Genomic DNA, 72,089 nt, shown 5'->3' with positions numbered 1-72,089 from the left:
AATACAGTTTGTCAGGAACTGATTTCTCAGATCAATTCTGGTTTTAAATAGATTCTGTTTTCTTTATTGTATGTATACCAGCTGATGATTTAAATAATGTGAAAGCTATCCAAGGTAAATTAAAAGAAAGAAAAGCAATGAAAGAAAACCCCATAACAGGGCCCATGAGGTGATATTCACATTAATATCAAATGAATAATTTTACTGGAATAAATAGCAGATTAATTTAATTGCTAGGGCTATTAATTAATATTTCACTAAGTCTATGAATCTGGCATATTTTCAGTTGAATATCACTAAGATAAGCAGGCAGAAGACCAGGCCCTGACCTGAGGTTTAGATAACCGAGCAGACCATGAGAAACTACCGGCTACAACAGGAAAAACTGCTGGACATAACAAATAACCAGCAGGTGTTGGAATAACTGTCCCTGCTGATCGGGAGGCTTTGACCCAGATGGAACTTCAGCCGCTGAGTGCAGCCGTGCAAGTCCCAGGCTGCCGGAAGTGCCTGGGACCTCTCTTTAGTGGTAGAAGAGTTGGCCCCCCGTCCTGCAGTAGGTGTGCTGCCTTTGAAGAGCTGTGTTGTTAAGTGGAGGAGTTATAGCAGAAAGTTAGCAAGCTGTACAGCATCATCAGAGAACATGAAGGAGAAATAAAAAGAATATTCCCAGAGACACAACATCTTCAAGAGCCCTGGACCGCAGCTGCAGTGGAGACACAGGCACTGTCCATCCCTGGTATGACAGTAATGCAAGGTGTGGGGAAAGTGAAGAATGGAAGCTGCTGACTTCTGAAATCAAAAGGTCTCTTGTTTCACCTAAAGGCTTACAACTGTGAAACTGGTTTATGTTACTCAAAGCTGAAGAGGAGACAGGAGTATTTTTAAGCCAGGCATCTGGGCCACTTCACTCTAAACCATATAAGGCCACTGGGAGGACACAGGTTATAGATAGTACAATGAGGGTGGCTGGATTTCACTAATTGTTGAAAGGGAGTTATGTGAGACACAGCAGGAGTCCCCAGACAGTGGAGGTCATTACTGGTTCTTTTGAAAAGTAGAGTCTTGCGAGGCCAGCAGTACCTTGGTGACCATATCACTAATATTATTTAAGGTTATCCTTAATAGGCAGTAGAAAACCTAGGGAACAGTATCAGAAGTACCACATTTAGATGCAGAGAGATAAAATTCCGGGGCTGACGGGAAGAAATTCTATTTGTGGTTTAAATAAAAAATAAAAATTCGACTAAAATTCAAAATGTGTTTTTAAATACATTATGTAACTAAAAATACCTTACATATTTTTGTTGTACAAGAATAAAAAGATATTTTCTTAAAACATATATCCAATTGAGGACTAAATTTTCACAAAGGAACAGAGTGGGAGTCAGCACCTAAAGCACAGGTTTCTAATGCCATCCTAGGAAACAAATGCCTGAAGAAATATTCCAGGTACCACATCCAAGCTTTAAACATTAAAATTTATTATAAACTGGGAAGTACCTAGTCCTATATGTCTAACTCTGCCTTAAGGGATGAACAGAACTGCGGAAACATTTGCCTGTGCATTAAAAGGAAGCCTGGGAAAGATCCGCAAGCTAATGTCTGTCCAAGGCAGAGAGGCTTTTTCTTCAACGACGTTCTGCAGTCGACTTTTGTAGATAGTGGCTCACATAATGAGGACATTTCTGATGACTGAGGAATAAAAAAATGATTAACATGTATCACAGCTAGGCCTCAGTATGCCTGAAATTTGGAAAGGTGTGATTAGTGCATATAGCTGTGTCTGTCTTACATACAGCAGCTAGGCTAGTTCTTAAAAAAGTCAGATTCAAACTTGGTTTTCATCCCTCTGGATAGATATTAACCTAGATTTCTTACTTTTGAGAATCTAAATTGAAACAGTCTATGAGTTCCTTCATGTAGACATTTTTAGCTTGCTAAACATGTTTTAATACTCATTAGGTTAAACAGGAACACGTTGCCATATTTGTTTTCTAAAATAATTCATGTGGGATGTGAACGATTCAATCTTCAGTCCCTTCTCTATATCTAAATTAAAATATCTCAAGTTCATTTGAAAATGGTACTTTCTGTGGAAAATAATGATTTATATTCAATGTAGAATTTGAGTCTATCATATCAAAAGTTTGGTTTTTGAGATTTGAGCAAAGTTCCACATTTTCTGTTGCTATTAAGAATTCCTTCATGGTTGCTCACAAAAGTCTATTTAGTCAGTTCTCTGTCTGATACTTGTTTTCCTATTTTCTTTAAACCAAAAACATTCCCTCTAAAAGAGAAACAAAACCTTAGGATATGACTACCCACAGCTTACACACATACTATACTGCTTTCTGAGAGTGAGGAAAAAAAAAAAAAAAAAGGAAAAAAATGAAGGTTAATCTTGGAATTCCTCACTTTTGAAAAAGATAACTTATGTGCATCTTGGAGCTTAGAGTCAAACTTCTCAAACCTGGTTGTACTCCGACAGTGACTAATTTGGACAGTCGTCTAGCTGTCCTTAAAGCAGACTTGGTTTAGAAGTATGAGGTCAACTCAAAATGGCAATTTTTCTGTTCATTTATCAATGCCATATCTTTTAAACAGTTCTGAAAAAAAGCACAACTTAGCTCACTGATATCTATGTACAGTGAGAAGCAGTAGATCAGGTCTCTACCTGCCATTTTATATAAAAATACATAAGCATATACCTATCTATCAAGAAGGAAAACCATTATTTAACTCTACACAGCACAGATTTTAACATTCTAAATGACCTATTTACATAATTTCCTGTATATATTTTACATTTAGTTAAACCACATTTTCCAACACAATTTGGAAGGACTAAAGCATGTCTATAAGCATGTATTTGTGTACGGGACTATTTAGCTTCTGTGTGTAGAATTTCTGCATTGGCTCTGGTGTTTCAGTGCTAGGTGGAGTCTTCCACAAATAATATCAAAATGAAATGACTAGTCTTTGTGCACCATGACCTACTCACTGTCAGAATCTGGACTGTTATGTTTTAGTCAATTGTTCTTCTATGGAAGGTTGTTTTAATGACAGAAGGTGAGAATATTTTTGTCTCTTATCTTGACTATAATTTCATCCTTAGCTAGACAATGGCAAAATATCTGATGAAAATTAATGATTATCTGTCCTTTATTACAAGTTATTTAATTAAAGTTTTATAAATAATGAACCAGTAATTCAGTACATAACAAGCTGTTGAATTTAGCCCATTAGTGTACCTTCTGTTATGGCTATAGGACCCTCCCATACATAGCAATTCAACTTACAGAAATATATTCTCTGTTGCAGCAACACTCACTAGAATGGTGATGACTGAGCTGAAATCCATTTAGCATTTTCACTGTAAACCATATCTTCCAGTTTCTAATTTCTCAGCTGTTTCATAGACTATATGTAAAAATTTAACACTTAGTGCCTTCACATTCTCCCATTCTCTTGAAACAGCCAAAATAGACAAAACATAGAAGTTTTTTTAAATTATTGCTCTTTAGGTATTTTCTTTGCAATGCTCTTGAGGAAGACTTAGTTCAATATGAAATGAGTATGTATATATAGATCTACCTGAGGCTAATGTAGCCATTTATGTGATATGAAATAAAAAAACTTATTAATCACTACAGTCTATAATTTTAAACTTTGCTACCAGATATGTACAGTTGCATTTTTACATCTCATTATCAAAAGTCCAATCTTCATTACGATACTTTTTTTAGAAATTGAAACTTTACTTACATTGAAATCTTATTATCATAGAATAGTTTGCATCAGAAGGGACCTTCAAAGCTCATCCAACCCCCCTACAAGGAGCAGGGACATCTTTAACTAGATCAGGTTGCTCAGAGCTACATCTAGCCTGGTCTTGAATGCTTCCAGGGATGAAGCATCTACCACCTCTCCGGGCAACTTATTACAGTGTTTAACCACCCCAATTGTAAAAAGTTCCTTTCTGTGTTCCATGGGATTTCACGTTAACTAATTAGAGATTAGAGATTATTCTGCAATTGCAATTTTATGTCTGTCACACAACAGATTCAATGAAAGAAACATAGTCTTTTTGGGAGAACATTTTCTATGACTTATTTAAAAAAAAAAAAAAAAAGAAAAAGAAAAAAAAAAAAGAGGAATAAGACACCATAAGACACCAGGAAATTGAAAACAAAAGAAATGTTATTACTCTCAGATAAGACTGAAAGTGGATGTAAAGGAACACTGAGATATATTAGTACATTATTACATACGCTTATCTAAATGACTGTCTGGTTTTGCCCAAAATTTTGGAAGCAGGTTGGCTGAGAAATGGCTCAGAAAAACACTTCTGCTTTCAAGTATATGTAAGTAAATTTACTACCTGGTCCAGTGCAAAGGCATTAAAGGTATCATTTACAACTCCAGTCTTTACAGGGCCAGAAATGCATTATGCTTGTGAATCATGATTCATGATTCTGCTTGAATTATCCTAATATTTTCAAGTATCTGTTAGAACTGAACATATACTTTCTAGACGCAAATTTGAATTTTTAGCTGTCTGTCCTGGCTTCGGCTAGGATAGAGTTAATTTCTTCATAGTAGCTGATATAGTGCTGTGTTTCAGATTTAGGATGAGAATAATGTTGATAACACACTAATGTGTCTGTTGTTGCTGAGCAGTACTTACACTAACTCAGGGACTTTTCATCTTCCCATACTGCCCTGCCAGCAAGTAGGTTGGGAGTGCAGAAGAAGCTGGGAGAAGACACAGTTGGGACAGCTGACCCCAGCTGACCAAAAGGATATTCCATACCATATCACATCCTGCTCAGTATATAAACTAGGGGGAGAGGTAACTGGAGGGCCACTACTTGGAGACTGGCTGAGCATCAGTCAGTGGGGTGGTGAGCAGTTACATTGTACATCACTTGTAGTAGTAGTAACAGTAGTAGTAGTAGTGTTGTTATTGTTGTTGTTATTATTTTCCAGTTGTCTCCCCCATCTCACTGGGTGGGAGTGAGTGAATGGCTGTGTAGTGTTTGGCTACCTGCTGGGTTAAAACACAACACTATCTCAACAAATACAGTTCAGATTGTTAATTAATTTCAACCTTCTAACTCAAAGTCAATTTGGATTACTGTTAGTTACATGAATAAACAGAGGCTCTTTCAATTTATGAGTTATTGTTCACGTCAAATCAAGGAGACTTAATCAGCTGTCATTTAGGAAGCCATCTGTAACAACCTTTTATTTTTCCTCCTTCAGAAAGATTTTGATTTACTTTTAAGGTTTCCTATAATAATCTGAGCCACAGATGAAGCAGAAATGTGGGGAATTTAAATGTAGAAAATTGCTCATTTTGTGGGAAGAGAAGCAGGCTATACTATTTTCACCAGGAGTAAAACTCCTGTATGTCCTTAAATTCTGCTTAGTTTGAGAATGTATAAAAGAAGAAACAGAGCAAACAAGCAGGTGCATTATCTTGTTTCTCTCAATATAAAGCAAGTCGGTGTCAGAAGTTTAACTCACTAAAACTGGATTAAGAAATTTATGGACCTTAAATACAACAAGTTAATGTTTCAGAGTATGAGTTGTGATTCAAACTTCAGGTATATACTGAAAAAGAAATAAAAAAATAAAAATATAAGCATAAATATCTTCCTTACTTTTTTGTAAGCATCTAAAGCTGGTGAGAAACCAACGTTGTGTAAGGATGCAATCTTAAAGTTCCTACATAGACTATCATTCCTTATAAAAATCCAGTCATATTGGAGAAAAATTAAAGAAGAGCACAGAACACAGTTCAGAGACAGTCCACTGAAAAATAAAGTACAGTCTTTAAATGCCATATTTCTGCTTTTTCCATTTTCCAGAAGGTATTTTATATACCTCCCTTTTTTGGAAAAAAAAAAATATTAAAAAATATATATATATACATATATATTTATATATATATAAACACATTTTCTTTAGTAAGTATGTTTTGGGTTTTTTTTGTTTGTTTGTGTTTTTTAATGAATATTGTCTATTCTCACAGATATATAATTAACCATTCATAAAATCAAAGTAGATATATATTATTACCCACAAGGAGAGAGAGGGACTGTATTCAACAATGATGTTTATTGCTTTCAAATAACTGAAACTTCTAGCTGCAATTTTACATTTATTGACAATTAAATTTCTCTAAAAATGTTCGGTGTTTGTCTTGTCATGAGATCAATGGATTATGACTAATGCTTTTGTCATAAAACATGTAATACTAACTGCTACATACAAGTGGACACAGACTTAGATCTATACTATAATTTTTCACATGTGATCTGATCCCTACTTTGACTGTATTGAATTTAACTAATTTTGAAGGAATTTGATTTACTACAAAAAAATCAGTTGTGCTGTGAAAATTACAAACTGTTGGTCTATTTATTCCTATTTTTATTCAAACAAGATTGGTAAATTCATCAGGATTACTTCTCATGCTTTATCAATGTTATTTTGGTGACTGAACACAGGCAAAAACCTCCAATACCTGCTGTTTCAGATACAGTCACTCACTTGAGAGCAAGTGAGTGAGGAATGTGTTTTTGATAATTACTAATCAAGTCAATTGACCAAGCTAAGTCCATTGACAAATCAATAAAACTGACCAAAACTCAAATACCTTCTTAGATATTTGAGGTGGCAAGTGCCTCTAGTACCCAAATACCTCATATAGCACAGGTTCTGATACTTGCCCTTGGTATGACAAAAAACAAGTATATGAACAAAAATGGGAACACTTTATGTTCATAGCTCTCCCTTCCTTTGAACTGACAACTGGGTGATAAATTTTGCATGCAATTCATTGGTGCGTGTTGACCAAATCAATATGACTAGAAAGCATAATTCTACTTCCATATCATTGTGTTTGAAGTACATTTTTAGCTGTCCTGTGAACTATGAATCCCAAAGAGAAAGTCTTCAGAGATGTTCTGAAGTGCTTCATCCCCAATGCAACTTTACATGAGCATCTTGAATGGGAATTAAATGTTTGCATTCATCAGTATTCATCTTTGCAATTTTTCATATGTGACAAGAACATTTATCACAAGTGAATCTGTAGGCATCCTCTTGACTGCAGTAATGCAACCAACCTGACAATGCTTGGGAAGCTAGGAAGTGGATTGCCACCTCTTATGCCAGTAAACATTGTTTTGGAGATTTACTTAAAAATTGAAAGTGCCTTCCAGATACTTGGATTGTTTAAATGCCACAAGTTCTCCTGGAACTAGAGGGTATTTTAGGGTTCTTCATGAAAGCCAGAGGAAAGCTAACTAGGGAATATCTATATATTGCTTGCCTGTTTTCTCATCTAGGTTTTAATTCACATCAGAATATCTGGATGTTGGAAGAATCCAGAACTGAATCACTGGCAGTTCTGTCATCTGCAATTTCTCAGTTGCAACCTGCAATTAATTTGGTGGAATGACTCAAGTCAGAATAAGATTATTACACATAGAAAGACTTAACAAAGGCAGGACTCTCCCTTACAAATCTGTCACTCTGTGCAACGTCACAGTCAATTGAAAATAAGCCAAGCAAACAGATACTTCATACACAATCCTGGACATGCTTGTAACTGAGCATTTTGAGAACAAGAAACTGAAAGCTGTTTTCCGACACGAGTTTGCAAAACTTCCTCATACTAAAAACAATGTGATAATATTTCCTAAATTATCTTTTTAGTCAATGAATACCTTAAAAATTAAATGTTAGTATATTTTCCTATATTTTCATTCAATTTTCGTGCATTACTCAATATCAGCTAATTTTCAAAAACTAATTTTGCATTTCTTCTGTGTCTGGTCTAAAGTGCTGAAAAAACTGCTAATTGCAACTAGAATTTGAGATATACTGCACAATTTTACAAATTTCACAACTGGTAGTGGTTTCAGCTATTATACCCTTACCTACAAGAGCCTTTGAAATGAAAGATTCACCCTTGTCAAGAACCCTCTATTGAGACAGCGTTTGCACAGCACTATTGTGAAATTCAGCTTCAACAGAAGACAGAAAAATCAATTCACACTTTACACTTCGGTTAACAAATTCAGAGCTTTACTTCTCTTGAAATGTCAAGGAATAAAAATTAAATTTAATGTAATAAAATACATAGATAAAAGAAATACGAATATCTCCTGAGAGTAAGTTTTCTGACTCTTAAAGGCATTCCTTTTATGATGTGAGCAACAACTAAGGCACATGCAAATCTATGTGTTGGTAGGGTAAATAATGCATCTTTTGAAGAGCTAGTGAGATAAACAACTCTTTTCTTAGTAGTATTGCCACAACTATCCTAAGGAATCCTCTTGTGTCCAAAAATGTTAGGTGAAACTAGTTGAATTAGGATAACTATTCTACAACTGATATTCATCTGCATCAACTTTTTCTGTAGGTCTTTTCGGGGTGAGCGGGGTTGGGAGAGGGGGATGTTGGTTTGGCTTTTGTTGGTTTTGTGGTTTTGTTTTTGGTTTGGTTTGGTCTGTTTTTTGCAGGGATGTGTGATTGTTTTTGAGTTTTGGGTTTGGGTTATCTTTCATTTGTTTTAAGAGGGGCTTTTTCCAATTTATAAGACAGTATTTGTTTAAGTGGAAATGTTTTTTGATTTTGTCTTGTACATTTTAACCCAAGGAGGAACTCAGATCTCCTGATGGAGATCTCTAGGTGCATAATGTAGGTATTTTTTTAACCTAGATTTCATTTGATTGATCTGGGGTTATCAATTCTGTCTTCGTAAATCAAGAGTTTGTAGTAAAAGAGTTTGAAGTAAAATCTGTAACAATAAAGATGATATAGTCCATCTAATTTATGCAGCTGCCACTTTCCATTTGAAAGGTATTAATAAATAAGTTCATATATACTCAGCTGTGCAACCACTTTGCTTAATTAGTTTAATTATTTATACTATATCACTAATCCTTGTATTATGTAACAGATATATGATAATTTCAATTTAATTACAGTTTTACATTAGTATCTATGTAGTCAATATAGCTCGCTTGAGCATTTTCATGGTGTTTTATTTTCTTGGGAAAGAATTCTATTATGTAAATGTCTTCTTATCCAAATTAATAACCCATTCTTTTTTGATGCGGAGGGTAATTATATGGTGCTAAATTAATTTTAGTAAAATCAAATATCAATTTGCCTCGCATCCATCTGTATATCTACCTAATTAAAATATCATGTAATGTTTCTGGAGGATAAAGAAGAAATAGCCTATTTCACTAGCATTTTAAGTAAATATTTGTATCAGATGATGCATTAAATAACGTTATGATTATTATCTTCCATACTGTGTTACAGAAAGTCTTTCAATAACAGCTTAAGGAATAGAGTTCTTCTGAAAGGGGTATGGAAAACTGTAATCTGTTCGAAGGTTCTTACCATTAATTCTTTCATAAAATTTAATTTATGACCTTATTTGTGCTTATTGGGGAATTTAAATGTGTTCCTTGCCTCCTTCTAGTTGCCTTTTCATGCTTTGCTGCTCCTAAATAGGAAGAAAAGCAAACTCAGTCCTTGTAATGAATATTGAACATGAGACTGACTCAGGACCTTTCTTCTCTTGACATTTCTAAGAGATATATATTATGAAAGTAATGTATCTTTAGCATTTTCCTGTTTAGAAGCATTTAAATCTTTTATGCAGGGGAGGGGACGTGAAAAAATGGCAAAAGTCAATGGATAAAAATTATAGCAAAATACTTAGTTTTTGCACAAGCTGTGTATTATATATAATTTCACAACAGTTTACTTAACAAGCTGAGATACATGACTCAAAAGTAAAAAAATAATTTTGGATAGGGATATTAAATTGTGTCATTCAAAAAACAAAACAAAACAAAACAAAACAAAACAAAACCTTCATATTTATGTAATAATAAATAAAGTTCATTTCTTTTCCTTGCAACCTCATAGAAGCAGAAAGTCAAGTTCACTTATGATGTAATTCTACCAATTTCCACAATTCTGTTCTATTAAAAGAGAAACAAGTTTCCTCTAAAGAACTTTCCAGAAGGTAACAAAATAAGTGGATACAGAGAAATGTGGGCTTTAGGGGGGTGGTTTGTTTGTTTGGTTGGTTTGTTTGTTTGTTTGTTTTTTAATGCAGTAATAAATTCATTATGTGACTAAAATTGGCTTACAGGTAGGTTTTCAGTTTTAAGACTGAAAGGAAAGTAATTGCCCTGGTAGCTACTTCTAATCCAGAAAAGGCATACCTTATGTCAAGCCTAACATTTCAGAAGTCAAATAACCTAACTTTCAGCTGATTCAATTAAATTCTGCTTCAATTCAAGGAACAGTTTTTCAGTTAACAAAATGTCATTAAGCAGAATAATCAAGCTAATGAACTCTACTTAGTAATGTTTGCATTAATATATTAGGCTACAGACAGTACTAATGATGGGACTGTAAACAAAATAAGGACTACAGAGTGGTTCAAAGTGAAGTTAATAACCATGGGATGTAAAACCTTTGGGCTTATTTTCTTTTGTTTTGCACAATGTTATTTGCATCTCTGCAGAACAAGAGCAACAGTCATGTATCAGCTGAAAAACTCAGTAGTTTTAACAGCAGTTTCCCGTGACTGCATATGATTTCAAAAGATGAAAAATTAGAATAAAGGTAATGGAATGAAAAATTCTCAAGTATTTCTAATGTGCTATTTCTGTTTCTTTGTCCTAATTCTGTGTTTCCTCTCAAACAAAAAGAAAATGAGATGAAAAAGCTGGCTGCAAAATGAAATCTTTCTGTCTTGATTATTGACATAGGCTGTACTAAGAATTCAAACACAAAGTGAAGTATTATTACTTTTTAAAAAGTCCTAAAAGTCTGCTAAGCTGTGAGAATATGGGAAGAAATCGCGCGCATTCTTAAGCTAGATTAAATAGGATATAAAATGTTTATATTAAGGTAATTCATCCCAAATCTGAAAAAGTCTAAAAGCACATGTAAATTTACTGAAGTTAAGTCTCAGTTACCTAATGAGAGAGTTTACAAGAGAAGTGTAATTAATGAGATTATATGGTTTGCTTATTTAGTGTAATCTTTATGCATATTAGATACAAATCAAAATTGATTTATGCAAGATTAGAAGATTTAATAGAGAAATTATTTGTATTTTATACCTTTCATAACATGGCCCACCAAATTTTATGCAAAAATACTGAGTTCATAAAGTTTTGCTGAACTAGTATTTTGATAACATATTTACCAAAATTAGCTCTAAAGTCACAGAATCACAGAATGTTAGGGATTGGAAGGGGCCTCAAAAGATCACCTAGTCCAATCCCCCTGACAGACCGGGAACACCTAGATGAGGTTACACAGCAATGTGGTCAAGCGGGTTCTGAATGTCTCCAGAGAAGGAGATTCCACAACCTCCCTGAGCAGCCTGTTCCAGTGCTCTGACATGAACATCATAGCTTTCACTTTTCTCATTAGTGTGGGCAACCATGTCAGGAATCTGGCCCTGACTGACAACCTAAAAATTATACATAAATATTCTTAATAAATGTAAAAGGATGTAGCTCTCTCCTAGGCCTACTTCCCTTCCTTCTTTTGACATCAGTAATTTGAAAGGAGTGTGGGACAAAAGGCCTACCACCTATTTTACACCAGTTTTCAAAAATTATGAAGAAAAAATAGTTCTCAAAGTGATAAATGAAAAAAAGCAAATCTCTTTAGACTGCTTTTACAGATGAGAAATTTTAAACGTTAGAAAAGTAAAGTGATTTCTTTGATTTATCAAGTATCTAAGTTGCAGAACCTGAAATAAAAACCTAAACCTTTTATTTGACACTCCAGTACACTAACTTCAAGGCTCCACAAAAGCATTAGCAACACATGTCAGGAAGAACAGTCCCTAAGCTCTAATGCATCACAAGAACTACAGAAGTCTCATTATTCCCTGATGCTTACTATGCTACAAGAAAGCATTTGAGCCTATAGTTAATCTTCAGAGTGTTTAAGCTTAACAGTACAGTATAGTACTAATTATATTCTTAATTGCTCTGGCTGTCTAGCATTTGTACTACACATTCTTTTCATATTTTGACATATTTTAATTACCGAGTTGGGGATTCAGGAGATTTTCAAAAGTAAAGATTCTTATTCTTAAAGATAACATATATATGTGGATATATATCTGCAGTGAAACCCAGGTTTCAGCAATTCATAGAAGTCTGTTTCAGATACAGAGAGAAAGAGTATCCTGTTTTATTTTCTTGCTAGATATCTCTAAGGAAATCACTAAAGGAAGTTTAAACAAGCATGTTTTTTCTCTACTTCTTTGTACGTACACGTGGGTTTTTTTCCTACAGTTCAGAAAGAAGACATTACAGTACATTTTACTGATTAATGGCCATGCAGTTGTCTGCAAGAACTTTGTACAATTTCAGTAGTATGAGTCTGTGCTGCTGATATTTACTGGAAGTATTTTCATAAGAAATGTCATGGCTTAAGAATCTAGTTTACAATGAGTTGGAACTTGTCATGCAAAATGTCTAGCAACAAAAGGTATTTCAAAGCAAGGATGTTATTCTGAATTGTAATTTTTTGGGCAAGATCTAAAAAATTAAAGCTGCAGTGGATCATTAACCGTACTGATTTGTTAAATTATATTTCAAAAAGTCAGATTGATTATCTTTCTGCATTTCTATTGAACTTGCAGGAATTATCTTTTGTTTTTAATACACACTATTTCATGTTATACCTTTCCACTTCTTCAGGTACAGCATGGATGACACTTAACTGTTAAGGTTGACACTGTATTTCAGCTTCTTATATTAGAGGTATTTCCCATACCCAAAGTCCATTCTGACAGGAAGGAAGCAAGGAAGCAAGGAAGGAAAACAAGAGAAAAGGGAGTGAGGGAGACATCTTTAAAAGTCAGTAAATGAAAAAATTATTCCTCTCCAAGCTGATATGCTTTCTCCTGTTGAAAATTTCTTTTAGGTGTTAATATAGAGGTGACTATTTTCATACTGCAAATAAATTCAATAATTTATTTTCTGTAATTTGTTGCTATGAAACTTATCTGCTGACTTCATTAGCAACAACACCTCAGGCATATGGGGGTGTAAACACTACCCACTTTATGTGGAATATTTTTCAAAATTTCTGATAAAAACAACTATAACAATAATTATATTAATAATATTTGTTGTTTTAAAGAATCTCATCTAATCAAAGAATCATTGAATGATTTGGTTTGCAAAGGACCTCTCAAGACCATCTTGTCCAACAACCCGTCCATGGGCAGAGACATCTTTCTCTAGAACAGGTTGCATAACACCCCATCCAACCTGACTTTGAACAGTCCAAGTGAAGGGACATCCACAACTTCTCCAGGCAACCTGTCCCAGTGTCTCATCACCTTCATCGTAAAAAATATCTTCCTTATGGTCAATGTAAACCTACTCTCTTACAGTTTAAAACAATTGTCCGTCCCTTGTCCTGCAGCTACAGGCCCTGGTAAAGAGTTTTTCTCTGTCTTTACCATAAGCCCCACTTATATATTGAAAAGCTACAAAAGAGTCTCCTCAGGGCATTTTCCACACTGAACAACCCCAACTCTCAGCCTTTTTTCATAGAAGAGGTGTTTCAGTCCCCTGTTTTTTTTTTCATAGTCCTGCTCTGGAACTGCTCTATGATGTCCCTGCCTTTCTTGTGCTGGAACCCCAGAGATGGATGCAGTACTCCATGTGGGGTCTCAAAAGAGACAGAGTACAGGGCAGGAATCACTTCCCTTGAACTGCTGGCCATACTTCTTTTGATGCAGCCTAGGATATGATTGGTTTTCTAGGCTGCAAGCACACATTGCCATCTCATATCAAATTTTTCACCTACCAATATCTGCAAGTCCTTCTCACAGGGCTGCTTTCAATGCAGCAAATATTGTTGTAGTTCTATAATACTGTAACGCAATACCCTTTGAACTTATATACCATTGGACATAAACGCTAAAATCATATGTTACTATATTTGGCTCATCATTTGTTATTTGTGTGTTTATTTCAATAGCAACTATATTAATAGTCACTAATCACACTAAAACATTAAAGAATATATGCAATTATAAATAACAGAAATACCTAAGCATCAACTCTCACCTTACATTTTAAGAATACAGGTCTAATTTTTCCTTTTCTGTAGCTTAATAGTGTTTGTTTTTAAGGACAAAAGCCTCATTCTGCTTGTCAGAAGTTATTTCAGTTCCATTAAATAGAACAAGCTATACAGGTGAACATGAGAATTTTGTTGTTGTTATATTGAGTGCATCTATCTTTTTTCTACTTGTTTCCCCCAAGTGTCTTAAAACTGTCAAGCAGAATTAACACTTGCATCCTGGTGTATGAGGTTCAGCCAGTATGAAAGAAGAGATGACACATTTTATTTGCAACATCAAATAGCATCATTGTGATGCTGTTAATCTGTGGGATCAATTATAAACTGGATTATACCCAAAAAAATTAACAGCAGAAATTTCCTTCAAGCGTTTTAAAACTTTACAGACTGATAGCCCTTTGAGTACTCAGCAGTTTCACTTTTACAAAGATGTTTGATCATAGCAATCTGTCTCTTTGGGAGTTGAAGCCTAGAAACTACTCTTTCTGAGGCCTGCATGCAGCATCCTCCTTAACAGCTAGAAAGGGCAGCATAAACCCTCTAAGGGCTAAAACACACATTTTAAGCAACGAACAAATACTCCAAGGCCAAGAGTGAAGAATCAAGCTAGTTTAGTTCCCATTGGAATGCTTGAAATAGCGTACAGACTTATCTACTTTTAGTTAAATCTAAAGAGCATTAAACCTTTTGTATAAGGAACATTAATCCTTTAGTCTAGCTTTTTGGGGACAAGAGTAAGTTTTGTACAAAATTTGAGACAGTATATTAACAAGAATGAGACATAATAGCCTACTTAACTAGTGCAAGTTTTACAGGGTTATGAACAATGGAGGTTTTTTGTGATTAGCGTTTTATGGGAAATAACTTATTTCCACTGAGGGCTTTCAAGTGAAAATACAATTGAAAGTAAAATCTCCCAATGGAAGACAAAATCTGAAAGAAAATGAGGGATACATAATCTAAAGCACCACTCAATAAATAAAAACAAGGTATCTATAGTGTTACTGCAACAATCCAAAGCTACTGGGAGCTTTGAATAACTTTTATACTTTCGACCAGAGAGCTCCAGACTAAATAAAATTCTAACTACTAGCCAGATACACACAAAGTTAACAGTTTACTTCACAAAATCATGTCACTAACAGCATCTTGGTAGGTAGGTCTAACTTTTCTTTAGCAGGTATTGAGCCTGAGTTTCAGGATATATGACAAGAAATTAGGTCCCCATGCTGGCTCCAGAACACCCTCAGGATGCGTCATTCTTCCTAATCTTTCCTCTTGGTTGAGTGTCAGAAATGTGGGACAACTGAGCTAAGAGCTGACCTCCAGGTTTGGTTTGGCTGGGTTTTTTTTTTGGTTTTTTTTTTTTTGTTTGTTTTTTTTTTTTTTTTGCTTTGTTTTGTTTTGTTTTTTTGTTTTTTTCTGGCCTTAACCTTACACCTTCTACAGGTTAACCTTGACCTTCCACAGACAGGTGACTGTACGAAATGGGGTGAGTACACCACAAGTTTTGAAGCTTCTACTTCAACCCTGAAAACAATTACACCACCACATTTACCCTTGCAGTAGGAAAAACCTAGATCTTGTGAAAGGAAGTACACCTAGGTAGTATCATTTTATACTGCATCTGCAGGGATTAGCGAATCTCTGAGTAGTGATAACTGACTAAGGAATATAGCAGCTACTGATGTTTGACGGGTCGTATAGATCAACTCAGTGTATTTGAAAATCCCATTTCATATACTTGCTTCTTAGGAAATATTTTATCATGAAGACTACCACAATATTGCTGGGATAACGCATTTACATTCCAACAGTGTCTTCAAAACGTTAAGTATTTTAAGTACTAGAATATTTATTCAAATTCAAATAGGTTTCTGAAACAAATTAATTGAGAGAAGAGAAAGTTTATTGAGTGGTTTCGACAACACTACTAAAATGAATTCTTCCTACTGATTGTACCTCTTGACATTTCTTCTTTAGCTTGCAGTGCTGAATCTTCAATACTCTGGAAACAAGTGTTAAAGTATGGATGAAACTCAAACTGGGTGAAATTCACAGTATCACAGTATCACAGTATGTTTGGGATTGGAAGGGACCTCAAAAGATCATCTAGTCCAATTCCCCTGCTGGAGCAGGAACGCCTAGGTGAGGTCGCACAGGAATGTGTCCAGGCGGGCTTTGAATGTCTCCAGGGAAGGAGACTCCACAACCTCCCTGGGTAGCCTGTTCCAGTGCTCTGTTACCCTCACTGAGAAGAAGTTCTTTCTCAAATTTAAGTGGAACCTCTTGTGTTCCAGCTTGATCCCATTGCCCCTTGTCCTATCATTGTTTGCCACTGAGAAGAGCCTGACTCCATCCTCGTGGCACTCACCCTTTATATATTTATAAACATTAATAAGGTCACCCCTCAGTCTCCTCTTCTCCAAACTAAAGAGACCCAGCTCCCTCAGCCTTTCTTCATAAGGGAGATGCTCCACTCCCTTCATCATCTTTGTTGCCCTACGCTGGACCCTCTCCAGCAGTTCCCTGTCCTTCTTGAACTGAGGGGCCCAGAACTGGACACAATATTCCAGATGGGGTCTCACCAGGGCGGAGTAGAGGGGAAGGAGGACCTCTCTCGATCTACTGACCACCCCCCTTGTAATACACCCAAGGATGCCATTGGCCTTCCTGGCCACAAGGGCACAGTGCTGGCTCATGGTCATCCTGTTGTCCACCAGGACCCCCAGGTCCCTTTCCCCTACACTGCTCTCTAATAGGTCATGCCCCAATCTATACTGGAACTTGGGATTGTTCCTGCCCAGATGCAGGACTCTACACTTTCCCTTGTTAAATTCCATCAGGTTATCCCCTGCCCAACTCTCCAGGCTGTCCAGGTCCCGCTGGATGGCAGCACAGCCTTCTGGCGTGTCAGCCACTCCTCCCAGCTTAGTGTCATCAGCAAACTTGCCGATAGTACACTCAATTCCCTCGTCTAAATCATTAATGAATATATTGAATAATATTGGCCCCAGTACTGACCCCTGAGGCACTCCACTAGATACTGGCTTCCAACTGGACTCCGCACCATTGACCACCACTCTCTGGCTTCTCTCTTTAAGCCAGTTTGCAACCCACCTCACTACTCTGTGGTCTAGACCACACCTCCTCAATTTAGCTGTGAGGATGCTGTGAGGGACTGTGTCAAAGGCTTTACTGAAGTCAAGGTAGACCACATCCACCGCTCTGCCATCATCCATCCACCTTGTTACATTCTCATAAAAGGCTATGAGGTTGGTCAAGCATGACTTACCCTTGGTAAAGCCATGCTGACTGCCCCTAATGACCCTCTTATCCCTGATGTGCCTTGAGATGACACCAAGGATAAGCTGTTCCATTACTTTCCCAGCAGCTAAGGATGCATGTGTTGAACAGTGTGCTGAAGATTTATACCAAGATGAGAGAGAACTCTAGGAGTTCTCAGTATTACACTTGTGTGGCAAACCACCATATTTTACATATAGACTTCCTAAATTTTTCTTCACAGTGATTAAGTATGATTTTTAGTCTTGAAAAAATCTCTATATTGCTAAATGTGTGTGAAAGGTTCTTGTAATATTGAGATACTTAAAGCAGGTGATACTTAGAGAAGACCTAAACTTAGTGTCATGTGTTGTTCTTCTGTGGGGATTTCAGGATTCTCAGATTTGCTGATTCTTGTTCAAGTATAGTGCTGGTATCAGAAGAGAGCACTGAGTTCAGGGGAAGATGATATAATTCTCTTACAAACAGCATAGCACATGGATATTTACATTTCTAAAGACTGTAGTGCAGAGTTATTACAGTCATTTTAGCTCTTAGCTAAATCTTTAATTTCCCAATTATTTGGAGCTCAGCAGCTAATTAATGGTTTGAGATCTCATAATAATAATAAGGAACTTTAGTTTGTTTTTAAATGTTAATACTAGAGATTTGTACATTTCCAAACAATTTCACCAAAATATTAGAGCCCTGAACAGCAGGTCCTTTTCTGTGTTTCAAAGGACAAGGTCAAAAGAGAAAATACATGATTTTCTACACATTAATATGGCTTTTTCATGGATGCCAATAGAAAATTCTTCATTGGTTTAATTATCAATAACTATATTTTAGCAGGAAAAATACATTTTTATCTCCAAATAATCTATTTGTGAATGGACTAGAGTCAGATGCAATGGACAGATAATAAGAACAAAATGTCTGTGCTGGAAAACTAATATTAAGAGTTTGCATGTTAATTGCTCATGCCTTGATTATCACAGAATCCTAGTACCATTTAGGTTGTAAACGACCTTTGAAGATCATCTCATCCAACACCCCTGGCATGGACAGAGACATCTTTCACTACAACAGATTATGTAAAATCTCATCCAACCTGATCTTCAACCCTTCCAAGAATGGGATACTCACAACTTCTCTAAGCAATCTCTTCTAGTGTCTCATCACCCTTATCACAAACAATTTCTTCCTGGTGCACAATCCAAACTTCCCCTCCATCATTGTCCCTTATACTATCATTACAGTATTTAGCAAGAAGTCTCCTCATCTTTCTTTTAAGCCTTCTTCACATATCAAAATGACACAATAAGGTCTCCACAGAGCTCTTTCTGCTCCGGGCTGAACAACCGCAACTCTCCCGGCCCTTCTTCATAGGAGAAGGGTTCCAGCACTCTGCTGTTGCTTTGTAGCCCTTCTCTGGACCTGCTATAAGAGGTCCATGTCTTTCTTGTTCTGGGGACCTGTGAGAGTTGGTCTGAAGACAGACCAGTATTTGCCTGAACATCACCATCAGGAACTTAGAGAACTGAGACCCTGACAGAAAGAACGTATGGACAATGACTTGGAGAGAGGCCCGAGGAGAAGCATTGCGTTGCACTGGTTTCTCCAAAACTGGGGGGGCTGCTGCTTACAATGGCTGCTGTATGGACTTTGCCTGCTGTTTCAGCCAAACCAGTCCGTGCCTCCTGAAAGTTATTGTTATGAGGGTCTCTTCGACCCAGGAACAATAGCTGCCATCCAGAAGATGTGTTCTCACCCACAGCCTGAGTCACACCTGTCCCCCACCTGCTCCCCCAAACAATGACCAGTGAAAAGGAGCATGCCCAGAAGCTCTCCAAGGGTCCAGAGGTCACCCAATGGACCAGAGAAAGACCCCTGGATGCTGGACACGTAAGCGTTGGCAAAAGAAAGTGTGAATCTTTCAAGCCTGCGCAGTACAAGCCTGGGTTGCAAAATCAAAGCAGAGACTAGCCTCAAACAATGGGAGTGAGGGAGGGTGAAGAAGCATAAGAGATGACTCCCGAACGGACACTGTGGAGATCTTCCCACCAGAGGATCCCAAACCACGATGGAGGACCTGAAGGACTCTATGGGATTGGAGACCAGAGGGATGCCTCTGAAGCTCTGCTGGTGATAAACGCAACCTCATTTCTTATCTTTACTTTTATTTTTTTTTTCCCCATTTCTTTTCCCTTTTCTTTTTCTTACTCTTTCTCTCTCTATCGCGTGCTGCTTTATGGGCAAATTAATAAAGTAACACTGTTTTATAGAATCATAGCCCCTTGGCTTTTTTGTTGCTTCAATTTTGCACTCTGAGATCAAGGTAAATGAACCATCACAAGTTCATCACCGAGCGGACCGTGACAGGAACCCAGAGTTGGGTGCAGTACTCTAGGTGGAGTCTCAGAACTCATTGAGGAGGGGGAAAATCACCTCCCTAGACATGCTGGTCATACTTCTAATGCAATGCAGGATGCAGTTGGTTTTCTGGGCTGCAAGCACACATCGTCATCTCATATCAAATTTTTCATCAACCTATATCTGCAAGTCCATCTCCACAGCACTGTTCTCAAGCTATTCGTCCCCCAGACTGTACCGATACTGGTGCTTGCCCTGAACAAGGTGCAAGACCTTGTGCTAGACCTTGTTGAACTTCATGAGGTTCTCACATGGTCGCTCCTTGAGACTGTCAAGGGTCATCTGGATGGCATCCATTCCCTCAAGTGAATCAACTGCACCACACAACTTGGTGTCATCTACAGACTTGCTGAGGGTGAAGTCAATCCCACTGTCTATGTTGATGGTGGTGATATTAAATAGTACTTGTCCCAGTAAGAACACTTGAGGGATACCACTTGTTACTGGCTTGTGCTTGTACGTTGAGCCACTGACTGCGATTCTGTGGACACAGCCCTCCAGTTCATTCCTTTTCCATCTAACAGTTTGGCCATCAAACCCATATCTCTCCAATTCAGTCGCAAGGAAGTTCTGTTAGACTGTGTCAAAGGTCTTATAGAAGTCAGAGTAGATGACATCAGTTGCTGTTCTCTTGTCCACCTGTTGTGGGGGAGTAATTTGGGGTTCTGCTTGCTGCAGAACAATGTTTAGATTTCTTAAAGAAAAGGACGACATTAAAGAATTCATTGGTGGGTTTGCTCTATTATTTACTGCATGGAGGAGATATACCAAGACAAATACTGCTTACCTTCTCTCCAGGTGCCTGTATCCATTCACAAAGCAAAATTCCAGGCATCTTCTTTCCCTGATAACCATTCACTCCAGGGGCTGTGTTTTGAAGCTGCAGAGGCAAACTTTCAGGCAAGGCTTATGTCTATCGCGATGTAAATGTCCAGGATTCTTCTTCCCCTGATAACCGTTCACTCCAGAGCCTGTACTTAGACCTCTGAAGGCAAACTTTCAGGGGAGACCCATAACAGCATGCAAAGCAAACTTTCAGGAAACAAAATTCTCAGAAAATAAAAAGTTTAATGGAGTAGAGTAGCAGAAGGGCTGACCCAAGCTGGGTACCTGTGCAGAGGTCTGCTTGAGCATAGAAAACTACAAACTTTTATATCTTTATAGACCATTCACAGCAAAATCCAGTCCAATAGCAATATTTCACCACCAAGTCCTTTTGCTCTCCATTGGACCCTTTTTCCCTGCCTCCATGTGGGCCTCTGTTTTGTTCAGTTGTTGACATTGGCTTTCGTCCATATCCTTGAAGGTGCCGTTTTGTCCGAATAAATCCTTTCTTCTCAGCGAAGTACAAAAATACACCCCACTCTGCAGATTTCTGTGATGTCTCTGCATTAGCCTTGGATCATTGTTTTCCCAGGCCGTTCAATTTTTCCCAGCAAAATACAAGCTGGACTTTATCTTGCAGGTGTTTAGTGTAGTCTGCAGTTGTTTTTGGTAAATATGAGCTTAAAATTTTAGCATATCTAGTCTACCAAGTAACATGAATCAAAGAGTATATTAAAAATCATACAACTTTGTATCTCTAAATAATCCATTACATCTGATGTGTATCTACTTAAGCTAAATGATAAATATTGAACTTGAATTGGGCTCATCCACTGATCTCTGAGTAGTAAAACCATTGTCATACAGCTCACTTATTTAGCAGGGAGAACTCAAAATGGGCTCACCCAGGTTGTCGTATTTATAGAATGAAGTGGTTGACTCATAGTCAAATTGCATACAGTAGGAACAGTAGGCATGAGACTCCCTGCACCCACAAGTCACTGGCATTCAGTTTGCCGTTCTGCTTCTCTGTGGGTCTCCTGGAAGGAGTTCTTGGTCTGCCTGCGGCTCATGCCCTCACCTCCTCTGGAACCTGGACCAAACTGCTGTTGGTTTGGCTGGCGGTTCTCAAGTGCATCCACCACACCACCAAAGCAGTCACATTATCATAGAAAGCCACTAGATTAGTAAGGCATGGAGGTGAGGCTGACTGGTAGTTGCCATGATCTTCCTTTTAACCCTTGTTAAAAATGTATGGGATGTTTTCCTTTTTCCAGTCACTGGGGACTTTGTCTGACTGCCACAATCAAATATGATTGAGAGTAGCTTGCATCTACATCAGTAAGCTATTTCAGGAACCCCAGGATGTATCGCATCATATCCAGGGACTTGCACATGTTCAGGTTTCTCAGTTGATCTTGGACCTATTCTTCTCTCGCAACGGGGTGGGTGGGGGGGATTCATTTCCCCAGTCCCTGTCTTGAGATTCAGGGATTTAAAGGATCTGGGAAGAACAATCACCATTGGAAACTAAGGCAAAAAAATACGTAATTATGTAATGTGACAGTAGAATGCATGCAAGTTAAAGTAGTGGTTTATAAGAATAGTTAGGTTTTATAGACATTATGTCACATCATTAACTTTTGTGGTTTTAACTGTTAGTTAGTTCTTCCCTGCTCTTTGTCACCCTTTGACATGAAGTTATGTTCTAGAGTCCAATCTAAACAAGCACTTCATAAAAAAAGATTTTTCCTCTAGCAACTTTGAAATGAGACTATAGTTATCAGCTTGATTTGAGTGAAGAACAGTGATGAATTTTTTTCTTTTTTACCTCATTCATTTCTGGAAACTTGCATAGAAAATGTACTCTTATGGTTATGCAAGTAATAATTTTCTCAGTTCATATGACTCCTAGTAGGCAAAGATAATAGTCAGTGAGATAAAGGGAATCAACATATCTCCTTTAGAACTCAGCTTATCTTGGAAGCATTTACTTTCTCAAGTCCTGCATCTTCAGAGTGTTTGTTCAATGTATTTGAAATAGGTCTGTTGAGAGCTGCATGTGTTTTAAGAATGGCTAACATTTACTTTATTGAACTACCACACTGACTGTATGATCAAATACAACAATTTTTATTTCAGTTCCTATAATCTCTAAAAACTCTATCATTGCAAAATTGTTAATAATGGCATATTTTCACAGAAATGTATCAAATAAAAAGTTCCGCCATAGATGTACATTATTGTCTACATTTCAGTTCCTCTGAATGTAGAGTGACAGAACACATATTCAGGGAAAATAAGCTCTCCATGTTTTTTACACCAGAAAAAAATTCTTATAATAAAATTTTATTATATAAAACTTCTTTATTCAGACATATTACTTTATTTAAGACATCTTTTATTGTAGTACGGTGATATTTGTTTATATGAAAGCTAGCTTTCCCTCTTTTTATAGTTATCTAATAATACAAGTATCATAAACAACTTTTAAAGTACAGGAAAATTATAAAGATTCTGTGGGAAATTTTAGTTGTGTCACATTTCAGTACATCAAAATATCTCTAGTCTGAAAAAGCTTGCTACTGAAGAAAATTAAGGATTGACAGTTACCAAATGATGTGAATTCTTCCAAAGTACCCTAATTACAGAAAAGAACTGTTACTAAATGGTCTCTGTTCTGAGTTATTGGGAAAATTTCTGGCATTTAACAGCCCTGAAAATTTCTTATTCCTTACCTCTCATGAGATAACTTAGTGGCTGCATATTGAGACACTGTTTCCAAATGTCTGTAAAGGCAATTACAGAACTTGAAAACTGCATCTGTCCTTCTATATTCATTAACACCTCTATTTTTTTTTCCAGTCTTCTAATTAGCATGTTAAGAGCATTGCAGTCTAAACTGCTTCATATTTAAAGTTGTCCTTTAGAAACTGGTTGGAATTTGGAAAATTTTAATATAAAAATTTGGTTGTAGTAAATCTCTTTGCCTGCATTTCAGTGCCCCATTATAAGCCATTGCACCTTTAGTAATATTTGACAGATATCTGAGGACATCATGAAAAGGGAAACTTACTGACTATCTTGTAGTATGTTTTCCCAAGCAGTCTAGAAAATTAGAAGCCAGCAGCACCTGTTCTTAGAAAGTCCTGTTACTGCAAACAAGGCTCAGTCCTGCAAGGCTGACTATCAAACCCTTTTTACGTCCTTATTCTCTATAATACAGTGCTGGATCCTGCTTATTGGGAATGGTCCCTAGCCTGAGCTACACAAAGGAATTTTGGGGAGGATGATTGGGATGTTTAACAGTAGAGATGATGCAGTTACAGTACTCAGGACCATTTCCACTCACTATTTCATTTACTAATATAGACAACAGGAACACCTACCCCTCCATGCAATTGTGCCAACAATACTGTGCCTGACAAACAGCACTTTTCTTGTACAAGACAGAAATTAATGCCTTGTCATATTTTTCATGAAAATATATCAGCTAAGGTTCCAGCACTAGAGACAGAAAATGCCTTAGCTCTGTGGGGATCAGAAAATAAATGAGGTCTTGGAATGGTAGCCACAGCACCACGACCTCTGCTCACATTCATCTTTCCCAGACAGCCCATTACACCTTGTCTACATGTGAGATGTTTCACTGCTAGACAAGATATTGGTCAGCCTAACCTATGTTCATAGAAGACAAAAATCGCTGGAGCCATCTGGGTTATTCCTGGGAGGTACCCTTACAGCAGGGACACAGACAATTAAACACTTACCTCCTTGTTCTTTGCTACTGCTGTGCCTTAGTCATATAGTAGGTTCTATCTCTGCTACAAGTTGAGCCACTTAAGCATTGGCAGTTTCCACATAGTGTTTCTCCCATTTGATACATAATTGCTCAGAAAAAAATCCAACAACTCAGCTGACTTTCTTGTGAAGATGCTTGATGGAGAAACAAGGCACAAGTGAATATCTGAAAATCTGCACCAGCCAAGGAAGAGACAAGTTGGGTACTAATCACATGATAAAAAGAATTCTAGTCACTCATAATCAAGAAGTCATGGCTTGCGCTATTTTAAGTTTTGCTTCTAGTTTTCTCACTAAATAGCGGAACTGGGAGAAGAGTGTTTTTAAAATATTGGTAATTGTTGTTCAGATAATCTGAAAAGAATTCACTAAGCCATTTCCAAAGCACAGACCTGACCTTTTGAGGACCTCATGAAATATGAAGGGAGATTGGTTTTAATCAAACGAAAGTTCTTACAGTGACCCTGTCGAAGTCATCATATGATAAGGTGAAGTCTAGAGCAAGATGAAGCATAAAAGTCTTTCCAGAGATAGCACAAAAACTCATGAGGTGAGTAAGATGTTAGAAGTGTCACATTCTGCTGAACTGTGGATGCCAGCAGGGTGCTTCGAACGTATTTCCCTTTTGTTGTTTCAGGAAGGACAGAAAAAAGATATACCAAGCTTTTTTTCAAAATCCTATCAGTTTAATATGCAAAGAAGTCAGGATATGTCTGAGGTTAAGTTTCGAAGTTTGTATCCCTCACTAAAAATCCTTCCTAACTCTATCTTTTAGGAATAGACAAAATAAAAAAAAAAAATTTAAGAAGGATTTTTTTTCTCCCTTTGTGCATTGAAGAACAAGTTGTAGAAAGGTATTATTAATATAATAGCTTCCACGTCTCTACTCTGACCTTGAGAAATGCAAATTTAATTGTTTATGGTCACCCACAATGCCAAAGATTATTTTCTTCATCCCTTCCTTTGCCCATGTCAGTGCAGGTTGCTACAAATGATAAATTACTGATTTTTTAGGGGGGATGAGGGGAGAGCTTACTTTAAGGATATTTTATATATATATGTATATACACACACATATATATATAAAAAAGACAGTGTTTTGCTATGATCTATTTGTGTTTTGGCTGGGGGTTGGGGGTTGGGGGAGATTTCATTGTTGTTTGTTTGGTTTTATGTGTCATTGTGTATACATATGTGAATGAGATAAAAATAAATAAAAGGATGATGTGATTACCTTTTCTTAACTCCCTTCTCCCTCTGATTTTTAAACGTACAACAGGGAGAAGTAACATTACAGTAATTTTATTAGAGAAAGGTAAAGACTGTCTTCAAAATCATATTACCTAATAAAGTGTATACAATCCCCAGGTTGAGGATTGAGATATAATAAAAAGCAAGTAGAGATTTTACATCAAATTATGACTAAGAACTGCAAACAAAATGTAACGACTGAGGAGGGAATCATCATTTCAGGGACCTGTGTATTCCACAGAGTCACAGCAGACTCTAAAAAAAAGAATTCATACTGCACCAACTGTAATAAGCATAAGACTTAACAGTTCAAGTTTCTTAATTCTAGTATAAGGATATGTAGTCTAACTGTCAGACAGTCTGGTGAAAGAGTTCATACTTTGACAATCCCAAATCACCTTCCCCTGGGAATATGCAAGCCCTTAGCAGACACAGCGAAAGCTGCCTGATAAAACTCCTTCCAGAACACCCAGCTTGTGTTCCTCAGCTGTTCTTGCTGCACACCCCAGAGGTGTCCAGAGGCTTTGCAGGGACAGTTCTTTTCTGCACTGCTAGTGCTGTTATTCAGGGCATGAGGTGCTCCAGTGGCTGTATGATATCCATGGTGAAAATGTTCTTGACAATTTCATACCTCCTTTTTTCTCTAATTTGGTCTCTGAAGATTTTACTGATACTGATACTGAACTTATGAAAGCACACGGAAGACTCCTAAAAGATATTCGCAGGTTTATGTCTTTTATATATCAGAGATTATTATTGAGGTTTCTAATCAGATTCTGTAGTCCACCACTAGAGTTTATTATAATAATCTGTAATACGTAATGGAAAAACACGTTTTATTTTCAGATATGGTTAAATAATGTCCTACTGCAACATCTTGATCAGTCCAACTCACATATGCTGAGCTGAATAGTTGATAGGATGTGTCTGAAAAACTTCGGTAAACCAGCTGAATCATGATATTGGGAGAAAAACAGTATTCAGGAATGGTATTCCTACAGAGAAATGCCAGAAATACCCAGCCACTGAAATGTGAAATCAGAAGTATTCTAAGATCTTTTGTGGCCATGGATTTATGTCATTTAAGCAGACCACAAAAGAGAAATGGCTAGCAAAGGAAATAGAACAGGGAGCTTGCAGTATACAGAAACTGTAACACATAAAACAAAACAGAGCAATGTACTGCGTAAGGATAATCTCAATATATGGAGTGTATATATATATTGTGCAAATATGAAGTGTCAAAAAGCAAGAGTTATTAATAATAATCCACATAGGGCAAATGAAAGAACAGGAAAGATAGCTCCATGGTGCCAGAATGTAAGGATATATTTGAGTACTTCTGTCTTATTTTGAATACGTTTCTGGATTTATAGGAGGAAATACCTGCTGACTTCATCTTTCCCTTTGGAAACCCACACAGAAATACTTCTGTTTGTTTTACTTGAGCTTTTTTGTCTGGGATTTTATTGTCGTTGTGGTGGTGTTGTTGATTGTTTGGGTTTTTTTGTTGTTTTTCTTTTTGTTTGTTGTGTTTTGCTGTTATTTGGTTGGTTTTTGGTTTGGGTTTTTTTCCTTTGCCTTTTCTATATTTTTTTTTTTTCCTACAATGAAGAGTAAAGCAAAGGAAAGCAATGGGGTAAATCTAGTTATCTCATAAGCTCCTGAGCAGATATTCAATAACATTCACAACTGAAACTGGAATATAAGCTAAAAAAATCATTTTTGAGAACAGATATAGGAACAAAGTTAGACAATGTCATGATATAAAAATTGTTTGCATGGGCAAGGATAGCTATAAGATTGATCTATATTGTAACATATTCTAAGAGCAAAAATTTCAGGAGTGAAAAAATTAAAATCAGTGTACTCAGTAAAAAACCTGGACAAGACTTGCATGTATGGAAATCTCAGTGCAAAAGATACTGATATTCGATTTACCTAATTTGGGTGTCTGAACATCAGTTGTATAAATCTCAGCTCACCACTCTAAAGTCTTTTTAAATCAACCAAGAGATATATGTGATTTACTTTACCTTAAAGTCGATGTCGAATATTAGACAAATAAACTATTGTCTTTGATAGTTGTTCTAACTATGTTCATCTTAATCAATCAATTTTTGATTTGTAATACTCAGTGAGATAAATCTTGTTGAAGACTGCTTGCAAGGTATTGATGTGAAACGAGTTTTCTACAGAAACACTATTATCTCTAAGTCAAAAAACAAAGACAAGATTCCAGCATATGGCATAAACAGCTGAAATGGAAAAGATGGAATAACCTTCAAAATAAATTAATTTGATGATTGCAGGAGAAGATAATTGATTTGGATATGCAGAACACTAAATAGAAAACACAAAATATAGTAGTGATGGAAAAATAGTTCGATGTTTTCGAAGAAGATGCATCACCTAAAAATCTCCTTGGCAAATTCATTCAATTTATTACATTTTCTCTCTGAATACAGACAGATCAAATAGATGAAAACAAACAGCAAGCTAATTACCTTAAGTGCAGTACGGAAGAATCATGTTTCACGATTCTTTCCAGAGGAAAAATCTCTCTAATAAATACTTTTCATTAAAAAAGTGTTCTAAGAAAAAGATAAACTGTATATTGAAAGACCTGATTGGGACTAAAGTATTGTCAGTGTCCTTTTATTTAAAGAAAAAAGAAAATATGTAGCTGCGCCAAAGAGGAATACAATGGAAAAATATGTAAAAGGGATAGAGAAATTCAGAGAGTACAACCCTGTCACATCCCACCCAGAGGTAAGGGTGAAGGGAGAGGTGACTCAGGTTCGTGGTTCCCCTTGGTTGGAACACAGGATACACAATACTTAAGGTCCATAAACAAAGGCTTTTATTTTGCAGCTTGGCCTGACTGGCAAATGATTTGGTGGCAGAAGAATTTACATGACTTAAGTTCAACTGGTAAACATAAAAAGTTTGAGGCACATGTGGGGCTATAAATCTTATGTTACTATATTAGTTATAAAAAGGAAAGCAAAAGAATAGAAGTATAGGAAAGTAAGGAGAGAGAGAGATTTCATCATGCTAATGGCTCCGCTTCGTGTATGATGGGATTCATAGTATCACAGTATCACAGTATGTTTGGGATTGGAAGGGACCTCAAAAGTTCATCTAGTCCAAACCCCCTGCTTGAGCAGGAATGCCTGGGTGAGGCTGCACAGGAACATGTCCAGGCGGGTCTTGAATGTCTCCAGGGAAGGAGACTCCACAACCTCCATGGGTAGCCTGTTCCAGTGCTCTGTCACCCTCATTGAGAAGAAGTTTTTTTTCAAATTTAAGTGGAACCTCTTGTGTTCCAGCTTGATCCCATTACTCCTCGTCCTATCATTGTTTGCTGCTGAGAAGACCCTGGCTCCATCCTCGTGGCACTCACACTTTATATATTTATAAACATTAATAAGGTCACCCCTCAGTCTCCTCTTCTCCAAACTAAAGAGACCCAGCTCCCTCAGCCTTTCTTCATAAGGGAGGTACTCCACTCCCTTAATCATCTTTGTTGCCCTATGCTGGACCCTCTCCAGCAGTTCCCTGTCCTTCTTGAACTGAGAGGCCCAGAACTGGATACAATATTCTAGATGGGATCTCACCAGGGTGGAGTAGAGGGGAAGGAGGATCTCTCTCGATCTACTAACAACCCCCCTTGTAATACACCCGAGGATGCCATTGGTCTTCCTGGCCACAAGGGCACAGTGCTGGTTCATGGTCTTCCTGTTGTCCACCAAGACCCCCAAGTCCCTTTCCCCTACGCTGCTCTCTAATATGTAATTTCCCAACCTATACTGGAACCTGGGGTTGTTCCTGCCCAGATGCAGGACTCTACACTTGTTAAATTTCATCAGGTTATTACCCGCCCAACTCTCCAGCCTGTCCAGGTCTCGCTGGATGGCAGCACAGCCTTCTGGCATGTCAGCCACTCCTCCCAGCTTAGTGTCATCAGCAAACTTGCTGATAGTACACTCAATTCCCTCGTCTAAGTCATTAATGAATATATTGAATAATATTGGCCCCAGTACTGACCCCTGAGGCACTCCACTAGATACTGGCCTCCAACCAGACTCCGCACCATTGACTGCCACTCTCTGGCTTCTCTCTTTAAGCCAGTTTGCAACCCACCTCACTACTCTATTGTCTAGACCACACCTCCTCAACTTAGCTATGAGGATGCTGTGGGAGACTGTGTCAAAGGCTTTACTGAAGTCAAGGTAGACCACATCCATCGCTCTGCCATCATCCATCCACCTTGTTACATTCTCATAAAAGGCTATGAGGTTGGTCAAGCATGACTTACCCTTGGTAAAGCCATGCTGATTGCCCTTATTAACCCTCTCATCCTTGATATGCCTTGAGATGGCACCAAGGATAAGCTGTTCCATTACTTTCCCAGGCACAGAGGTGAGGCTGACCAGTCTATAATTACCTGGGCCTCCTTCTTGCCCTTTTTGAAGACTGGAATGATGTTTGCTTTCCTCCAATCCTCAGGCACCTCTCCTGTTTCCCAAAACTTGGCAAAGATGATGGAGAGCGGTCTAGCAATGGCTTCAGCCAGTTCCCTCAGCACTCGCGGGTGCATCTCATCTGGAGCCATGGATTTATGGATGTCCAGACTGTTTAATTGCTCCCTAACCCAGTCCTCATCGACTAAAGCAAACTCCTCCACTGACCTGGCTTCATCTGGGGTTTCAGGGGTACATGGCTCCCCAGGACAGCCTCCAGCAGAGTAGACAGAGACAATGAAGGCATTCAGTAATTCTGCCTTCTCTGTATCTTCTGCCACCAGGGTACCTACTGCATTCATCAGTGGGCCTACGTTGCCTCTGGTATTAGTTTTATCTGCTATGTATTTGAAAAAGTTATTTTTGCTCTCCTTGACCCCTCTCGCCAGCTCTAATTCTAAGGAGGCCTTGGCTATCCTAGCTCCCTTCCTACATCCTCTAACAACAGCCTTATATTCCTCCCAAGTGGCCAGACCCTGCTTCCATGACCTGTAAACTCTCCTCTTCTGCTTGAGCATACCCAACAGATCCCTATTCAACCACGCAGGCCTCCTGGTTCCCTTCCTCGACTTCCTACGTGTGGGGATGCTCTGATCCTAAGCATGGAAGAAGCAATCTCTGAATGCAATCCAGCTCTCTTGGGCCCCTTTTCCTTCAAGCAGTCTTGCCCATGGGATTTCCCCTAGCAATTGCTTGAAAAGGCCAAAGTTAGCCCTGCCAAAGTCCAGGGTTGCAATTCTACTTGCTATTCTGTTCCTGTCACACAAGATGCTGAACTCCACCATCTTGTGGTCACTGCAACCTAGGCAGCCCTCAACCTTTACTGCTTTGACCAGACCCTCCTTGTTAGTGAGGATGAGATCCAGCAGTGCACCTCTCCTAGTTGGCTGCTCCACCATCTGCATGAGAAAGTTATCACCAATGTACTGGAGGAACCTCCTGGACTGTGGCTGGCTGGCTGAATGGTCCTTCCAGTAAACATCAGGGAAGTTAAAATCACCCACAACAAACAGGGCCTGTGACTGTGAGGCCACTCTCAGCTGCGCATAGAAGGCCTCATCAACTTCCTCAGCCTGATCTGGTGGCCTGTAATAGACACCTACAACCGTATCACCCCTGCCAGCCTGTCCCTTGATCCTGACCTGTACACTCTCAGCTCATTCCTCACCCGCTTCTGGGCAGAATTTAGAACATTGTAGTTGCTCTCCCACATAGAGAGCAACTCCACCACCACGCCTGGCTGGTCTGTCATTCCTGAAAAGGGCGTAGCCATCCATGACCACATTCCAGTCATGTGAACTGTCCCACCACGTTTCTGTAATTGCCACCAGATCATAATCTCCCGACCGAACATAGGATTCTAACTCCTCCTGCTTATTCCCCATGCTGTGCGCATTGGTGTACAGCCATTTCAGGGAGTGAGCAAAGCACACCAATTTCTCCCTAGGGGCATAGAAGGCCACCTGGTACTCATCTGTTTTAGAATGCTGCCCCACCGGGACAAGCCCAGCTACAACCCCATCCCCCTTCGAGCCTAGTTTAAAGCTCTCCAAATGAGCCCAGCTAATTCCTGCCCCAGCATCCTTCTGCCCCTGCGAGATAAACCTTTCCTGCATAACACTGTCCGGACTGGAGTCTTATAAAGCCAGCCATTATCAAAAAATCCAAAGCCCTGCTTGTAGCACCAGTCTTGGAGCCAACCATTTAGAGACTGAATTTTCCTATTCTACCCGACATCGTCACTTGAAGATGGAAGGAGCAAAGAGAAGATCACTTGAGCCCCTGAGTCTTTCACTATCCTTCCCAAGGCCTTGAAGTCGTTCTTCATGCCCCTCAGACTACGGGAAGTAGTCTTGGATTCAGCGATGTGCAGCACCCTCTGGTGGTTTGTTCAGTTCCTGCGGTAAGGCTGGTGGGCAGCGTGGTCCTCGGGTGATCAGAGCACCCACAACGTGCTTGTTGCAAGTGAGCTTCTTATAGACCTCTGGATTGCCTGCTTGCCTAATCTTCCTCCTGTTGCTCATGCATCACTGGGGGGTGATTGCAAAAGATGGAAAAGTCCTGAAGGGTCTCAGCAGTCTTTTCCCTTAGTGTCATGCTGGGCCTATCAGATGGGGTTAGGTGCACTTTCACACTTCCCCCACCTCCTGTATCAGCCAGCCAGCCTTTTTCTGTGGCTCATTAGCTTGTCATTGATATGTAAATTGCAATTCACCTTATCCTGAATGTCTCATCTCCTGTGGCTGGATGAACTGGTTTTACCACCATGTTTGAGCCATTATCCTTTTCAGTACCTCACAATTCCAAACTAGATCTCAACAAAATGCCAGTCAGGTTCGAAGGAATTAATTGTTATAGCCACTTATTTGAAAAAGGAGACATCAAATCTGATCTAAACAAACCTAAGGTGCTAAAGGAGTTTATAGCACTAATCTTTAAAGGGGAGCTGGGCACAACACTGTGTAAAACCCTTGGTAGAGATTTGTGACATTCATGTAATTTAGATATACCATCTACAAATAAAGGTCTCATGAAGGAGACTCAAGTGCCACATCTTGGCAGATAGCACTTACTTGATGCAATCTTGGATGATGTGGACGTCTGTTAACAGCTATGGTCCATATGTTCTCTTCAGCTGGGCTCGGCTGTTCTCCTGCAGGGTCTCACAGCAGCTATTCAGCCAGCTGGCTGCTCGGCTGTGAACATGCACAGGCAGGCTCGACACTAGGATCTCAGTGCCATGAGTGCCATGTCTGCCCCATGTGCCTCATACAGCTTGAACAAAGAGCGGTGATCTGCTCCAGCAGGAACAGCCACAGCCAAATCAGGTCCTCCAATGCCTTGGTGTCCAGTGTAGCCATCCTCACCTCATAGGGTCTCCTGACAGAGAAGCATGTGAAGCCATCTGCGCCTGTCTGCCTCAAGGCCAGCACCATTAGAGCAGTAAACACCATGGCTCACTTGTTTTTATGGTAAAAGCAGCTAAAAATAAACCTGGTTTTCCTCTCTCCTTCTCCTTTGCTGCTAAGCCATACATATCCTCACCCTCCCACCCTCTTCTCACCATCCCTGTGTCTGATAGCTCTGTCTTGCTGCATGGTGCAGTGACAACCATAGCCCCTCTCTCTTCCTAAGACCTGCAGCTTCAGGGCTTGTTTTCAGCTACCTTTCTTTGCCTTGCTCTTTTTCAGTTTCGTCTTTGTTCATTCCTTCTTCATGCCTTACACAGACATAAGTTCTCACAAAATACTTTTCATTCCCCTGTCACAGTCAGACCGCACTTAGAGGTTTGTCACTACTAGTCTTATTGGTTATTCTTTGACAATACTGCACTGTGTTCTGTACTTGTGGTCTCTACCCAGGCACTTAAATATTCCTTAGTCAACAGGTAACAACATTAGCAGACAACATAAAGCTATGACAAAGGTTACTGCATGAAACTTTGGTGTTCAGAAGATGTATTTAACAGGAAAGAAAAGTAGTTACAAAGCAGAGGCAAAGGCACAAGGCAGGAAAACTAACTAAATAAATAAGTGTTATGGTTCTCCACAAGTCCTTGCCATCACAGGTGTTACAAATGCAATGTAACCTGTGGAGCCCCAGATGACAGTCTCACCCTAAGAGAACATTAGGATTCAAGTACATCAAACAGTCAATAAGACCTGAATGTCCTCCCTGTTCCTCTGTTATATGAGCCACTCTCTTATCTGGGTGGAGGTCAATAGTGCTCTGTAAAAAGGCCAGCTCAGGGTTGCAGTGGGTCAGTCTATGGTTCTAAATAAAAGGATTTCAAAGCTGTGTTGATGAATGCCCTCATGCCAGGCAACCTCTGTATTTCCCTAGATACTTTCCAGACCTTATAACTAGATGCCTCTATGAAGTCCTTCCTAGCAGCTGAGAATACCTGACACAGTGCACAGTCTCCCATAGGACCATTCCTATAACTACATTTATCAGAAGGCCAGATCCACAGCCATGTTTGAGAAAGTCCAAGTTGGACCAACTGCAGAAGATGGTGAAAAAACAGGGCAGAGTTCCCCATAAGATGTCCCTAGTAATCTGGTGACTGTGTTCAAAGTGGTGAGATGGTAGTGTCCTGGACTCAAGTATAACAACTAGAATATCTGAATAGCAGCAGGAGGCAGTTGTGGTCAGGGTAAGTGGCATGGACTGGAGTCATGTTTCCTGTGAAATCTATTGTGTACACTATAAGGGACTATGGTGGATCCATGGATTCCCTGACGGAGGGCATGGGAACAGAAATTAACCTTGAAGATATTAAAGCCTACCTGTGAGAAAGATGGGAGTAAAGGAGTATCTGGAGATGTTAAGGAGGTACCCGTGAGAGAGAAGGGAGTAGAAGAGTAACATTGATGATAGCAAAATTAGCCAATGAGATGTTACTGCTATAACTTGTAACCAATAATGAAGACACACATAAATTGGTAAAACTGTATAAAAATGCACTTGTGACAATAAATGGCATCTACTACTTTCATCCTGGAAGAACTTGGTCTATGTCGTTTGTCTGTCTCAACCACGACAGTACACATTGGACTTCCTTGCTGTCTCTCTGAAGGCAGAGAAAGTTACATGGCTTAGCATGTCTTTTGAGTGTGCCAGGACTGAGTTAGGGTCATGGGAGATAGAGATGTAAGAAAAGAGAAATGGTTGCAAGATCCTCCAGGTAATGCCTCATGAATGAAAAGATATTTTGTAAGAAAAGTTGCATTTACTGCTTCAGAAATGTGGGGACATGCATTTTTTTAGGACAAGCAGTGTGTGCAGTGACATTTTTGTGTGTAGCATGGCTTCTTTTTCCCCCATGCAAAGGACATAAACAGAGACAATCACACACCTGGCCACATGTGGAATCCTGACAGAATCTGTCTCATTCAGGACATGTGAGTGCGTGACTATTTTTACTGTTATCACGCTGCATACCCTCTGGAGTAGAACACTACTTTGAGGCATAGCTGGTTACTATGCAGACATAAGCTGTCAGCTGAAGATTTTTTCTTTCTTTTCCACTGAGTTGCTATGGGAGACTGTCAAGCTGCAGCAATGACAGTTTCACCCTTGCCCAGGCATCTTTCCCCTCTGTACATTGTATTCTCAGTGTCACTGAGCTTGAGATTCCCATTCTCCCCTCCCCTGCCAAGCGCACAAGTACAATTTACACTCACAGAACTCTCCTCAGTTTTTCCTTCTGCCCCAGGACTTGACAGTGATGGCAGCAGTGGCAGGACAGAATACGTTGTGTCTGCCCTTGACACAGACCTAAGAAAAGAGTTCTGCCACATGGTACTGGTCTAATCCTTTGACAGAGGAGGTCACTGCAGCTGCAAACCTCAAATGCCTGCCTAGCATGGAAAAGCAGCAATCTGGCATCTAAATGTTCATTGCAGTGTGGAATAGTATGAAAATATATTGGGAGCTACATGGTGAGAAGTCCCCAACCCACATGCAGGAGGATATTTTTGTTTACCATTGCATTGCCAAGCACCATGCTCTGCTGCAGGCCATCTTGCCACCTGAGTCTAGACCAAACAGAAGACTATCACTGATTTGTGTACTGAGAAAAAAGGGAACATAAACAATTAATTAAGCGTTTAAGGAAAGACCTTTCCTCTCCTTTTCCCAGGCTCAGCATAGGCAAAAAAACATTTCCTCTCCACTTCTCAGTCCTGACTTTCTTTGGTTTTGCTGCAGATTATGATCAGCCAACCCACTTCCTTTGGGGAGGTGAGGGACAGTGCAGGAGGCTGGGGTTGATACATAATGGTCTCTCTCTGCTGTTCTTTGTTTCTTTCTCATTTTCTTCCAGTGTTGCTGGCTTCTTCCTTGTTTTCCCTCTGCCCCAGCATGGATCACTTGCAACCATAGTCCACCTTGGGTGTCTCTATTCTGACACAGAGTTCCTGTGTCCCCAACATCCCCTTCCACATCTTGTATAATCATAGGATAATTTGGGTTGAAAGGGACCGTTAAAGATCATCTAGTCCAACCCCTCCGCTATAGGCAGGGACATCTTTCACTAGATCAGGTTACTCAAAGCCCTTACAGAAGGAAGTCGAGGTAGATGACATCAGCTTTTCTTCCCTTGCCCACCAATACAGTCACTAAATCATAGAAGGGCACTAGATTAGTCAGGCATGATTTCCTCTTGGTGAAACCATATTGACTGTCTTAAATCACCTCCCTGTCTTCCATATGCCTTGACACAGCTTCCAGGAGGAGCTGTTCCATGATCTTAACAAGCACAGAGGTGAGGCTGATTCATTGGTAGTTGCCAGGGTCTTTTTTTAACCCTTTTAAAAATGAATGTGATGTTTCCTTTTTTCCTGTCACTGGGGACTTTGTGTGAGTGCCACAATTTTTAGAATATGATTAAGAGTAGTTTTCAACTACATCAGCAAATTCTGTCAGGACCCTGGGATGTATCTCACTGTGTCCCATGCACTTCTGTACGTTCAGGTTCCTCAGATGGTCTTGAACCTGACCTCCTCTTGAGATGGGAGGGACACCAATTCCCCTAGCCCCTGCCTTGAGGTTCATGTAGGAAGAGAGATTACCATTGAAATACGAGGAAAAATATTGCTGAATCTCTCATTCTTCACTATGCTGGTTGTCACCAGTTCTGCTGCCTTATTTATTGTGGGGATACATTCTCTTTAATCTTCCTTTTCTGGCCAACATACCTATAGAAGCCATTTGTATAATTATTCTTAGCATCCATGGCCAAACTCAGCTCCAACTGTGCCTTGGGTTTTCTGATGCCATCCTTACACATCTGGGCAGAGTTTCTATATTCTTCCCAGGAAACATGTCACTGGTTCCACTGCCTGTGCATTTCCTTCTTACACTTAAGTTTGGCAAAGAGGTCCTTACTAAAATATGCCAGTCCCATGCCTTTCTTACCCTTTTTCTTACATATAGGAAACAAGAGCTCTTTCTTTCTAAGCAAAATGTCTTTAAAAAGCTGTCAGTTCTGTTCAGCTCCTTTGCCCTTGAGTCCGGTTTCCTAGAGGGTCCCATCCATCAATTCCTTAAACAACTGAAAGTTTAAGTCAACTGAAAGTTTACTTTCCTAAAATCCTGACTCTACTCTTCACCTGGCCCATATCCCTCAAGATTGCGAGCTCCACCAGGGCATGTTCACTGCCTCCCAGGCTGCCACAAATCACTGCCACCAATCTTGACATTTCTAATTAGTTCATCTATGTTGGTATGCAACAAGTAAGTAACACTTCTCTTCTAGTCAGGCTGTCTTTCACCTGGATTAAGAAATTATCCTTGTCACTCACCAAGAGTGTCCTGGACTGCTTACAGCTTGCTGTGCTGCTATTGCAACAGATGTCAGGGAGATTGAATTCCCCCAACAGGATCACAGCCTGCAAGCATGATGTTTCCTGTCGTTAACTAAGAACACTTCATCAACAAGCTTTGCTTGATCACGCCGCCTGTAGTAAATACCAACCATGAGGTTTCTTTTGTTGATGTGGCCCCTAATTTTTTTACCCATAAGCTATCTACTGTTTTTCAACCACCACTCTGTGCAGTCAATACACTTTTTTACACAGAGTAAAACCCTCCACCCCTCCTTCCTTGTTTGTCCTTCTGAACAGTTTATAGCGATTGATTGCAGTGCTCTAGTTATGTAGTTCATCCCAGCAAGTTTCAATAATAGCTATTAGATCATAGCTTTCCAGCTGCACAATGGTTTCCATCTCCTCCTGTTTGTAACACATGCTGTACACATTAGTATAGAGGCACCTCAGATGGGCTATTGACCTTTTCATCTTTTTGTGGAGGAACACACTCTAATTCCTTTGAGGCATTTTGCAGGTGTTTCCCTGTTGGTTCCTAATGCATCAGCAGCCCCCAGCTCTTCTCTGTTCTTCAAAACTACAGTTTAAAGAAGTCTGTATAAGTCTGACCAGCTTGTTGGTGAAGAATCTCTTGCCTGACTTGGTCAGGTGAATCCCATCACCTCCCAACAGAACAGGTTTCTCAAAGGGAGATCCATGATCACAGAAGCCAGATCCTTGAGTATGGCACCAGCCATGCAGTCACACATTCACCTGTTCTATTCATCCACTCTTTCCTAAATCTCTTTCTCTGATTGGAAGGAAAGGGAAGAAACTACTCCTGATCCAGGTCCTCTTAGTGTTACTTCAAGGGAGGTACAGTCTATTTTGATGATTCTGAGTTGCCTCATCACAGTATTGGTAGACCCTATATGGAATAGTAAGAGCAGATGACAATCTTCAGGGTCACCAGGCTCAGTAACCTCCCAGTGGTGTTGTGAATGCAAGTTCATGGCAGACAGCTCCTCCATTTCTTCTCCCACAGTAACTGACAGTCTCTTCACAGGCCAAGCAGAGGCACTGTGGGATCCCTCAGCTGTGGTAGTGTTGGGGTGCAATGTGCTGTTTGTATTGGTGTCAGGTCTGCCTAGAATCAGCTATGCTCAGCACACGGCAAGTCATAGCCACTCCCCACACAGGTCATCCTGGCAGACCCCTGCCAGCCCAAACCTGCCAGTTATGTCTGATACAAGAATTCAAATATATCCTTTTGACTTCTGGTTCCTCTTCCTTTCAAACAGTTACCCTGTTGGGACCCTGCATCACTTCAATATTTCCCCAGCTGTAGGTTAATGAGAGAGCTAAAAAGTAGCACTTTAGAGGGGGATGTGGCTTTGGGGCAGTACAGGCACAGCAAGAAGAGCAGGAAGGGACAGACATGTAGCCTCCCAGCATATAGCTGGAGAACTGTGACTGAGTGACACTGCTAAGGTGATATGGCCTCATCCATGACACGTAACTCCATTCCAGGGCCAGTGACAACTGACAGGCAACGGTTAGCACTGACACAGTGCCAGCTGGTTTGGACCAGAACAGTGAAAGAGACAAAGCTAGCAACCTAGCAACGCAGATGACTGCAACCCCACATTGACAAACTTCCTTAGTGATCAGGATTATAGGACAGAGTTCACTCAGTAAGTTTCCAAATGACATGAAACTGGGATGAGGATCTGATAGACCAGATGGTTGCGTTGCTGTTCAGAGGTACCTCAACAGGATGAAGCAGTCAACCAACAGGATTTTCATGCATTTCAACAAAGGGAAATGCCAAGTCCTGCACCTGAGGAGGAATAACTCCACTATCAGTACATACTGAGGGTCAGCTAGTTGAAGGACCAAAGCAGGTTTGCAAAAAAGGACCTGAGGGTCCTCGTGGACAGCAAACTGAACATGAGCCAGAACTGTCTCTCTGCAGCTAAGTAGGGTGATAGCACCCTGAGGGACATTAGGCAAAGAGCATTGCCAACATTGAGGAAAGTGATCCTTCCCCTCTTCTCATCTCTGGTGAGACATATCTGGAGTGCTGGTTCAGGTTTTGAGTTTCCCGGTTGTCGTGGTTTAACTGCAGCCAGCAACCAAGCACCACACAACCACTCTCACAGTCCACCCCTGCAGCAGGATGGGGGGAAGAGAACTGGATGAGTAGAAGTAAGAAGACTTGTGGGTTGAAATCCGAACTGTTTAATAATTGAAATAAAATTTTAAAAATAAAAATAGCTAATTACAATAAAAAAGGAAAATAACAAACAGAGAGAAATAAAACCCAAGAAAGACACCACCACCTGACCAAAATCCAGCCAGTTCTCAGGCAGCAGCTGGCCCAGCCAACCTTCCCCCTAGTTTATTCCTGAGAATTATGTCATATGGTATGGAATATCCCTTTGGTCAATTGAAGTCAACTGAACTGGCTGCATCTCCTCCTAACTTTTCATTCACCCCCAACCTACTCATTGGTGGGGTGGCACGAGGGAGTAGAAAAGATCGTGACAGCGTAAGCACTGCTCAGCAATAACTAAAATATCCCTGAATTATCAACACTGTTTCCGGCACAAATCCAGAACACAGCTGCATACTAGCTACTATGAAAAAAATCAGCTCTACCCCAGTCAAAACCATTGCATCAGTACAGGAGGCAAAGAAATATTGGAGCAAATCCAGTGAAGGGCCATGAAGATGATTAAGGGACTGAAGCATCTGAAATACAAAGTTAAACACCTGGGATCATTTTCCCCAGAGAAGAGTAGGCTCAAGAGCACTCATCGATGTGTATAAATGCTTTATGAGGAGAGAAAAGAAGATAGAGATGTTTTTTTTCTCAGTGGCACCCAGTGAGAACACAAAGAATCTTTTTACTATGAGGGTGGTGAAACACTAGAACAGAGGCTGTGAAGTCTCCATCCTTGGAGATATCCAAAACTCAATTGGATATGGCCCTGAGCAATCTACTTTAGCTGAACCTGCTTTGAGTAAAGTCATCTCCAGAATTTCTTTCCAATATTAACTATTTTGTGCTTCTTTGATTCTGTGATTTTCTGCTTTGTTCAATTTACTGCTGTAGATGTAGCTGTAGAGAACTAAAGTCCTGGTCACAACATGTCATCTGCTGTACATTCAAGATGAGGCCACAGTTGCAAAGTATAAAATGCAGAACCAAAATTGCAAGTAATGTAATTACTGATGCCTTTACAACGGTTAACTTATGATTGTTTTCTTATACATAGACAAAATTACAATGATTTTGGATTGTTCCTCTTGAAGATCCTCGATAGAAAGAATAGCCCAAGAGTATCAAGTCTGGCAGCTGTAGAAATGGAAGCTTCACTCATGGTGCTCTGAATCAGAATCAGTTTGTATATGGTTGCATATACACAATAACAGCACTGTCCTTGAGTTTAGAAGTCTATCATCCTTTTAGGACTTACAGTGTCAGACAAATGAACATATTTTGGCACACTACACACACACTTGATCTGGCTCAGGCTAGGCACCTCAGAATATATTTTGTTCTTCCTTCATAAATCCAAGACCAAGACATATGCTTTCAATGGTAAGCACAGTACCTTTAGGCAAGTATTTAAGAAAAATATTATTTAATTTCACTATATTTCTCCACTGTTGAGAACGATGTACATCATGCAATACTCCAGAAGATAATAACAGAGAACAGGAATGAAGAGTAGATCTGAACACTGGTAAGCTTTGAAAGATCTTCAAATATGAGAATGATTTTTTTTATAGAGCCTATGAAGAAAAGCTCTCAGTGTGAACAGAGAAATAAAGAAACGAGTTAAAGCCTGTCCAAACATGATCCTTTTGAAAAAATCCCAGAATGTGTGATCATCAGACTTCACAGTAGTAGAGAAAAGAGTAAAGAAAAAAATGAACTGTGTTTATATTATATAACTTTTTTTTTTCTTGAAATTAGATGTATTTATTAAAGAAATACTATTATAATGTATAAAGTAGTTAGAAGCTCATATAACTTGAGCTCACACCTGGCTTACTTCAATTATTGGGAAATACATTGTCTTACTCCCTTGACTGCTATAAAGAAGTAGTTTAATGACAGAATAATATACCACAAACAAATATGGCATTGTGAGGGCCTACATTTTCATATCTTTTAACAGTTAATCTAAGTACTCTGCTTCGCTGTACTTTATATTTTCCTTGGTTTTAATAATCTAATGCTAAACTACTCATACAACTCCCACTGAGATTCTATTATTTCATTAGAAATGCCATATCTAAAGTGTCAAGGAATCTGTCCAAAAATTAATAAGTGTAAGCCAAACATAATCTGTTCCATATTTACTTTATACTTCAAAGAACTTGGCTAGTTCATGCAACAGTACCATTACTGTGCCTCAAGACAAAAAAGCCAAAGACATACAGAAGTATCTCCCTCATTGTTACAGTTAAAAATATAATTTCAAGGGTAGATTTTTATAAGAAGGCTTGGGGAAGGAAGTATAATTATCACAGAGGTCTAAAACAAGCATGACTCCTTAATCAGTGTTTTATGTGCAAATTAGGGGGAAAGTTCTGACCTGAAAGAGGTAAGTACAGAAAAAAACATTTACAATACAAATTAACAATATGTATTATTTGAGAAATAACTAGAAATACCGGTGAAAGTTTTGGTTCAGATTCTTAACTTCCCAACCTACTATTTTGTGTAAAGTAGAACACTGAGATGTAGCAATAAGTTCCACAATCCCCTCAATTTTCACAATGACAATGCAAAAATAATTTCAAATGTTTTTCCTATACCCTTAAAACAATGCTTGTATTAATGTAAGCCTTTGCACAGTGTGATATGTGAAATTTATATATTTCTCAAAGTAATTTTTATCAGTGGTATGCCTAATCGTAAGGACATATCAAAGGGAAAGAGTTTTTTAATATTATGATGTCATGTAAAAGCCACTGCTATAGACTAGTTTTGTTTTTGCCAGATGCCAGATAAATATTCAGTCCACATATCAAAAATCCATGATTTAAGGGGATCACAAAAGGAATTTTCCTATTCCACCATTACTGGTTTTGAAACTCCAAAATTTCTCTCATTTTGTATTGGGGTGAAAGTAAGTGTTAAGTGATGTAGAAGAGCATGGCCACTTCCTTTGGCTGCTCCAGTCCAGGACCTCTCCAGCTTGGCTGTTGGAGTCCAGTTCAGTGTTCCAGGGACCTGTGGTCTCCACCCAGGTTGAGGGACACGACTGGCACTTTCCTGATTGCAGTCTCAACCAGTAAAGAAGCTGAGCATGTGTCCCAGAGACATAGACACACACAGGGTTATATACAGAGACATGTGCACACAGACACACACAAGAGATTGATACAGCGAGTCCCACAGATTGCCACAGGCAAGGTGGTGCCTTCAACTGCACCCATGTGTAGGTCTCACGTAAAACATAAATATTGGCAGCCGAGTACCCTTCCTCCTCTTCAGCTGGTGAAGACAGAAGTTCACTAGTGAAGGCACACACAAGACATTCTGTAGGTTCATAACACACATTTGAAGATCCCTCAAGCACCAGCACATCCTTCTGTCCACTTAGCATCCCTGCCCAGATACTGAAGCCTTTCACTGCCTTCACAAGTCCCCTAATTGCCAGCTAGTCAAGTTTGATGCTTGCTAGAAAACACACACCATATTGACAAATCCCCTGAACATATCAGCACAGATCCCCTCTCTGCCTCATACCCCAACCTGAAATCAAGGCCCCCCCATACTCACTACCTAGTCCATCTTAAAGTTTGCTAATAACACACATGAACACATGCAAACCAGGACTGGGGAATATACAGACACTTACCCCCTCAGCAGCCAGCACAACGCTCATGGACTGTCACCTGTAGTCTTGTTCCAGCTGCCGGTGCAGAGCCCTTCACTTGCTTCAGTCATGCCAGTCCCTCCTGTGGCTGTTTTTTGTGACACAGACACAATTCACATCCCAATGACTGGACATTGAAGACGTTTATACTCCCTCCAGCACCTGGTATCACCAAACAGGAGTGTCCACCCTCCTCGTCTGACTTCAGCAGCTTGCACTAATTTTTACTCACATCAGTACTAGTCTCACCAGTAACTGGCACTTTGTCCTTGCAGCACACACACACAGATTGGGCAGCAAGTGAGATTATGCAGAAAGACAGTTAAGAAATTATTTAATAAGAAGATATAAGATGAAAGGACAGACTGCAGTGATCAGACGCAGGGCTCAGCCAGACAAGCATACTGACTGGCCTTGTTTTACATAGAACCAGCACCTTCATACCCCTTCCTGCCTATCACCCTTCGTTTCTCTCTGCTCCCTCTTCCCCTTCAGGTCCTCTATGTCTTTGTACAGCTCTATGATCTCTGTATATCTCCCAGTCCAGAACCTCCTCTGGTTTACAACCTAACCAGTCGCAAAGTCCATTTTGATATTCCTGGAAGTGGCACCTGTGGTTTCTCAACAGTCCATCAATTAGCATGAGCGGTGACGCTTGTTTCTTGTCATTGTCTCCACGCCTGCTTTGTCAGGTCTTGGTATATTTTCATTCTGGCTTTCCCCTTTTCCCTTCATCTTCCAATAGACAAAATCATCAGTCAGATAACCTTGCTAGAGTAAAGATTCTCGCACTCTCACATGCCCTCATCAGTTAGTGTGAATGACCTGGTCTGGTTCTTATCACTGCTTTGGTTATCATTTGTTGATCAAGTTTGTGTCCCTATATGGTCTTGTTTATGACTTTCTTCTGTTGCGGTTTAACCCCTGTGGGCTGTTCAGGCCCACACAGCCCCTTGTTGTGGGATGGGGGAGAGAATCAGAAGTATTAAAATGAGAAAACTCATGGCTTTAGATAAAGTCAGTTTAAAAGGTAAAGCAAAAGCCACACATGCAAGTAAAATGAAATAAGGAATTCATTGTCTGCTTCCTATCAGCAGGAAGGTTTTCAGCCATATCTAGGAAAACAAGGCTTTATCATGTGTGATGGTTACTTGGGAAGACAAAAGCGATCACTCCAAATATCTGCACTCCCTCCTTCCCCCTTGGCTTTTATTGCCGAGCATGATATCAAATGATACAGAGTATCCCTTCAGTCAGTTAGGGTCAGCTCTCCCAGCTGTGTCACCTCCCAGCTCCTTGTGTAACCCCAGCTCCTTGAGCACCCCCAGCCTACTTGCTGGTGTGGTAGGGTGAGAAGCAGAAATGGCCTTGACACTGTGCAAGAACTGCCCAGTAATAGCTAAAAATTTGGTGTGCTATCAACACTGTTTTCATCACAGATTTAAAACATATCACCATACAAGCTACTGTGAAAAAAATTAGCTCTATTCCAGCCAAAACCAGTGTATCTTATTATCTTATTGCATTGAAAGATGTCTTTGACCAAATACCCTGAAAGTAGTAGACACTCTTCTTCCACATAACCTTACGTGAGGTCTTCCAAAACTTTACATCAAAAAGTCAAATGAGATATTAATTCAATACCTAGGGAACTACCCTGAAACATGGTATAGCATTCTTGAAACATTTTAAACGAAGTGCAAGAGTGAAGACATTCAACCCAGAATGAATAACTAATTACAGCACTTACCTGAGGCATGGCAAATTGTTTCCTTTGAGCTGAGCACAGCAAGGAACCTGGATTATCAGTCTGAAGTATCAATACTCCAGGTGAGTTCCCTGAGACCTAAAGTATTGGCAGTCTGTGGTAAGAGCTTTCAACCTTTCTTTTTGTTTGATTTCTTCATTTTGTATTTCCCTCTCTCTCTGAAAGGCTTACTTTTTCTACCCTACTCCATGAAAATTTTTAGATTCCATGAGCTGACACATCCCAACATGAAATTTAGCTGTTTTTTTACAAAAGCCCTGAAGTAGTTCTCTTCTAGAACAAAATGATTCTTTATTCAATTTAAATTCACTGATACTGTCATGCAATAAAGAATTCTGTGTATCTGCAAGGTCACTGGTATATTTCTGGTTTTAGTGTGTTATTTTCCATTGCATTGCAGAGGAAGGAATTGAAATATCAATACTACAAATTATTTGGGCTTTGCACATGATGGACATTTTTTAGCTATTAAAAGTTGCTATCTGCAAATGTTATTAGAGTTATAGTCAAATTTCCTAACAGTTATTATTTACCTCCACCAAAACTCCTCTCTTTAGTGATAGACAAAAAGAGGATCTGGCACTGTGTGGACAGTTTATTTCTCTATGGTCTCAGTGTTACAGGAGGAATTTAAGAACTACCTTACGGAATAGTTCCACCTTGCTGTGATGACACTTTTTTGCCATCAGCTTTCCAGTGCACATGAAGGCATTGGCTATCTCATTTCTTTTTAAGTTCTAATAATTATTGGCACACTATCTAAAATTCTTCATCTCAGTAAATGATTAATATTTCTCTTGTCTGATATGGAACTCAGCATAACAGGAGGTACTTTTCCATATCCTTCTAAAGTGATAACTTCAGAAGAAAATTAGAAGTATGAAAGCAGACAAGAGCCTTTTCAATGAAACTTGTGAAAGACAGAAAACAAACAAAAAAAAAAGCAGTGAATGAACTCAGGATAAAAAAAAATGCTTGGAGGAAAACAGGCAGAAGCAGCAGGCGCAGTTTAGATGACTGACAAAAGGTAGGAAAGATTCAGAAAAGGAAGGACTAAGAGTCTAAAGGACAACTAGCACTAAATATAATAGAATTTTATTTGTATATTCTCAGTGTTTAGGGACAAGAGAAAACCAGTAGCTGAAAAATAGACTTAACAAACAACCCCTCCCTTCAGAGCTAGCTTGAACTTACAGGAGCTGGATTCCGGAAGGAAGGAAGGAAGGAAGGAAGGAAGGAAGGAAGGAAGGAAGGAAGGAAGGAAGGAAGGAAGGAAGGAAGGAAGGAAGGAAGGAAGGAAGGAAGGAAGGAAGGAAGGAAGGAAGGAGGGAAGGAAGGAGGGAAGGAAGGAGGGAAGGAAGGAGGGAAGGAAGGAAGGAGGGAAGGAAGGAGGGAAGGAGGGAAGGAAGGAGGGAAGGAAGGAGGGAGGGAAGGAAGGAGGGAGGGAAGGAAGGAGGGAGGGAAGGAAGGAGGGAAGGAGGGAAGGAGGGAAGGAGGGAAGGAGGGAAGGAAGGAAGGAAGGAAGGAAGGAAGGAAGGAAGGAAGGAAGGAAGGAAGGAAGGAAGGAAGGAAGGAAGGAAGGAAGGAAGGAAGGAAGGAAGGAAGGACCACAAAAATCTAAGAGTAATCAGTTTTTTAGGACCCAAAATTAAGATACAAAGTAAAAGGACTTGTAGTTCAGCTAATTCAGAGGGAGTGGAACAAATCTGATGAGGTGAATAAAGACTGATTATTTCAACTCTTGAGGTAAAAGCTCAGAGAGTGACAAAAAACTATATTTTCTATATATGCATTATATTTTATATATTATAAACTAAATCTTAGTTTTAATAATGCAGAATGTTGGCTAAAATTTCTTGTTGATAAATATTTGATGTGTGTTCCTTTGATTTTATTTCAAATTAGAAATTTTATCAAATATTTAGTAGAACAAACATAAAGAAGGAAAAAGGACTATAGACATATACATATGTCTATAGTCATGACAGACAGGAACCTATACAGACATTCCTGTGTAATTCCAGAAATCCACCCAGAATCCAGTCATCACTAAATATAATTATATATAATCACTATAATGTGTATAGTGTGAACTCTCCACAAACCTTTTCATGACTGCAAATGTTGATAGTCACTGATTTAGTGCTGAGTTTTTCTAGTTACAATTAAAAGGAAAAGTTAATGTCAAGTTTTGTAAAGCTACAGATTCCTGATAAAACAGGAAGTTCTTGAGTATATTGCTCACAACCAGAGACAAAAAATAGCTTGCTTACAAATGACCGCTCTTAATCAATAGCAATTGAATGTTTCAGCATTCTCTGAGTCTCAGCCTTTCTGTGAAGTTTGCTGCATGTACTTCTGTTTATTCTTTAGTTTTTTTAATATAAGTCAAGAATTCTTACTGTTACTCATAGAACAGCAAAAAAGCCCCAAATCTCAGCTGATAGTCATCTCATATTTTATCCATATCTGGTTTATTTTGAAAGGAAGAGTGTTCCTATTGCAAATTTTTTTTTTTTTTCTTTTATTTCTACAGAGAGGAATATTTCTGATTTTCCATGCAACAATACTCAGTTTGATTTTCTACTGAGGTCTAATGACACTTAATGCACTAAAGTGTAGTCCTGCATTTGCACTGCCACTTCATGCTAAAAATTACCCTTGCATTACGGTGCCTCAGGCTTACCACAAATAAAGACTAAATAATATATTTCTATGTCCACAGGAGTAGGGAGACAAAACGTGAATAAATATAGGGAAAAGTTGCTTCAGCAAAATATTTCCCCATACATGCAGAAAAATGTCTTTGGATTGTGAGCAGTAGCGTGTGCTCATTCTTTCAATGCAACAAGAAGTGCAGGGGCACTGACAGCTGAAAACAGCAGCAGAACATAAATCCCAACAGAGCCACCTTGTGATGTTTCCTTGCACTGATAGGGACCAACAGCCAGGTCAAGAAGAAGCTGTAGCTGCATGTCTAATGAAAAATAAAACTAGAAGTTCAGCTCTCTTATCAGTAGATACCTCCTTTATGTGGGACTGAACCCAATACATTCACAATAGTATTTTCTACCTAGTCCTAGTCCTGTTCCAATAATTGGTAATCTCAGTCTGGAAGTCATAAATCATTTTCCTCAAAACGAAAAACATTCAAGACCTCCCTGTACCTGAGTGATATCACAAAATCATTACTATTGTCTTGTTTTTCTCTTATTTGGCTACTAAACCCTTTTATTCCTATTTAACACAGAAATCAAAGAACTTTAAAAGATGAATTGTCTACTGTAAAGTTCTGAAGCAGAATGTATAGAGCTATCTAGTTGTTACTCTTCCCTATTAAACTGTGTTTTTTATCGCATAAAGAAATCAGTGTTTCCTAGTGAATAAACTAGAACATCTTCCCAATCATCTAATGGGGTTTGATTTTCTTTCTGAAATGGCTGCTACTCCTTACACAGCCCACAGACAGTATGAGCAGTGAATGCTAAATTTGGTTGGACCAAATATATCAAAGGTTAAGACATTACAAATTTAATGTCAGTGAGGCATTATTATTTACATTTTCAAGTTGTTGTTGCCTTAGCACCAAATTCTGCAGTCTCAGCCACACAAGAAGTGAAATACATTTTAAGTGTATATAAGCAGACTTAAAAAGGAAATTCCTTTTTTAGCATAGATGAAACTTGTATAAAGTATGATAAAGCTCTTCACCTTGAAAGATGCCCTTTATCTGAAGTAGTGTTGGAAAAGAAGTGTATTTTTATATGACATGAAGGAAAATCCATTGTTTTCAACAGTAAAAAACAACATGTAAAAGGGATCATTTAGGTTGGAGAATTGCATAGCCCAGATGATTGGTAATGAGACTTGGCTACATTTTTGGTCTGAATTGCATGAAGTGAATATAGACAGTACATTCACATCTGTAGTTTCATCCAGAGAAACCATGGACACGTTGAAGGAAGACAGGAGAGAAACCTGAAATAATCTGTACCTTCTAGGCAATATTCACCCAGCACTACCTTCTAAGTCCTTAAGAGACTATACTATGGTAGGAGAACCTATTAACCCACATAAAAGTACAATCCTTGTCTGTTTGTTTACACAATTAGTATTCAGGGCTCTGCATAAATACCCAGATAGGTGAAGAGAACCTGCTCCTCTGCTGAAAAGTAAGACACTTGAAAGAACTACAAAAAGCACTGGGTGCTTCCAGAGTTGCAAGAATCCTTGACTGAGACACATGTTTCACTAATGACTCACAAGTACAGCTGAATTCCTGAAAACAATCTGTTTAACCTTACAAGCCTACAAGTATGTGTTTGGATACAGGTGACCATGGCACCTGCTCACACAGCTACTCCATCCCTGGTATATATATGTGCAGCTTTTCTACTGTGGCCCACAGTAGCAGATACATCTGAGAAATTTAAATGATATGAACATAAACACTTCTTTCCAGCCTCTTCCCCACAAATCAGTACAAAGTTAGTAATTACTAAAAATAATATCCAGTCATCTTGTAATTACTGTGTTCAATTTACTTCTAGGAAGTTCTGTATGTTGCATAGTTTAAGTTACATCATAAGCAAACTAAGATACAAATGACGAATGTTGGATTTATGCAGTTCATATCTTTAAGCTTTAATGTTCTTGTATGATTTACTGAGGAGGTTTTATTAGTCATCTGTAGTGCCATTGGCTATGTGATACTTAATCAATGAAATATTTACAAGTTAAAGCCAAGTGTAAATTTCATGTTACAAACCCCACATTTGTGCTAAAATTTATTGTCCATGTAGCACAGAAGTTAGGGTGTTTTTTAAGCAAAGAATTTCCTGAAGCTAACATTTAGATGTTTTAGCAATAGGCTATTTGTCTTAATTTAAACTGTTTTGATTTTTTTCCCATTTGGGGCAGGATTATTTTAATTTAATTTTTGTTAGAAGATCATCAACTTTGAAAAATATCATTTTTAGTGATGGTAACTGACACATTACCATATGTGCTCCAAATAAAAGTCATATAGCCATTTTTTTGTGTATTTAATGCAGTAAAAATGCAATCATGATAGAGAGCTGTTTGTCATTGTTGTGGATAGAGTCAGCACACAGCTGTGGAACATACTGATGTTGATTTATCAGGCAGCACAAGTGCTGCTGTAAGCACCTGTTTCTGAGGGCCATGGGGTTAGTTGGAGAAGTTAGGTTCACATGAGATTCCAAAGCGGAATCACACAGAACTTGAACGTGCCTGTACCAGTAACAAGTGAAACTGATTTTCTATGCTATGAGTTAAAAGGCAATGGCTTTTTGATCCAAACTTAGGTTTAGCAAACCCAGAGACTTTTAATTTTGTTGACAATTGCTGTATGATCCTGGGAGAGGAATACCTATCTGAAGTTTCCCTCACATTGATTGACACTTTTAGTTATTTATGTAGCATTCTAGACTTAAACACTCTGTAACATAATGCAATGGGACTTTTAGCTCAGTTGAAACCTCTAGCAGATAGTGGTACTCAGGAGCTTCTTTTTCAGATAACACTAACCAAACTCAAAATAAGAATCTCTAATATTGTGTTTTCCTATCACTTAGCTGGCAAGAAAAAAAAATTGGTTTTACCAGCCTGGAAGAAATACTCTCAGTCCAGTTTTTCCATGTTACAGTCTTAAATCATGACTAACAACTATTGAGAAAAAGGTTATTGAAAATCAAATGAGAACAAAATCAAAAAATACTGAGTGAACATTTAATGTAAATGGCAAATATAATTGGTGAAAAATGTCTAATTTCTGCCTCCCTCCCAAGAAGCTTTCTTTTTTTTTTTCCCTTCTCAATCACAGATTCATCTCCCTTAGTTAATCTTGTGCTTTTCCAGATCTTCAGCAGCAGCCTGTGGGGGTCAGAAATATCAACATCGTATTTTTAACAATTATTTAGAATTGTCTTCTCAAGTTTTGTTCTTTAGACTCCACACATGGATTTCACATGCTCACGAAATATGGGTCATACATGTGTACTTATGTTATGTTATGTTATGTTATGTTATGTTATGTTATGTTATGTTATGTTATAATATTACATAGTACTATACAACTATTATCTACATAGCTATTTTGTGTGTCTTCTATATATCTATAATATATATCGCATGGTGAAAGCATTCCAAACACAAAATAGGAAAAAGCCTGAGAGTACAATGGAAAAACACAGAGGTCCACCCACCAAACAGAAATCCAGACTCCCTTACAATTAAACCAAGTCCAGAATCTACTAGGAAGGATTTTTTAAAAATGCATATATAAACAGTCGCATTTGTAGACAAAACTCTTAGTCATTGTACAAAGACAACACTAACGCTGCAGCTGTGACTGTAAATAATAAAATTCTGGGGGTTTTTTTAAAGCAAAAAGAGTAATTTTTTTACTCTAAGGCATATTTGTTGATCTCTGTACTTAGAGCACATTCCCAGCCAGCAAAACCAATGGTGTATCTTTTCTCTCTGCCTTTTGTTTGTTTTGCCTTGGAGCAGCTAGCTTATAATTTATGTATATATTTGCAGGTGGTCTGATTTATTCTGTTTCCAATACTATTGTAGGTGTGCAGGTGTTCATATCTGTATGGCTTTACTTCAAGTATATTTTTAAATATTCTGTTATTTAGTAAAATGGCATATGAAAGTAGTAGGAAATATTGTAAAAGACACCACAACAAACTGCAACATTAATCTGATCCCCCTTGTGAAGGCTAAACAATCCTAGCTCTCAGCTCCTCTCCATATTACAATTTCTCCAATTCCAATGTGTGCAATATGTGAAACTGTCTTCATTTGACCCAAGACCATATCTTTTCTGTAAGTTTGCATCACAACGTATGTACACGGAATTACTATGATTTCACTCCCATAGGTAGGCGAACCATCCAGAGCTCATCGATGCTGCCTTCTGGCCTCTGACCTGTGTGTCAGAGTTTCACCCTGTAAGAAACCAAGAAGGAAGGATGGAAAAGATGCCTCATGTGGACATGGAGATGGGACACAGCTAGAGCCAAAGACCAAGAGGCATTCTCAGTTTAGTAGCAGCCTATCAAAAGGATTTACCACAACACACGGAATAATGTAATTGCCCAGTAGTGTTTCACTGTAGCTTTATGTATGTCCTCCCAGATTCCTCCCTAGTCCTACAGTTTTAATTCAACAACATGTGCTTTTCTTAGCTTGTCAAGCTCTTACAACCTATGCACGGTCCAACAAATTTAATGTCTTGTAAACCAGAGGGTTTTCAGCTCCCAGTTTTCCCTTCTTATGGTTTGTTTTTGTCTGTAAGGAAGGACTCATATCAAATCTTTTACAGGAAGTTTTTTAACATTTTTTTTCTTTTTAATTTCTGTTAGTAATAAGAGGCAAATTGCACTGGTTTATAGAAGCATCAAATATGAACACTTTCTAGCTACCCTACTCTTGAGTATACTTGTGCTTTTAAACATCAAAGCAAACTTTTAATTACAGGAAAAGAAACGAAAGCACACAGCATTTTGATTTATAGCAAATGCATGGTATTTCTGAAGTTTAGGAAAGTTATTACCCTAGGGGGTTTCAAGCAGTTCACTGACAGTTCTTATTTTCTAAGAAAAATAATAATAAATACTGGCATTTACTAGATTTTTAAAAACACTTTATTCTCTCCCATTTCTCTCAGCTAGGCTGAACAGAGCTTTGGACCCAACAAGAAATGGGGTCTCAGTTCAGTTCAAGATCTTATTATAGCTACAGAGTAAGATTTACATCCTCTGGTGCATGGGGAGAATGGGAGGGACTGAAGGCAGCCCGACCACAAAAAAGCAGCTGCTCTCCAGGAGGCATTCGCTGCTGCACCAGCCTGCTTCCACACCTGCATGCAGAGACAGATACATGCTAGAGCTGCAGTTTTGTCAGGGAAAGTGTGGACTAAAACACCAAAATACCCCTGGCTCCCTTTAGATCTCTATTCAGCCTTTCAGCTGTCAGTGGTAGTGTTTGTTCTAAAGGGCCAGGCATTATGTGACTGGCCTTCCTTTCCCCCAGAGGTGTTATATGTAGAATAGTTACTCTTATGGGTATATACTATAACATTTTAAGCTACTACTGTCATCTTAATATGGGTTTATAAAACAATTTGGTTAGAACCATCTCTACTAATAAAATGTTTATATGAAGAATCAATACCTATTCCTCCAAGTTCACTCTCTTTCTATGAGTTTTAATTTCCCCTGTGTGTAAAAGTACGGATATATGTAGAGCTACTGGAAGTATTCTGGCCTGCAGGACTCAAGTTAAACAGCGTTACTAAGTGTTGACGGGGTTTGGATTAAATGTGCACTTAAATACTGGCCAAAATATGTATAATTTTGCCTGTACTTCAAGTTTGTCTTCTGCTGGTACTTTGTTGTCTTTCTTACAACTTCTGGCAATTTTTATGTCTGTTGCTCTGTTGGAAAAAACTCTTACAAACATAAAAACACATTTACAACAAAGAAGAGTCTTTTTTTTTTTTTTTTTGATGCAAAGGTTAACAGAAGGAGCACTAGGATTTAGGGGGGAAAAAAAAAAACCCACGTCTTTAGCTCCCTGTTCTCACACAAATGTTTTCTGTGCCATTAATAAAATCATTTATCTTTTTTGTGCCTCACTTTACCCTTCATGATATGGAGATAACAACATGGCCATATCCTCCTAGAGACAAACTGTGTGTTGGGAGAATATACACATTAAATTATTATAGTAATTATGATAATAAAGCTCAGTTATTAGATAATTAAGCTATAACCTCAGGCAGAGAAAATACAGATCTAAATAAGGTTTCTGGTTTATAACTTATTTCAGCCAGAATATTGCATTCTTGAACACTGGAGTTATATCTAAGCACTTTACCAAGAAATTTTACCAAAAAAAAAAAAAAGAGAAAACATGTTTTCAGGAGCTTTTGTGTCCCAGAAGAAAGGTACCAAAAATTAATTCACCTTTTTTTTTTCAGTAGTGAGGACTCAAATGAATGGGAAGGATTAATATGAAAAAATCCAAAGTAGTTGCCTGCTCATAGTTTCTTTATATTATTCACATCTGTGTAAACTGGAATACAGACCCTCTAGGAAATACGTGGAAAAAATAAGGACTAACTACAGATTTTGGCATCTCTTTATTCATGTCTTTGCATTATTTTTTTTTAAACTTATGTTTCTTTCTCCAAACATCAAGACAACTTCAATTTTTTTTTATATTCTTTAGATCAGAGAATTTTCTTGGGGCCTGGATCACCTCAGGAGATAAGTCTTTGCATCCAGATACCACTAAATAGCTGCCTGCCATATAGCCACTTGAGAAACCACTCTGAAAGTGAGGTGTATGGAGCACTGCTGGTAGATGAGAAACTTCAAAAAGGAGCATGGTCTACTATGGAGCTGGGAGCAGGTGTTGACTATGAGAACAAGTGGTCACACTGGAGTAATCCAAAAATCAATCTAGCACCATATCTGGTCTTCTACAGTAGCCAAGCAGACAATTAGTTAGAAATACCAGAACAGGACACGTGTACATAGTACCTGCACAATGCAAGAACAAGAATGCCTGACATTTCTTCCTAGTCAGAACATACAGACAGACAGACATATGTATATAGATGTATATGAACTATATAAAATATGGATTTTTAAAATATGTTTTCACATAGTAGCTGAGCATGATTAATAAGTTAGGTTTTTCTTTCCACAGAAAGAATCTCTCCACAGCTGCACTGCTGAGGTGTCGTGGTTTAACCCCAGCCAGCAACCAAGCATCACACAGCTGCTCACTTACTCCATGGTTACCCCCACCATGCTCTCCTCCACACACACACCCGCAGTGGGGTGGGGAAGTGAATTCAAAGAGTAAAGCTGAGAAAACTCATGGTTTGAGATAAAGGCAGTTAAATAAATAAAGCAAAAGCTACACACGCAAGAAAAGAAAAACAAGGAATTAATTCACTAATTCCCATCAGCAGGCAGGTGTTCAGCCATCTCCAGGAGGGCAGGGCCCCATCACATTTTACAGTTAGTTAGAAAGACAAAAGCCGTCACTCTGAACATCCCCCTCTTCCTTCTTGTTCCCCTGGTTTTTATACTGAGTCTGATGCCATATGGTATGGAATACCCCTTTGGTCAGTTTGGGTCAGCTGTCCTGGTTGTGCCCCACCCCAGCTGCTTGTGCACCTGGCATGGCATGTGAAGTTGAAAAGGCCTTGACTACTTAGCAATCACTATAATGTCAGTGTGTTTACTATGTTATTGTCATTCTAAATCCAAAATAGCTATCAGGAAGAAAATTAACTCTATACCAGCCAAAACCAGGACAAGGGCTTGGGTTCATTTGTAAGTTTTGGTTTTCCTCCTTAATTACTGTAAATCAAAGGGAATAAGGCAGGAGTTGACCAGCCAGGCACATGTGAAAAGGTTTCAGCTAAACAGGGGGATGCCCAGGAATTTTATAATTTTTCATGACTGGGAAACCATTTAGTAAATTTAAATTACTTTTAATCTCAGTTCCAGAATATTTTACTTTATTTTGTACTAATCTTCTCCAGAGAAAACTTATGTCTTTTTTAGACTTTCAATATTAACGTGGTCTGTTAAATACAGATAACTTATGGAGAAGAATCTGAAGCCCTGAATTCTCCTGTGCTTAGGCCACCTGGCACAGATTTCCAGCATCTCTTTGCAGTGTTTCTTCTTTCAAATTAATTGAAGCCACTTGTTTAGTAATATCTCAGAATAGTCTAACTCCTTAGTACCACACATCCCAGACTACTACCTTCCAGGGTACAAGGAAACTCTTCCTGAACCTGCCAATCGAAAGCAAAGATGTAGGGAGGAGAAAAAAAAAAAAAAAGAAGTTCCCTTAACTAAAGAAATGCTTGATAAGCTTTGTGGTTTCAATTATTTGGTTTATGGACTGGAGGAGGGAGTTGGTGGTGGTGGTTTCTTTGTTTTCACTCAACACAGGAATCAAAACATGTACCTGAAAAATATATACTTCATTTCTCCTTCTAACAGCATGAATTTGCTGCCTTGGAAATATATGGCACAAAAAGCAAGAAAATCTTTGTTTTTATTCCTTTAAATAGAGTTTGAATTTATTAGATTATTTCTTCTACAATATACTATACTTCATAAGTTCCAGGTATTCTCTGTTTTCAATATTTCCACACAATATTTAAGCAAATTATGATAAATAACTTGTTTGTCCAACTTCAATATAACTGTCCAGGATACATCCTTCATTCATTTGAATCTTCAAGTAAAAAACATCATGATTCATTTTCTGATACTAATTCAATGAACTTACTAAAAATTTGGAGGAATTTAAATATTTTATTTTTGTACTTAATCATCTCAGTACTCTGCAAAATTGTAACTAACTCATAAATCTTGAACCATATCATAAAAAGATATTTATAACATTTAAAGTTGCATATCCACATGTTCTTATAATTCAGTTGCTCCCTTTGTGCCTCAAAGAAGTTTCAGATTATTTTAAATTCACACATTTTCTCATCCCATTTGTTTGAACATTTTCCACTCCTAACATACTATCATCTTTTAGACCAAGTAAATACAGCATTTTACTTGTTCAATATACTATACAGATTTTAATAAATGATTACACACACATTCATGTATGAGAGTTGGCTGAATAATTCATAATGAATCTTTCTTGTTCTTCAATTTACATGAATAATTACTAAGCTGTAGACTGTTCACAAATAGTTTATTCTGAGTATTCACTATTTAATATCCTAAATCTGTGCTGGTTTATTGATGTGTAGGTTTTATGCAAGACGTAGAATATCACATTTTGCTTCCCTGAAGACTGAAATTCTTAACTTCAACACAAAAAAAAGAAGAAGAGTTAATATGATATTCAATTACAGAACAGGAGAAGGTTTTATGGAAAATATTTTTAGTAATGGAGGGGTACAACTGGTGGCATGATCAGAATGTAGTAACAATTTTCAGTGCTCCAAACTATTGCTACTGTTGTGGCAATTATGGAAGGAGAGGAGAGGAGAGGAGAGGAGAGGAGAGGAGAGGAGAGGAGAGGAGAGGAGAGGAGAGGAGAGGAGAGGAGAGGAGAGGAGAGGAGAGGAGAGGAGAGGAGAGGAGAGGAGAGGAGAGGAGAGGAGAGGAGAGGAGAGGAGAGGAGAGGAGAGGAGAGGAGAGGAAGGTGGCTCAGGGGGATCTCATCAATGCATAGACATATCTGAAGGGAAAGTGTGAAGAAGACAGGGCCATGATCTTTTCAGTAGTGTCCAGTGGTAGGACAACAGACAATGGGCACAAAATGAAACACAAAAGGCTCTGCTTGATCAGCAGGGAACACTTTTTCTATTGTGAAGGTGATGAATCAATGGCATAGGTTGTGAGAGGCTGTGGAGTTTCCATCCCTGCAGATATTTAAAAGCCATCTGGACACAGACCTGGGCAACTGTCTCAAGGTGTCCCTGGTTGAGCACGAAAGTTGGACAAAATGATCTTTAGAAGTTCATTCCAACCTCAACCTTTCTGTGATAATGTGATTCTCTCAGGATGCTAACAGATTTAATAACAGCCACTATCAGGAATTACAAGCAAGTTCTTCAGTTCCTGAATGGCATTTCTACCATAGGCAATAGAGATTGCTACACATATAGGGCACCATTGGTGATATAAGAATTTCAGTTTCTAGTCTGTCTGTGACAAAAAACTTGAATCATGAGAGCCCTTGTAGGTGGACCATTGCCCTGACAGGGACTGGGGTCTTTCATACTTTGATTCTACCTATATTTTTAGAGATTTTGGAAGATGTGAATTTCATTCTATAATAGCATTAAAACAAACTTCATAGTTTTTGGATTTTTGCAAAGTTGCAGTTTTTTTATTCTTTCTAACTCACCTTAAGATATTACTATTGAAATAATTACCAGAAGAAATAAAAAGTCTTTTTAATATTGCATTGTAAAAATGTTAAAAAGAAAACCAATACTGCTCCTTGGGTTGTGAAGAATTTTGCCAGGCATAAATGATTGTACTTCATACCAAGACAAATGAGTGAAATATTTCAACTGGAGTCACACAAGTGGCTTGTTTCATGATCAGATGCCAGTCTTTTTAATGTATGGTTATTAGGAATAAAAAAAAAAAAAAAAAAAAAAAAAAAAAAAAAAAATTAAGAAGCCCTTACAATGAAAATTCTTCCCAAAGCAGTGAGTAATTTGGGGAAACAGAATTAATCATTTCTCTGTTTTGGAATGTTCCATTTTGGAAAGATTTGTAACTAAAGCTACCCCACCCCTGAAACAAAACAGAGGAGAGCTGTAACCCTATAGCACAGGCTCTGACGGTTTCTTTGCCCGATAACCTCATGACTACAGCATTCATCCAAAGTCCGTGACAGAATTTCTTTGCTTTCCTTCAGGGATCTCATCCAAAATATACAATGAGAATACTCTACTATCCTACACTATGCCTTGAGAAAGGATGCTGTCTGTCTCTTCTGGGGACTCTGCTCTACCTTTACTAAATATTTAATACTCATTATAGTTGGGTTTGAAAGCTAGATATAGATATAGACTATTGAACTACAGACCTAAGCTTTTGCTTGATATTTTAAAGAACACTTAAATATTCAATATAGAGAAGAACAGTATCAACAGCAGAGACTAGGGTTTATCTTTAAAATGCATGGAGTTGGCTATGACAGAAAAACTGAAATCTTCTCTCTCTACTGCAAGACACAAAAAAAAAAAAAAAAAAAAAAAAATCAGATTAAATCCACAAAGGTGGATTCTGGATCTTGTTTAAGTTTTCTGATTACAGTCAAGCTGTATAGCGTAAGAAATATTTCCGCTATCCATTGTAGTTTCTAAATTAACTCTTTCATTAACTTTACTTTTATTAAATAGCTAATGGAACATTTCAAAAATTCAAAGCCATATTTGAACCTTTGTATTTTAATATCCACAAGTGTTTTCCATTACTCACGTTCACACAGACCTAACTGCCAAAAGACAAAAAAAAAAAAAAGTAATCTGGGCATGACTGAATCTGAGTTTATCTTTGGTTCAGTCCAGAGAGCAGAACAATCAAATACTGATATGATTCTGAACAGGATAACCTGTGACAAAATTATGACATATTGTAAGGAATCAATATTTCCCTTTCTAAATAAATATTTGAATAAAATTATTTTCATGTTATTTGACTTTCGTCCACATATTTTCTTATATTTTCAGTTTAGTCACAAACGCTTACTAGTTTAATTTATATCTCATTGCTGCTAAGTTGATCAGAAAAACTGCATGCTACTGGAATTGCTAAAACTAGTTTGTCTTTATTACAGGGCTGTCAACATACGTTTACATTCATGTGAGTATCCTCTGTGTATGCTATGTTTATCACAGGAAGACAAATAAACTCACTCTGTGTGTGATGCTAATTACTAGGTTGCCAGCATAGCAGCACTAAATTATGTTTTACTATGGCAGATCCAAAGAGACTGGGAGCTTGCCATTCACAGTCCATGGAAAAGACCCATCTGTACTAAAGCCTAAAACCAACTATTTCCCATAACAATGACACACAAATTTTACCACATCCCAGAATTATTTTTCCTGCAATCACTGAACATCTTCTGGTTTTATAGTTCACTGGAGAAGTGCCCATGCCCTGTTAAACCTTAGGCAGTGAATGCTAGAATATCAGCACCATATTAATAGTGTACCTACAGTGATGGACTACAAACTGTCTGGTGCCCGCAGCATCTACCACACTGTTTTTTCCACCACATGTTAAAATTGTTAGGCTTACATTTAAGTTGAAAATCATCTAACAGCTGTAATCAGTGAGGATCCTAGAGGGATCAACTTTTGATGTAGCAGCAATATTGCTGGCTGCCTTTTGATAGCCTACTGTATGAAGATGTCAAGCAACTTAACAGTATGTTTTTGGAACAAGGAGACAGCAGTTTGCTTTTACATTTAAACCCCTCCAAATTTTTAATCATGAGACCCCTGCTGATAAATGAGTTAAACTGATTATACTGTGTACTTGAATAATAGTGAGAACTTCATAATTAGAAAGCCATGTTATTGATCTTGTTATGAACTATTTTAATTAGAAATGTCTAGAAATTACCATTCCCATGAAAATACTTCACAAAAACAGAGACATGCTTAATTAATTCTAATGCAAGGACAAACTCAGTCATTTGTTTTAAAATCAGAAACAAACTCCAAATTGAGTCTCAGCCTTTTTTTCTTTTTTATTATTTGTATTAGCAATGCAGAACAAAAGCTGAGCAAAAAAATAAACAAGAAATATCAAAAAACAACTTTATGAAAATGGAGCTTCTACATGTTACCATTCAAATAAATTAATCCATAGGGAGAAGTTATTTCTCTCCATATAAGCATGAGAATTACAGCCAAAGTGTTCTGTGGTTTCTGTCTTGTATGGCAGCTACAGAAAACTATAATTAAATATAATTATTATAAGTATAATTTAAAAAAATGAAAAAAAGGAAAAAAAAGGGTTTTAAAGTAAATATATTGACCCTTCCGTTTTTTTTCTTTTCTTTTCTTCTCGACTACGAAACAGAATGTAATGAAGCAGGCTAAGTTTAGCTTTTACCATGAGAAGGTCATAGTGTGACTCCTTTCTCTTCTATTTTCCTTTACTCTTGTGGAGTGAAGCTTAATTGAGAGATATTAATACTACAAATACCCACATTTAAGTACCCAGTTGCGTAGGACAGAACTTCCTAATGTCCATAACCTTTGCACAAATGTGAATTTTCCAGCTTTAATTTTGAGACAGCTCAAGGAGAAAAGGTGGAAAAAGGTAGTAGCAAAAATCAATTATATGCACTTTCTAATTATAGGTTTCAGGAGGACAGTGTCTCAGAATATCAAGCAATGAATGACTCAGCTCATTTCTTGATATACTGGTACCCTGATGCCTAACTTGCCAAATGTTAAGAACCGCAGATGACTTCTGAAGAGGTTCTTGAAGATCCCCCTCATCCTCTGTAGCCACCCAGACAGCTACGGCCAAGCTATTTTTACAATCTCTTTTCACAGTCAGAGGAGTTTCACACACTGTTAGGATACTATTAGTCTCATTTTGATGTACACTTAAGAAATTCAGAAAAAATACCCATTTCTTTCTGTGAACTATAAGGGAAGTCAAATGCTCTTTGTAGACATTAGCAGAGACAGTGGCTCCTAGTGTTGCTGTTCAGACTGAGGTAAATTTTGGTAGCTAACAGGATGTATGAGTGAAAACTTGCTAAGGCTGCAATAAGTCAACAAAGAGCAGCAGAAAAGGGGTTTGAATGTCCTCATCAAGAAAAATGTAGTCCCAGCCCATAAAATCCCATTGGGCCAGGCTGGGGTTTGAGGGTGGCAGTTTCCAAGGAGGAGGTGCCTTGACAGCCCCAAATACTGGGATGCAGCTTGAGATCCTGAAGCTGTGGTAGAGAAAAGCCCGAGCCTTCCTGCAGGATGGGTCCCACTGCACACACTGTATCACAACTGTGCAACACTTCCTGGACAACAGCATCCTAAGAGGAGTCTCTGGCATGGCCAGCTGAGCACCCAAAACCCATATGTGTCTGATTTTATGTGGTTCTGAGTGTGTTTCTCTGAATTGGGCACTTCTTTTTGAGCAACACCAGCGTCATCCTAGGGAATACACACTGACCGAAAAGTACTCAAAATAATATGTGTCTTTGGAGACACTGTCAGTTTCCAAAGGGGAAGGGTGGGGAGAGAGAGAATATATAGAATTAAGCTAATAGAGAATTGGGAACTCTGTCCAAAGAGCTTTACATTACTGGAAGTCTTCAAACTCAATAAATTCAGTGCAAATAGAGGACTTCAAGCAACAAGGTGTTGTGGGAAAGAAGTAGTTACACCATCTCAAAAGAACATCTGTGACTACAAAAAATATTAGCAAACTGAACAGTGGTGGAGCATAATCCTGGATGCTGGGTATCAGTTTTCTCTATTGTTGAATTGCAAGAATGGTTCATGACAGGTTTCAGCCTATACTAAATAGCTCTCCTGCCCCAGTTCAAGTCAGAGTTGAAGTGACCATTCCCAGCAGGCAATTTGTGTGCTCTGCATTGTGCTCTCAGATATAAGGAAGTTTATTATTTATGATGAGCCATTCTGTGACTCACGTACTGGGTCTGATTAATTCATTAGTATGGATAAAGCTGGTGACTATGCATGTCCTAAATATAAACTGTCACCCTTACTGGCAATGCCTGTCTGAGAGATTACTGTCTTCGGTTATCACAATTACTGTGCATGATTAGCCAGCATGATTAGGATTACACTGTTCCTTTTCTTTAATGAAGCCTAACTTCAGGTTTGTTTACATTGCTTGTGTAATATTAGCTGCACAAACCCACTTTTAAACTGTTTTGATAAAACATACTTTTTCCCCAACATGCAGCAGATTATATAAGAAGTAAAAACAATAACATTTTAGAAACCTCAAATATTTCTGGTAGTGGCAAACTAAACTTGATCTAGCAGCAATTGGTTAGACATTGCCTTAAGGCACTGTTTTGCATCTAAGTCAGTGCATGAAATACTAAACTTTCAAGAAACTGCTGAAAAAATACATTGAGTCAGTCCCATTCCCCCTTCTGAAGCCGCCTCCTCCTCTGGGACTGTAGATATCATTTACTGGAGTCTTGCTGTTTTTCCTTTAGATATTGATAGGTAGATGTGGAAAAGTAGGCTACCTTCTTGCTAGGGAGGTCTCTGCCCACTCCTGTTTCTTCCTCTGTAGCTTGTAGATGGTAGTAATCACTGTCAAAACTTTTGATTCCTCATTTGTTATCAACTTTTGCAGTGTGTCAGGGATAATCATACATCAGACCAAAATGTTATCTCACAAACATTTTTTAAGGTATTTACTATTTCACTGATAAAATTATAAAAACAGATGACTGAACAGGAAACATTAAAAGAAAAATAAAACAAAAAAACCCCCCAACTTTATAGTTATGATAGTTTTCCACCATGGAATGGTGATGGTACCCCCACATTAAACCAATAACTATTTCTGTCCAGAGTATAGGTGTTAGTGCACAAGATTCAGGAACTTTACAGTGTGATGTTTTAAGATTTCTTATTTTAGGAGAAAGGATATTTTTATTAAGATGAAAAATCATCATAACTATGAATATTCAAATCACATACTGCAAAAACTGAATTACAGTAAATGTCACTCCAGTTATTGGTAAAGAAATGAGAAAGCAAGAAAAAAATCCCTGCGTCTTTCACACAAAATCAGTAGCAGTAGCAAGGCCCTTCCCCTAAGCTTCATGAGATCTCTCATATATCTCCACCAAAGACTAACAGAAATCTTTGGAACGTTGTTTTCAAGGTCTATCTGGGATGTCAACATAGCTCAATGCTGAAAAGATATCCAAAGTCATTCTTTGAGAGCAAGAAATACATGACAACCAATTGTTTCATCTACTGTGATTACGATGCCCCATGTAACTCTGCCTGTCATTGCACAGAACTGTGCATATATTTTCTCTCTTACATACATAGAAACACTCACATTCAGGCATCCACATCTAATTTGCAATCAGCTTTGAACCTAAGAAATGACTGGATAAATAATGATCCCTTTACATTCCAAATGTCCTCTGATATTGCCAGTTTGTTCTTGTAGTAGCATGTACAGATGGTGCTTTGCTATGTGGTATTCCCATTGTGTTATTTTTTATTATCTTATGCAAGCTGTCAAGTGAAGGAGCCTTAGATCTCCTTGGTTCTTCATCCAGATTACCAGGAAAGTTTCAAAGAATGGTTTCAAAAACTGAATATCTTTCAAAGCCTATAACACAAAGATAGACTGCGGAGTTCATTTAAAATATTGTTGTTTCCCTTAGCCTTCTGCAGACCATGCTGTCTCCAAATTTAAACTGCACACATCTTTAGTTATATTCATTTTACTGTGCACTGTGTCTGTGTCTCATACGACAATCTTGACCAGCTGAGACTCCATAAGGAAGCAGATCAGTTAGCTGATCCTGAAAATACACAGGGGGAAAAAAGCCTGAATGTAATCTAAGAAAAAAAGAAGTTAACCTACTCATGACTGAAGAAGGAAGATTATAAACCAAGTCATACGGACTGTGCTGAAACACTAGAACTGGCTGGCCAGTGCAGCTGTGGGACCTTCATCTCTGGAGATTTTCAAAACTTGACTAGACTCTAGGCAACCTGATCTAGTCCTAATGATAACTTGCTTTGAGAAACAGCTTAGCATATATGATTTCCAAAAATCTATTCCAACCTGAATTACGCTGTAAAGAGCAATACACTGTTTGAAGGAAAGTAATTCCCATATTGCATCCTCTTACCTATTTTCCACATTTTATTTTCTCAATAGTTCTCAAAGAAGTGTGATTTCACAGAAGTTGAAGTCTGGCCATTGATTAATCCTTACTAAAAGCAACTTGGAAGATGAAAAATGCCCTCTCTTGAATATTTTGGAATTTATCTATAACCAGTAATAGTTTCTGGGGAAAAAAAAAAAAAAAGTCCAAACAGAACAGTTTAAGTAGAAAATAAAATATAGCTTGGGCTGTCAATTTGTCTCACAGAGTAAACTAGGAACAAATTGTCAACACTAAATTATCATTTCTGACAGACGATAACAATTCCCTTAAAACACAGAATATGTCTTTAAAGTTTATGACATTAGTTTTCCATACTTTCTTTCTGTCACAAGAGCATCAAATATGGCACCAGTCACAAAAAACTCATCCTGAGACCTGGGAAAGAATAGAAGTATCCAGGAATTTGACAGATTCAGTAACATTAACGCTTGACGTCAGCATATATTTTTTCTTTAGAGTATACAAAATTTCTCAGCTGAAATTTTTAGTGAAATATTGTAACTAAGTGTTGAATCGATAAAATAACCTATTTTTAAAGCTTAAATTTCTTACAATATCAAATAAGCTAATTCATGATGCTCAGTTTTGTTCATGTAATGACAGAAAATTTTATTTAATTTTTCTTGGAACAACTTAGATCCTTTAACCTGAGCAGCATAAAATGGGTTAGAATAAAGGAAACAATATGTACAATCACTTCCGCATTGTAATTTACAAAGGGGGTTGTCAGTATGACAATGTATTTTTCATCCTGTACTGTTCAGTTTAAAGTTTGTTTTGCTATGTTAACATTTAGGTCACTGAGACTTTACATTCAGCTGAAATTAATCTAAAAATTGTGGGTACCTGCTCATAAGAAGTTGTTGATGTTACAATCAGGGAAAAGAAACCAACAGAAGTTGTTGAAGGTAACTGGAAGAAAAGATTATTTCTTGTCTGTGAAGCATTTGTTAAAATCTTTACTAAAATTATACTCTGAAAAATAAAAGTGAGCTCAGGAATAGACTGAAGGCAGCCGTTTCAAGTACACCAATCAGTCAGCATTTATAGCTTAATCCTAAATATCCCTGTGGAGTTTTTATCTCTCATGTATTTCTCCAGAGAACAGAACTGCTTTCCTAAGGGATGGTGACAAATCCAAACTGTAAACTGAAAACGTCTGGCAAAAAACATTAAATGAGCAAAACAGCTTTTCCCTGGGGTTTTCTCTTCCCAAGTATTCCCTAAAGTATTTCAAGTTGTAGTTTGATAATTGGTGGGTAAAATTCAGATCAGAGAGGCTTTGTCACAAAGACCAACAGTATTTTCAACTTCTAGTTCCTCCTCAGTAATGCAGAAAAGATTTTGTATCTCCCTGCCATTTCCAGCAGTTCCCCATTAAAGAGGCTAAAAAATAACTTGCAGATATTAAGTGTACCTCCTAGAGTGCCTAATGATTTGGGAAGGAGAAAAGCATTATCTTTTCCCAGTGTTTCGTTTTTTTCCTGGGCTCTCCACTACCAAAGAATGTCTTGATCCATGTTCACATCAGGGTATTCATTCAGGTCGCGAACTTGTATTAAAGCTCAAACTATTGTTCACCCACAATGTCTACACTTTGACTCACATCTGACATGAATCAAAGGGTTTTTTTTTTATTTAAAACTCAAATTCAGAATTTCATCTCTGGTGTCAAGGACTATTGGGAATCATGCCCACAGCACTCTGGCTTTTTCCATTATATTATACAACTGTAAAAAGGCAGCTAGAAATTAATCCCTGAAAAGAAGTATCTTATCCTGAAGTTATGGTCATAAGAAAGTAAAATACAAAAGCCAAATTTGTATTCAAAAAGTTCTGCTAACTCTCCCTCATGATGGGTTTCCACATTGCCTAATCTTGATCCAAAATCCCAGCATTCCTTTCAGAGCCCTGTCCATTCTAGATTTTGAGCTACCAACAGATATTTTCTGCTCCTCTTCATAAGCAAAACAAAGGTGATCTAATTCCAAAATCCTTTTTTTTTTTTTGACAGAGACAGATGGTCCCTGGTGACAACCAATACTTTTCATTCATTCACTCATTGTTCTGGCATGTAAATTCAGAGTAAATATGCAGGAGGGAAAAAAAAAAAAAGAAAAAAAAAAGATACTTTTTTTTACTCCACAAACTTTCCACAGTTTCTAGTTCCCTGGAAATATTTCTGTATAATAAATGGCACTCAAGCAAAAGCGTAATAAGCAGTGGGAAGGATGACTGAATTTGTATAAATCTTAGCAAAAAGCTTACCTGAAACAGGTAGGAACACTAAGAGTAATAGTTCAGATGATTTTTTCTCTGATTTTCAGCTCATGCATCACAATTAGCTATACTTAGCTAAGGTAGTCTGCATGTCAGCTGCATGCAAAATTGTTGCTAAAGATAGAAAACATCTCCTCACAAGACAAGCTGAAGGTATAACTGGCTGTAAAGTCTGGTAATTTGAAACTGGAAATTAATCCAAAAAACATATGGATGATATAATAAGAAACAGATGTAGAAAAGGCTAATCTAATAGATTTCCTTCCTTGGTACTTAAGCCAAATCATATATTTTTCCTTAATTAATTTCATAATCCTGGTCCTCCTATATTCTGAATTTCTGAGATCATGTTATTTTGTGAAACATTCCACATGAGTGTACTTCAAATGCAATTCAACTGATGGATAATATAGCTTTTCCTAATTTATTTTCTTTGACCCAAACCTAGAATCATCATTTTATGTAAATGTAGCCTTTTCAGACAATACTGTTCACACTGTTTCTGTAATGATCTGTATCCTAAAAAATCTTCAACAGATTAATAGACTGCTGTTACATGTATGCGTTGTCACTTGATTTATTTTTTTTTTCCCCACAGAAATCAATCTTGGGCCAAAATGTTGAAAATTTTACTGATATTTACCAGGTATGTTCCATTATGTTCCATTTTTTCCACTTCCCTGTAGAACAACTCCTCCAAAAAGAAGTCCATGATATTTTCCGTGGAGCCTTTTCACTGAACCCATGGAGACAGATTTGCTTACTGGTCAGAGTAGTCCAGTTGAACACTGACACAGAGGGAAATTTAGTACTATTTTGAAGAACCTTACCTTTTTTCCTCTGTTTGTGTTATTCTCTTTGATTTCCATTATTTGATACCACATTCTAATGTATCTTCTCCATGTACAACATGCAAACTCTTCAATAGCACTGTCAAACCTATCAGCTTACAGGTTCTTGGCTGACAAAGTGTAACTAAAGTCTTCTCAGAGATAATTATTGTGGAGGCTGAATCAGCTTAGCAACTAGACAGAGGACAAACAGGCTATTTGAAAGAAATGAGGGGTGGGGGGAACACACTCAAACCCTCAATACTTCAAATAGGAAAATGTAGATAGAACAGATCTTGGAGTTCAAAAAAAAAAAAAACAAAGTCAGTTTTCTGAATTGGTTACAGAAAAGTCACAGAAGAAATAGCTCAAATTTTTACTCTGTTGTTATTCTTACAACAAAGTGTTCTTAATACTTACTGATTAACAGGATCTTTGAAAAGCTACTTCTGATTCAGATAAACTTCAGTAACATCCGTTAAAAGTAGTCTATAAAGTTTAGAAAAAAGATCCACAGGAAAACTTGGCAGAACAAAATATATGGTATGATATAATTAATTTTCAGAGTAGTAAGGCAAGGGTAATTGTCACAGAGGCACCCCAAAAGTCAATTTAGGTGGACAAGTTCCAAAATAGAATTTATTCTAGCTGTGAAAGTAGAGTTAATAAACAGATTAGAAACTGGGTTTACACAAATTATTTAGCAGTCCAACAACAAAAAAACACAGGTTCAAATATCATTTGAGGAGATTATTGGGGTATGACAACATAAGAATAATGAGGATCCACAGCATGCACACATTCGCTCACAAGAAACAGAACTAGATGTCTTTCACTCAAAGGTACCCAGAAGAAATAATCACTTGCCTGGGTTAGGTGAGGACTCACTCAAGATATATCAGGAAGTGAAAAACAATCACTCACCAAATGGGAAGGTGAGGCATGTTCAGTCCCTGGAAATCTCCTTAGATGGAGTCCCAGTCTACGGGAAGGGTTCTAGTTCACAGACTCGCTGCTCCCAGAAGACCACTCAAAAGGGGTCTTCAGTGGGGACCCTGTTTTATAGCCTGGTCAGATCTGGCTGTGGGTGTTACAACATGGTCCAGAAGCTTCTCAGTTTTTCTGGGCAGTGCCTTCGTTGAGGACCCTGTCAATTGACTGAGGGTCCCACTCCAACCTGCCAGGTGGAGGTGAAGTCACCATGACTCCAGTTGGAGGATGATGTGACTGTCAGCACCACCCTAGGTGTGTATGTGCACACAAGCACAGTGGGGGACAAATGGTTCTAAAGAGTCAATAGCTTCCCTATTGAAGGCTCTGGATTTCATCAGGGGATGTGCAACTGCCACAGTAGTAAAAAAAGTTTTTCATGGTGAAAGCAACCAGTCATCAGTGGTGTTTCTTAGAATGTGAGATACTGATCAAATCTCTGCTCTGTTGGCAGTTTAATGACTTTGAACCATCTGCATATTGAAACCAGTAGCCATCTCCAGGTGAATTGCTGTCCTAGGGTGAACAGGATTCATTTCAAGCCTTGATATCTTTTACTTAAAGAATTTGTGTTTCTTACTCATCTTCAGTGTGGCTCTTCCTCTTTTATTGGTTTATTTTCTCAAGGTCTGTTCTAGTAATCCCCATGCACCCCAATCCTGCTGCTATTGGATCACTATCGCTTCTCATATATTTCTCTCTAATGAAGTCAGCTGTGTGCTCAAGGTTTTCTCTTAATGTGATGTTTTATTGTCTGCTAAAGCCTGCCTTCACTGAACCTCAATGAGAAGGCTAGGAATTTAAATCTCTGATGCATTCTCATATATTTTCATTATTTTAACCATAAATCTCTCATTATATGAGGTTTCAATGAAGTCTGAATTTCTGGTATTATGGTATTATTCATTTTATTACTAAAATAATTACAGATTTCAGATAGCTTAGCCTAAGAAGTAACCTGCATCTACACTGTGAATGTCTAATGAAACCATCTTCTAAAGAAAAGGATTCAGTGCCTCCATATTGTCCATTTGCCAAATTGTCCAGAAACATCTATATGACCCTGAAGTCTCCCAGGACCTATTCACTCAAGTAGATAAGACTTCAGTCTGAAGACCATCTCTCCATTGACTGTACCAGAAATTAGGTCCCAGTACAAAAAGGTGGATTTCATCAGATAACTAAAATTTTGAGACTTCCCAGAATCAGAATTGTATATGACTTTTACAGCACCTGCATCATGTCTGCCAGTTGTTTGAAGATGTCTCTGCTTACCTAAGCTGTCCCAAATGGTTCTAGATACATATATTAAGGCAACTGACTCCTGCTCCAGATGTTGTGATTTCAAGCCAAGTCCCACTCAAGATTCCACCCTAACATTTTTACATTTCTCAATTAGAAAAGACGGAAATTATGTCAAGATTATATCTTAAAGGCTAAAACGCAAAAAGCAAACATAACAAACGAAAATATATTATTGACTATTTTTGTCTAGCTTGGATTTGATACTTTAGCATTTATTATATTCTTCTTCCTGATTTATGAAAATTGTGATAAATCAAGCTAAGGAATCAATGAGTAGTTTTATACCATAAAAATACAAGAAATTGAAAGGAGTCTTTTAAAAGTAATATAGAAATGGATATGTTTCTTAACAGAGTAATAAGTATGTAGTTTTAGTAAATTCCTGGCAGTGTCAGATGCATTTGGAAGTGATAAAGAATTTGAAAGACCTAAAGGGCAAACCTGATAGGGTAGGTGGATGAGCCTACAATGTTAATAGGATATAGCATCTTTATGTCATTACTACAGATCTGAAAATTTTTAACAGTCATAGCCAAAGGAAGGTTATTTGTTGCCACCTTCAAAGGGAAATGGAAATTTATTGGGTAAATTAGAATGTGGACTGACCATTAGAGAAGAGCATCTGTCTTCCAACTTAATGAAAGTCATACTGCATACAGAAGTGTAGAAATCTACTCCAGAATTGTTTTGTGTTTTGGATCCACCAGCACAGATAAGGCCTTCCAAGGAGATTAAGAAGAAAGTTCTCCATGATAATACCATCTAGCAAAATATTTATGTTGGATGTAGCCACACAGCTGCATAACCCCTTATTCAGATCATAGCTGCATCTGATGAAATGTCTTGCCCTTGTGAAAAACATGCCTTAGCAAGAAAACAGCAGGAGGTTAGAGATGGTCAAAGGGAAAAAGTATTCTGATGTAAACCAAAAAGGCATATCTTGTTTACATTTGTGGTTGCTGCTTATTTCTCAAATCAATGTATCCTTTCTTACTTTACACATCTGAGAAAACTGGCTGCAAGCACACAAGTTTTCAAAGGCAAAAATAAAAGTTACCCACTAAGAACAAAACCAAACAGGCAATTAGTGTCTGAAGCTTTAAAACATCCACCTCTCTGTTAATACATTTGTCCATAATTATCTCATTCAAATCCAGCAGTTATTTCCTCATGTGGAAAAGCTTTATTAATGTGGACAAATCATAGTGTGGCATGCTTCCACTTTTTAACAGAATTATTTCTGAATACTTTATAGACTGTGTTCTGCTAAGACTTTAGGGAAAAAAGTAAAATACTTGTGACAGAAAATGGGTAACGTACACCTGTGGGGGACAAAAACTGCCTATATAAGCCAAGTGTATAGAAAGGATGTATTAGAGGATCCTCATAATAATAATAAAGCCAAAAAATTCAAAAGTAAGACTTTAAATATTGGACCAACCTGAAGCCCTTACTACCAAAGGGTCAAAAATGCTCCGTTAATGTTCTCTTAAAGGCTACTCTGTTGCTGTAAACCGGGCTGGATAGGACTACATTATGGGTCTTTATTGAGCCAAATCAGTTTAATTCTTATTAACATTCAGGGCACTTTGTCCACCAGCCAAAATATTCCCACTCAGATCAAAATAAATATCACCAAATCATGACTCTTCTATGCAATAAATACAGTTTGAATTCACCAGCATCTCCACAAATAAAAGCTTATCTGATCCCTGGCATTACTAGTACCTTACTGAAATCTTTGAGTCAAGGACTGTATCTCTGGGTTAACAACCAGAAGTTACCCATTACCTCTAACTGGTTGTTACCCATATCCTCTGACTGTACCTCATAACTGATATGAGAACAAATATGTATCTCTTTCACTCCCAGCTTTCTTCAATAAGGGCTCGCTTTATCCTTTCTCCACCATTTACCTGTCACCTGGC

Source organism: Patagioenas fasciata, chromosome 3, assembly GCF_037038585.1.
Source record: "Patagioenas fasciata isolate bPatFas1 chromosome 3, bPatFas1.hap1, whole genome shotgun sequence".
NCBI lineage: Eukaryota > Metazoa > Chordata > Aves > Columbiformes > Columbidae > Patagioenas > Patagioenas fasciata.
The sequence above is the reverse complement of the archived record's forward strand: the minus strand, read 5'-3'. Positions refer to the sequence as shown.